General features: G+C 37.9%; 6 protein-coding genes across 9 annotated transcripts in view; 1 reads left to right on the top strand and 5 right to left on the bottom strand.

Moving 5' to 3' along the window:
• The window catches only part of atp1a1b (ATPase Na+/K+ transporting subunit alpha 1b), an 18,287-nt gene extending 13,630 nt beyond the window's left edge, over positions 1 to 4,657 (bottom strand). Inside the window, exon 1 of the mRNA XM_022680556.2 lies at positions 4,512 to 4,657. Within this exon, the coding sequence (XP_022536277.2) occupies positions 4,512 to 4,523 (12 nt within the window). The 5' untranslated portion in view covers positions 4,524 to 4,657. The remainder of the gene's footprint in view (positions 1 to 4,511) is intronic.
• A 20,378-nt stretch (positions 4,658 to 25,035) lies between these two features.
• mab21l3 (mab-21-like 3) lies at positions 25,036 to 35,140 on the bottom strand. Of its 2 annotated transcripts, none has more exons than XM_007227891.3 (7): positions 34,710 to 35,130; positions 33,562 to 33,702; positions 33,400 to 33,471; positions 31,835 to 32,126; positions 30,594 to 30,775; positions 29,212 to 29,406; positions 25,036 to 26,228 (listed from the first exon to the last, which is right to left on the bottom strand). In XM_007227891.3, exons 1-7 carry the CDS (start codon positions 34,755 to 34,757, stop codon positions 25,995 to 25,997), a joined length of 1,164 nt encoding a protein of 387 aa, XP_007227953.3. In that variant the 5' UTR covers positions 34,758 to 35,130; the 3' UTR covers positions 25,036 to 25,994. The 2 variants fall into 2 exon arrangements, with proteins under 2 accessions (XP_007227953.3, XP_022535733.2); XM_022680012.2 differs by having other exon boundaries at positions 26,102 to 26,256; positions 34,710 to 35,140.
• Positions 35,141 to 37,138: 1,998 nt separating this feature from the next.
• dnajc28 (DnaJ (Hsp40) homolog, subfamily C, member 28) lies at positions 37,139 to 40,428 on the top strand. Of its 2 annotated transcripts, none has more exons than XM_007227890.4 (2): positions 37,139 to 37,260; positions 38,665 to 40,428. In XM_007227890.4, the coding sequence occupies exon 2, from the start codon at positions 38,688 to 38,690 to the stop codon at positions 39,816 to 39,818; it is 1,131 nt and encodes a 376-aa protein (XP_007227952.3). In that variant the 5' UTR covers positions 37,139 to 37,260; positions 38,665 to 38,687; the 3' UTR covers positions 39,819 to 40,428. The 2 variants fall into 2 exon arrangements, with proteins under 2 accessions (XP_007227952.3, XP_022536278.2); XM_022680557.2 differs by lacking the exon at positions 37,139 to 37,260 and adding an exon at positions 37,351 to 37,565.
• Positions 40,429 to 40,942: 514 nt separating this feature from the next.
• On the bottom strand, positions 40,943 to 43,063 carry LOC107197676 (potassium voltage-gated channel subfamily E member 1). The gene is made up of 2 exons (XM_022680558.2): positions 42,321 to 43,063; positions 40,943 to 41,476 (listed from the first exon to the last, which is right to left on the bottom strand). The coding sequence occupies exon 2, from the start codon at positions 41,468 to 41,470 to the stop codon at positions 41,069 to 41,071; it is 402 nt and encodes a 133-aa protein (XP_022536279.1). The 5' UTR covers positions 41,471 to 41,476; positions 42,321 to 43,063; the 3' UTR covers positions 40,943 to 41,068.
• Positions 43,064 to 43,194: 131 nt separating this feature from the next.
• Positions 43,195 to 54,573, bottom strand: rcan1a (regulator of calcineurin 1a). Of its 2 annotated transcripts, none has more exons than XM_007227887.4 (4): positions 54,122 to 54,573; positions 45,260 to 45,433; positions 45,008 to 45,167; positions 43,195 to 44,542 (listed from the first exon to the last, which is right to left on the bottom strand). In XM_007227887.4, exons 1-4 carry the CDS (start codon positions 54,248 to 54,250, stop codon positions 44,367 to 44,369), a joined length of 639 nt encoding a protein of 212 aa, XP_007227949.3. In that variant the 5' UTR covers positions 54,251 to 54,573; the 3' UTR covers positions 43,195 to 44,366. The 2 variants fall into 2 exon arrangements, with proteins under 2 accessions (XP_007227949.3, XP_022536280.1); XM_022680559.2 differs by lacking the exon at positions 54,122 to 54,573 and adding an exon at positions 47,629 to 48,269.
• Positions 54,574 to 55,825: 1,252 nt separating this feature from the next.
• On the bottom strand, positions 55,826 to 66,181 carry sona (SON DNA and RNA binding protein a). Its single transcript, XM_007227885.4, has 8 exons — positions 65,902 to 66,181; positions 63,182 to 63,300; positions 61,472 to 61,664; positions 61,305 to 61,378; positions 58,673 to 61,195; positions 58,146 to 58,582; positions 57,713 to 57,796; positions 55,826 to 57,506 (listed from the first exon to the last, which is right to left on the bottom strand). The coding sequence occupies exons 2-8, from the start codon at positions 63,207 to 63,209 to the stop codon at positions 57,504 to 57,506; spliced, it is 3,342 nt and encodes a 1,113-aa protein (XP_007227947.3). The 5' UTR covers positions 63,210 to 63,300; positions 65,902 to 66,181; the 3' UTR covers positions 55,826 to 57,503.
• Positions 66,182 to 71,939: the final 5,758 nt, after the last annotated feature.

Below are 71,939 nucleotides of genomic sequence, written 5' to 3'. Positions count from 1 at the left end.
TACATTTACACCATGTTCTGTTGTGTCTTTACTAAGAGCATGTGCAAGCACCATGTCGACCTGGCTTCCTTCCAAAGAAAACAAATGAGCGCAAGCAGCAGCAGAACCCTCTGGACATAAATGTCAACTCTTTCTCGTCATTACTCTTTCTGTTACTTTTCCTGGGAGGGTAAAGAAGAACATCAGCATACATTAAAGCTGATCATCGCTGAGTCCTCTCTGTAAACACCATAGCGAGAGGGGCCTTGGAGTTCCGAATAGAGCGGATAAAGCACCTCTGAAGGGCCTTACACTCATGTTTTATTCAGCTGTCTGTTCAGCCAGAGTTCACAGCCTTTATCGCTTCAGGGATGAGGCTTATGTTGTTGGGTTTTTTCTACCAACTTGACATGAAGGTGTGCCGGAGGAGGTTACGGGTGTCCATCAAACCGTGAATTCCGTGCGTGCACAACAACAACAAAAACATCATAGTACCAGCTTCCACTAGGGTTGTCTTGTTTACTCAGTGTCTGTAGATAATGAGTGATACTGATGGAGATCCAGATCCCAGCACTGAATTAAGTACATGAGATATTGTTATATGAGTGTTTTAGCAAAACAAAATGCAAAGTACAACTAATTATTAAATGTATCTTCTCTTATTTTAGAATAGGTGTCATTTAAAAGATGCTCATAAATAGAACAATTTGCTGTGTAAAAGGGCCTGTGTCCCCCATTTCTGCTGTATTATTATTTTGTATTTTGCTCACAGTCTGGTCATTTAAAAATGGACAAAACTAATCTATGACTGCTAACATACATCTTTAAGCTTTTAAAATGGCCAAAAACTATTTGGGCATGTGCTCTTTTATTGCTTGCTCCAAAATCAAGAGTATTATAAAACAGTTTATCCTTATTTTCTTGGAATAACTGTCTCTATTGTCTCAAATGTGTATGTCTCTAATTTCAACTAGAATTTGGAGCATTGCTGTGAGGATTTTATTGCATCCATCAATAAGATCATTAGTAAGGTCACCCCCAACTGCCCAGCTTATCCCAAAAGTACAGAAAGAAGAACTGTCATTCTAGAGAACACAGTTCCACTGCACGACATCCCAATACTGGGGGATTTATCCCCCTGTAGCCTATGCATAGCATTAACTATTGTATTGACAAAACTTCTTCACCTGTAATTTTCTTAACATTACATTAGTTTGTGTTTAGTGCTACAATTCAGTCCTTCACTCTCAGAACTACAGTTTAATGAGTATTAACATCAGTTCCACTGGTCTTAGAATAAAACCCTGTGGAACGCCACAAGATTTGCTAACATATTAACCAACAGTCACCAACAGTTCACTACAGTTTCTGCATTACAGTTAATAGATAAATCAGGTAGTTAACACTGCAGTTCACCGATTGGCACTCTTGTTGTTTTTCTCAGCCTAAATGCTTCTGCAACAATCCTAACAATAACCCAACAATTTACCATACTAACTTACAAATCGCACAAGCTAACAAAAACAGGTGAAGAACAATTGGCAAAAGACATAACAACATGTATATGTGTCAAGCATTACACGTCTAGCTTACTGAGAACCACTGATATACACAACCATGCACACTATGTTTTAAAGACGGTAGAAGAGGAGGTACAACTACAGCAGCAACAACTTTTAACACTGCAGAAAGCCTTTGTGATAGGCATCACACACACACACACTCACACTCAGTCCACTATTACACAGTGGCCACAAAAATGCCTAAGGGAGTGAAATAAAAGGTACTTGGTGTGTGTTCCAAAACAGGACGGAACTTATTTGAGCACTCAAGCAGCAACATTCTCTCACGCTGAGAGGTAATTCTGTTGCCATGGGTGATAAAACCATTCCTACAGGCAGCCGAATGGACAGCTAAATTACACACCCCTCATTTTTCAGCGTGTTTATACAATCAAAGAACTCCATAAATCAAACAAACATTCATAAAGGCCAAAATAAAAGAGGATACTTGGTAATGCTAATTTCAACTGAGCTTATGACACGTAGAATGAGAACGCTGTATACAGGGTGTAAACAGGGAATGGCTTTGGAAATGTTTACTGAACTGAAGTCAATTTGCTGGCTTTTGATGTAAAGTAGGCTAAATATATACAGTCCTGGAAAAAAAGAAACCACCATAAAACCTTGAATATAATCAAGAGTAAGATGGATCAAACCAGGATGAACTGCTTTAATTTGTGAACCAGGAATGGCATAAAGTTATCAAAAAGCAGTGTGTGGGACTGGTGGAGGAGAACATGCCAAGATGCATTAAAACTGTGATTAAAAACACATATTGATTTCTGAACTCTTAAAACTTTATCAATATGAACTTGTTTTCTTTGCATAATTAAGGTCTGATAGCGCTCCATCTTTTTAGTTTTTTTCACCCAAATAAATGCTCTAAATGACAATATTTTTATTTGGACTTTGGAAGAAATGTTGTCCATAGTTTAAAGAGTAAAACAACAATGTTCATTTTATACAAACATAAACCTATAAATAGCTAAATCAGAGAAACTGATTCAGAAAATGAAGTGGTCTCCCACTTTTTTTCCAGGGCTGTACATATATCTTAAACTGAGACATAGAGTCATAAATAAAGACTGACTACAAAATACAAGAGCCACAAGAGAAGCTTTTTTCCAAAACTGGTTAATTTTAAGCCTCACACCACTCTTGTCTAATGTGTAAAATGACATAAGGACTTAACTGGAGGCTGCTTTAAATTGTCTTGGTGCTCATGCTGATTTGTAGACCAGCTTTACCATTATTCTGAAATGAATACATATTGTATGCTGGTCAAAGTCTAAGCTGATCCTGCCTAAAAGTTTGTCTCTAGAATGCAACAAATAGGCTAAGTAACTTGACAGTTTTCTGCCCAAACCTTTGTGTAAAATTATTGAGTCTTGAATTAGCATTTGTAACTACTAGTTTAACTACCTTTGTAAGTACTAGTTTATCTATGGATATGTAGGTTAAAGCAGGACTTTTTTTAAGCTAACATTACTAGTCAGAATTATAACTAGTGGAGTTTTAGCCAACTAAAGTTTCTACTAATACAGAAGAAACTGTAGAAATCTGTAACTAGCGTTTTTATTTGTAGCTAGAAATGTGAATATTTCTATATAAACCAAATCATTGGTCACATAATACCTAGTCTAAATAACATTCAAGGAGATGGTCCCCAGGAGCTATAACTAGTTAGAATGGCTGTATTAATCTGTCTGATATTATTACTAGTAAATAGTTAATATCTTAAATTAGAGTAAAAACGAGTAAAACTGAGTTAGGCCTTAAATAGCATCACTATTAAAAAGATTCAATTAAATAGATATAAAAATCTGCTTAATATAGGCTAAATGCACATTGCTACTCCTTAAAGACTAATTAAATTAGCGTTAGCTAGTGTTAGAGCTTATTGAATTAGCAATATATGAATATGCAAAGCTGGACCTTTTCAGCTACTAGTCAGAATTGTACTGGATATTTTTAATTCTATGTTAACCAATGGTAACATAATAACTAGTTTAAATTACACTGTATTAATTTGCTGATATCTTAAATGAGAGTTTAGAACCTAGTTACTAGAGAAACTGCATTAAAGAGACCTGTAGCTAAATGCTAAATGGTGTAATTTAAGGCTTGAAATTTATGCTAGCTAGTTTTTAATATCAATAATTGTTATTTCTAGTCTAAACTCAATATATATATATATATATATATATATATATATATATATATATATATATATATATATATATATATATATATATATTATACTATCATTATAAAACTGACAAATATATGCAAAATCCACATTAATGGAATTAGCATTTGTAGCTGTCTGTATCAATGGCTGTCTGTAGTTTATCTATGTGGGTTAAAGCTTGACTTTTTAGTAGTTAGAATTATAGCAAGTGGATATATCTGAAATTAGATATCTGCAACTGTATTTTTTTACTTGTAGCTAGAAATGTGAAATATTTCTATATAAATAAAATCAACGGCAACATAAAAACTAGTCTAAATCTCATTAAAGGATATGCCGCACTGGAGACGTATTAGAATGGTTTTATTCTATAAACTACGGAAAACCTTTTAGAGCATTTATTTGTACAAAATGAGAAATGACGGAAATAGCAAAAACGATGCAGAGCTTTTAGACCTCAAATAATAATGCAAATAAGTTTTAAGAGTTCAGAAATCAATATTTGGTTAAATAACCCTGGTTTTTAATACAGTTTTCATGCATCTTTTATGCCACTCCTGGCGCAAAAAAATCAAGCAGTTTAGCAAGTCAAGCATGTCTCTTATTTGTTTTCAGAGCTGTATATATATTTTAAATTACAAGGTACGACCTGTAACGTTACGTATCCAAACCGTGTGAATGTGTTTATCTAGATAAACTAATCCTCAATAACGGCGCCGTAAACCTCTACCTCAGACCCTGTATGGTAGTTTATATAGATTAGCTACAGTTTTACTCACTCCGCGTCCCATTTTGTGCTGTAAATCGGAGCAGTCCCGGCTAATTCAGAGTACAGGCTCTCCTGCTGTCTCTCCGCTCCGCACTGGTGGATGAAGCCCCGGCAGGACCCGCGTGTAAAATCCTACAATAACATACACACAACTTATATAGAGTAAAGCTGCGGGGACGCCCCTCCCCCTGCCCCCAGCCATAGCAACGCTGGAGGAGGGGCGTGGCCTCTCAGCTCTGAGGGGCTGCGTGCATCACTGGCAGCTGGGGGCTTAATGTGATTCCTGCTCTATGGGTGAAGGATGGACTTATGTAATTTACTGAGAGATATACTGAGATCATCTATATATATTTATATATGGTGGCACAGATGTGCAACAGATGGACACTCACACACACACACACACACACACACACATACACACACACACAGCTTGTTTAGTCCCATTAGAAAAGTATTTCACTATGGGATTGGACTCTTAGGAGTCATATTAACATGAACCTACTGACACCATCACCATGCCTAATACCAGGCATGGACTACAGGGCTATAAACCCTGTACACTGTAAACCCACAATCTGTTTGAACTTAAATAAATAAAATCTTTCAACTTATCTTATACCACAGTTAGTTCTGACCCTGCAATGTGATTGGCTGAGAGGCGTTCTATGAGTGCCCTTATTACAACACCTCATCACCAATTCCCAAAATCATCCCAAAGGTAGGCTATTGGATGGTACACTAACCTTTACGACCTCTACTCTTTTTGAAAGAAATTAAGAATATATACTTAATAGTAATATATTGAAACATTGCAGTGAGAATTTCATAGCATTCAATCATAAGAGCATAGGTAATGTCCTATGCTGGTGGTTTTTGATTAGTTCTGAATCCATTTACCAGAATCTTCTTCTTGGCATGATGAGTGGCCCATGTGTGACTGCAGTGTGTCCAAATCTATTGCCAATGCTTTTCTGTAGAGAGTGGCTTATATATAGTTGAATGTCTGTCTCAGGGAATAAATAGCTTAAATCACTACTTATTGTAAACTACAAACATTTTTAATTGGTGTATGAATTATTTTAAGATGTTTCATCACAAACATTCACTGCACTCTGCACTATTTCTTGTTGGTTCATTATTGATGTGTTGTGTGTTTAGATTTAGACCTAATACACCTTATGTTGCTAAAGACTTCGAATTTTTAGGTGAAAAACAACATGACCAAGGTCAACTGATAAGTTTATCACTTGCAAATAACTTACATTGGCAGACCAATGGAATAATCAAAGACATTTGTATGTTCAGTAGCCTATAAAATAGCTGGAGACAAGCTTATTTTTTGGCTTTCAGTGCTTAGTGTTGCCTTCTGATCTCTGAATCAATGCAATCTGTTAATAAAAATAATCCTATCACAATCTAAAACAAAACTCTTTTTGCTCTAAATACCCTATATTGTTTAAACCTGGTCACTTCATGCTTCTTGAGAGTTAGGATTATATCTGGTACACATTAAAGCAATGTAAACCCATCCATCACTCTAAAATGCATTTAACTACTGAAACTCTCCCAGCATCAGTAATAACTGTTCTTCCATGAGCAAATTTGCATATTTAATCCCACAGAGCAATCAAAGAAAGGAGACCTCATACATAAATACACTTTTCAATGTAATCATTTTCTTAAATCATTGTCAAATTTCCCACACTACAAGATCTGCTCTGACTAAAACACCACACACTTCAAGATTATAGAAGCCCAATTGATGGCTCCAACCCTCAAAACTTTGTGGAAATTACCAAACATAAATCCATGTAGATAATTCATATCAGGATATTTCAGCTAGTCACACAAATTGGCCAGGTGTAAATGGGGTTTTTGAATGTGTTTAATTAGTTAAAGCTGTATACAAGCAAATCGGCCATTTTCCAAGTCAGCCAAGTGAGATTTGTCATTTCTCCTATTCTCAGCTTCTATAAATATCCATGAAGCAGATTTCTCCTAGTGGGTTCACAGACTTGTCCAGCCAGCAGTGCAGTTTATTCTCACCTCCTGTCCAAACATGAGCTGAAATACATACTTATTGTCCACACTTATTATCTATGTGCTGATGCAGTTGAAAGCCCAGCTCACAGGCATGTCAGCTTGGACAACATTACATTGTCCAGAGCTTTTATCTTCTGAAGGCTTCTGTTGTGAAACCAAGAGTGTTGTGGCGTGCTGCAGACACAGCCTTCAGATAACAGGGAGGCCTTATTCAGACTGGGAGAACAGGCCTGTCAGACTAGATACCTGTAAGGAAACAGCTTTTCACACCATCTACACTCGAAAAAATAAAGGTGCCAGGATGTGTTTTTCAGCTCCCTGAAGTACTTTTCAGTGGGTAAACCTTTAACCCTCCTATTGTGTTCCAGTCAAATTTGACAGGTTTACAAGCTTTCTCTCTGAAAAGTGTCATAAAAGCTGATGTTCATAAGTTTAGGATTTAGGGCCCTCTCTGGTGAGAATGGGTAATTGCACCGAGCATGCAGAAGAATCATTTTAAACTGGGCAGGTGTGATGCGATCTCCTTTTAGAGTGGATTAATCCGATTTCAGTCAGAGAGAGAGATACAGAGAGAGAGCGCTCAGTCATAAACTTCATTCCTTCGTTTCTTTGTTTTTACTATGAGTGAATGAGCTACTGAGCTCTGAGTTTCCCCTTCTGAAGTCTCCATTGCTCCACCAGCTGCTCGCATTCAGTAAAATTGAGCTGGATTCTCTTTTAGAGGCCATACGTGCGACATAAGTACATAAAGACGTGTGACGTGGCCAGACGAACTCCCGCAAAAAGCGACCCGACACCCCAGTTTTTGGAATAAATATATTAGGCCTAGCAGGGATGGTTGTTCCAGCACACTGCTACCATTTAACACAATATTTTGGTTCCTTCTCCACTCAGAAATGCTTCTGCTTTCAGTTCAGATACAAAATAATGAAACAGACTGCAGCTTTAATTTAACCTATTTAATTTAAAGTTGTCCACACGAGGCATCTAAACACACAAAATTGATTTTGATTAATCATTTGCATTAAATTTGGATTGTTTTCTTCAAAACACAGAAACTGGAAACGAGGAACTACATTTTTCCAGCCTAGAAACAGCAGGAGTTCCTAAGGGTAGGAATCAATGGAGTGCAAACATCTTTGCACCACTCCACACTTATGTGCGGATGATACATATACACTAATAACACTTAACCAGCCACATGGGGTACCACAGCAGCTACTTAGCAACATCTTTTGGATGCAATCCTATGACACACCTTTGCACCCACTGCCCCCCTCTTAGGACATCCTAGCAATTGCCTAGCAACCAATAAGTAGCCCCGTAGGATTCACCCCTACCTGAAGGGGGAATCACTTCCTGCACAGACCTTCATTCTGCTGTTCAGAATTAAATTTATGTTTGTATTTCTTACTGTTGGTCTTTAATGTGTTTTATGAGTGCTATCAACATAAACATATTAATAATTCACTTGTATTCAATAGTTCCTTAATTAGCACTTTCCTTCATAGGTCTCTATACTATAGATAATATATAATAAAAATGCCACTAAAATATATATTTAATTTTGAGTATATGTTGTAGTCAAAGTAATCAAAACATGAACTATATGAGCTCATGTTTGCTAGGCCTACAGACCTTAAATACTGGATAGAAGATTTTATAAGAGCTTAAGTTGTTTTAGATCTATTACAACATTAAGATCTTAAGATCTTTTATAACATTAAGTGATAAAAATGTATTATTGTGGCTTCATAATCTGGGAATGCAAAACTTGGGTATAAGGGTATGAAAAGAATGTTTTAAAAAATGTTAAGATTCTCCATATAATATTAATATTGTAAAACAATAAAATGAATTAATCTTATCCCCAAGCAATAATAAATGTTTTTAAAAATTAATGACAATAAGGTTATTTTAAGCAATTAAGTATTTGAAACACTTTTTGTTCCTTAAACAGTCATTCAGTATTGTATATTCTTAGTAGCTTTTAGGGGTTATTTTATTGGAAAATGTGGAGAAAACCCTTAAGGGACTTTGACATTCAAGAAAAGGTTTAAAAAAAAAACGTTGCCTAACATTTCCTTAAAGAACCATTAGAGGAATCCCAAAAAGTTTCTCAAGGTTCCTCAAATACCTTTAACAGTGTGGATGGTGTGTGTAAAGCCTGATAGATCTTTTTAACTCTGCCTAGGTCAAGGATATCAGCTCTTTTATAAAACATGCTTGGGACTCTCTGTGGCTTACAGGTCCAGTAGGTCAGATAAGCCCATCCCAGGCAGGGGACAGAGCTTCAGAAGTCTTATCTACAACACAAACAAGGCAAACCGTTTACTTTCTCTTATTTAAATACATTCTTGTATAATTCATTTTTGAAGTATCTGTGAACTGATTGATTGCTTAAATAAGTTGCTTTAATCTTTGTAGTGTAATTAAATTAAAGAGAAAGAAAGAGAAAGTTTTTGTTACATTGTTACATTATGTATGTATGTGCATGTAAGACCTGGAACAGACAAAATAGACCAAGAATTGTTTGAAGATGAGCTTCAGGAGAAGAGATAAGCCTCAAAATGATCGTCTTGTACAAAGACTTAAGGATGGTAAATTTCACAAATATTTATTCACTAAAATTCACTAACATTTCTTTTTTTACCTATTAAAAAAACCTGAAATAAAAAGCTGTCTAAAGAAGACACAATTAAATGGTGTTAATGGTAAAGCTGGTCAGAATTACAGTGTTTGTGATGGTAAACTGTCAGATGACATATTTGATGAGCACTGTTGATTGTTCAGTCATTGTATAACCAAAAGGCATTTACACTGAACTCTACACTGAAATACTGTACAGTATATCACTTAAATACCTCTTTCTTTTGCTATGTAGTGCTACTGGAGGTAATGTTACATGAGGTGACCAGAAAAACTGCTTAATGCATGGTGGCACTGAACATCATAGGTAGTACAATACAGAGGTAAGCTTTAGTCACCATAACATAATCATCATAATATTTGCCCACCACTGAGAGATATGGCAGGAGCTGCGCATGATTTTTATTTTTATTTGTTTTTCATATACATTCTCTATAGCTAAAAGACTAGAAATTCAACCCACATCTCTTCCGAATGCCTCATACAGTTTTGCTTCACTTGAAGGGGTCAGAGGGTCCACAAGAGTTTCTGTACAGGGAACCAAAAACAAACACACTCATTTTTCTGTTCTGCCGGGCAGTCGTTTCATATTATTTTATCTTTCTCTGCTGACTCTTCCTCCTGTGTGTGTGTGTGTGTGTGTGTGCGTGTTTACTGTCTTTGTGAATACAGGGCTCAGCATTCTCTCCTGACTCACTATTCCTTTATTGTGCCTCGCTTTTTTTCATGGTACCTCCGCATATCGGTAGCTGTCAGTCTGGATTTGTCTCTGTCTGCCTCTCCATCGGCGACACTTCATCTTCCAGCCGCTCCTATTGTCTCCCCCTGTGCCCTGCTTTCTCCTGCACTTTCCCCTCACTCTACTTCCGTTTGTTTATCACTGTCAGTAGACGTGTCTCCATCTTGTTCACTCCCTCTCAGACTGAACTCTTCTGACATATCAGAACTGCTGGGGCCTTCACTCAGACTAATAGTTTGTCGCTAAAGGAGGATGATACGTGATTGTTTACAGAAAACAGTCAGTTTTAACATACCATTTTTTAAAAAACATACCTCAAAGAAAAGGAATTAAAATCCTTCCACCAATACCTTTTTTATTAAACAACTTAAATAAGTCTTTGCCATATATAAACCTGTAAAATCAGTGCCCATACACACATCCTCCCATTTGGCTTACAAAGGTTTAGCTAAAAAAATACTCTTGATAAAATAAATCAAATAAATTGAAGGTCTAATTACCCTGTCAACAACATCACTGATAAATAAAATCACTGATAAAATTTGGCCAAATACCTTATGAATAGTGTTATATATCATACTCCTGCCAGTAGGTGTCACTACTAAGTTAAAAAGAGCTTCATGTACTAGAGTGAGCAGAGTGTGTGAGAGCAAGTAAAGGAGAAGAACCTAAACTCTACTGCTGAGTCCTTTGTGTTATTTTCTACATTTATTTCACCACTACACAACATATTGGCGACGAGGATGGCTTTACTTGGACTTCCACCACCACCTGCTTTTCTGGAGAGCCCTGGTGAGCCTGCTATGCCATTTAACTCCTGGGTTCGAATGTTTGATAACTACATTGTGGCACTCTGCTCAGACGATGTTCCAGAAACAAGAAAGAGAGCTTTACTTATCCACTGCCTTGGTACAGAGGGCCAACGCATATTCTACACTTTGGAAGTGGAGAATGATACTTACGCAGCTGCATTAAGTGCCCTGAAGTCATTCTTTGTGCCCAAAATCAATGTAGTTGCTGAACGCAATAAATTCCGTCAACGTGCTCAGAGACCGGGTGAGTCTGTTGTCCAATTTGTGGCTGCTTTGCGTGGACTGCTTGTGAACTGTGATTTTGGTGCTCTAGCAGATGACATGGTAAGAGATCAGCTTGTGGAGAAAACATGCAACCCTCGAATTCGAGAGCGCTTGCTCTTAGAGACTGATCTTACTTTGCAAAAGGCTGTAACAATTGCAGGACAAATGGAGTCGGCAGTTACTGAAGCTAAAGCAATGACATGCCCAGGTGATGTTACAGTAAAGGCTGTAAATGCTCGTGCACATTCAACTGTAAAGCCTCAGAAATTTTCTCAGTTTGCGAAGGCACCAAAGCAGCTATCCAGTTCTCATCGACCAGCCCAGGGTAAGATGTGCTATCGCTGTGGTTCATCTTCACACCTAGCAAACTGTTCAAAATGTCCAGCAAAGCAAGTGAAATGCAAAAAGTGTGCGAAAATAGGTCACTTTGCAAGGGTCTGTCGTAGTTCTGAAAATGCATGCAATATACAAGAAGTGACCATACCAGACCTTACAGTTCTGAGTATTGCAGACCCACTTACTGAAGAGCAAAGGAACAAACTTACCTGTAAGGTGACTCTGAGTGATGATGATGGACAGTCCATTCATGTAGACTTGCTTGTCGATACTGGTTCTGCTGTTTCAATTCTGCCTGAACACATTTACCACCAGTTCTTCGCTACTCTGCCACTCTCTACCCCAAAAGTTCGTCTGATGACATACTTGAAGAAGCAAATTCCGGTGCTGGGGTGCATTGCTCTAAATGTTGCATGTCATGCTCACTGTACACGACTGGACTTTTACATTGTGGAGAACGGAACACCATTGCTTGGCATGGACTTGTTCACTGCACTGCAACTTGAAATACGAAATGGCCTTGTAATGCCTCAGAATGCTGAGTGTCCTGCTGCTGTCAACCTTACTGATACTTGTGGTGTAGCTGTAGGATTTGTACACAAAGTCAAACTGCGCTCAGATGTGCCACCTGTGCAACAAAAGCTGCGCAGACTTCCATTTGCTGTGCGTGACTCTGTCTCACAAGAGTTAAAAAGGCTGGAAAGAGAAGGCATTATTGAGAAAGTAGACTCCTCTGAATGGGTCTCACCCCTGGTGGTCATCCAAAAGAAGTCGGGAGGGATCAGGTTGTGTGTTGACCTGAGAGAGCCAAACAAAGCTGTTGTGATTGATAGCCATCCATTACCCCACATTGAAGAAGTTTTTACAGATCTCAGGGGGTCAGCTGTGTTTTCGACTATTGATTTGCAAAATGCATATCACCAAGTGACTTTGCATGAGGACAGCAGAGACCTTACAGCGTTTATTACGCATGATGGATTGTTTCGTTTCACTCGGGTCCCATATGGACTGGCCTCAGCACCTAGTGCATTCCAGAGGATGATGTCTCAGATCTTGGATGGACTGGTCGGCGTCCAATGCTACCTTGATGACATCATAATTCATGCTGACACACCTGAAACACATGAGCGGAGACTTCGTGCTGTGCTACATCGCCTACAAGACCGTGGCCTTAAGCTCAACATGGAGAAATGCTCCTTCAGAAAAACAGAGCTTCCTTTTTTAGGCCATGTCATTTCGGCGGCTGGCCTTCATCCAGATCCTGAGCATGTTCTGGCCGTGACGCAAGCCCCGCCTCCACAAGACGCACACGCCCTACGCTCATTTCTTGGACTGACAGGATGGTATTCCAAGTTCATACCAAACTATGCTACTTTGGTGGAGCCCCTCCGTGCTGTGCTGCGTAAATCTACTGGATTTTGTTGGACAAATGAAGCACAGGCAAGTTTCTCCCGTGTACAGCAGATCATTGCCACCAGCCCTGCTCTGGCACTGTTTGACCCCTCCTGCCAAACCACTGTCACCACAGATGCGTCAGATTATGGCATAGGTGCAGTGCTTACACAATGGCATGGTGACGCTGAAATGACAGTTGCCTTTGCCTCGAGAACGCTAACTGAATGTGAGCGAAAATACTCTGCAACTGAGAAAGAGGCCTTGGCATGTGTATGGGCTACTGAGAAATGGCGCACATACCTTTGGGGACGTCATTTTACACTGCAAACAGACCACAGTCCTCTAACAACCTTGCTCTCTACAAAAGGTCTTGGTAGAGCAGGTATGCGAATTGCCAGATGGTCTGCACGCTTGCTATGCTTTAATTACAGCATTGCCTACAAACCTGGAAAAGAAAATGTAACTGCTGACTGCTTATCTCGTTTGCCATTACCCAACGTGAAGGGCGAACAAGAACAGGAGCCTGAAATGGTTGCACTAATTTTACCTGATTTTGCTGCTGTAACAGCTGCTGAACTTCAGCATGCTGTTGACCACTGCCCTGTCTTGCAACAGGTTAAGGCTTACATGCTGAAAGGATGGCCTTGTACTGCTAAAGGCATGGATTCAAGATTTACACCCTTTTATCGCTTACGAGATGAACTTGCTGTGCATGAGGGATACATAATTCGTGGCACTCATCGCATAGTGGTACCTGCAGCTTTGCAGCCCCAGTTCATTCAACTCGCACATGACACACATCAAGGAATTGTCAGAACAAAACAGCGCTTGAGAGACCTCTATTGGTGGCCAGGCATGGACTTGCAAGTAGAAGATGCCATTAGAACATGCACCACATGCTTGCAGCATGATAAGACCGCCATAACTCGTGCTGCCCCGCTCCATCCAGTACCTACCCCTACAGCGGCTTGGGAAAAAGTTGCCATTGACATTGTTGGTCCCTACAACCATGCTTCTCATGATTGCCGCTATGCCATTACACTGATTGATTATCACAGCAGATGGCCTGAGGTGGCATTTGCATCTGAAGTTACCTCTGCTACGATCATTGCTTTTCTTTCTGCTGTATTCAGTCGTGAAGGAAATCCCTGTGAGATTGTTACGGACAATGGTTCGCAGTTCACCTCTTCTGAGTTTGAAAGCTTTCTAGCAAAGAGAGATATCAAGCACTGTCGCAGCTCAGTGTACTATCCTCAAGCTAATGGGGAAATTGAGCGATTCAACAGGGTTTTTAAAGACTGCCTTCAAACTGCCACCATCGAAGGTAAGCCATGGAAATCCTTTGTCACTGACTTCCTTCACATTTACAGGGCGACACCCCATGCAGTCACTACCTGTTCCCCTGCTGAATTGCTTCATGGTCGCACAATCCACACAAAACTTCATGTCCGAGATCTTCCTGCTGGGGTACCTCCACAGTCCACGAAGTCCTGGAAGCTGACAGTTCAACGTAAGCAGCAAAAGGCAAAAGTGTACACTGACAAACGTCGTGCTGCTACTCATCCTGGGATTCAGGTGGGTTCCTTTGTCCGCATTAGGAAACCAGGAATTGTGAGCAAAGGACATTCCAAATTCAGTCTGCCTTATAAAGTCGTCGCAAAGCGTGGCTCAGCCACTTATCTTCTGTCTGATGGGAAAGTGTGGAATGCTGCTCATCTTGCCCCAACATCGTTGTCCTCTGTTGCTCCATCCACATCAACGTTGCCTGAGGACACTTACATCCCACACCAGATGCATGTGCCTGATGCTTTGCTTCCGGACCCTCCTGCTACAAACCATCGACCTAGGGTTCGCCGTGCTCCCTTCTGGGCTAAGGACTATGTTACTTAATAGTGTAGAAAGAAGGAAGTAAGAAACCTAAAACTGTTCAGTATGTTTTGTATATGTGCTACAAGAAAATTGTTGTTCAAAAGAAATGTTCATTCTGTTTTGTATACTACTGTATATGCACAACATACATGTTTAAGTGGTTTTTGGTGCACAGTTCTTGTGAAGAAACATTATGCTTTTCTACATAAGGGGAAATATGTTATATATCATACTCCTGCCAGTAGGTGTCACTACTAAGTTAAAAAGAGCTTCATGTACTAGAGTGAGCAGAGTGTGTGAGAGCAAGTAAAGGAGAAGAACCTAAACTCTACTGCTGAGTCCTTTGTGTTATTTTCTACATTTATTTCACCACTACACAACAAATAGTTTGTAACATTTGGCCCAATAAGCCCAAAAACTTTGATTATTGGCTTGGTTTAGCTCCTGCACTTGCGCTGATCTCCTTATTAAGAGTGGCTAACTCATTAGCAGGCTAAACCTTCTCCACTCACGGCTTTAATAGCAAGCTGCCTGACTGTTTTGTTGAAGGACTTTATCTGTGACTTAATTCAGGACTTTATCATTAATATCAGTCTCTATTTGCACCCATTTCTGACACAGATATGTAGTGTTTGTGTTAGAGGGGTGGGGTGTGGAGGGTTAACTCTGATAGATTGGTAGATCTCCAGGACCAGGATTGGACACCCTTGTTCTCTGGCATCACCCAAAGAGCCATTTTTATCACCCTTATGTTATAGAATGAAAAGTGTATATGAAAGTGTTGCTTAACATTTAAAATGTCTACCTTAAAAGGCAAGTGGTCTTGTAGGGTCTGATCTTTCTTAAAGCTAATGGTAAAACACCTTCTGTGGTGCCTTTTCTTTCTATCTGTGAACACTTTGCTGCAAATGCTTCCAATACATGCCAAGATGTCAAAATATCATAGCATGAATTTTATTCTTTTATATCTACTGTGTTAAAATGCTGGTATCAGACCAAACTCCTCACTTTTGTTTTACGGGTTACATTAGACATTATAGTAATGGCTGCAGTAATGAATGTGCTGTGTCTGACTGAGTTATGGCCATGTGGCTACTCTGTGGGTCAGTCATGACTGTAGGAAATGTGGCCGCTCTGCATGCGTCACTATAATTTCTCAAGCCAGCCAGTTGACAGAATGCCCAGAGAAAGCTGCTCAACACTGGACCCATTATGTCCAGTCCCAGCAGGATGTGAGCCACAATTGTCCCTTTTCAGTACCAAAGAGAAAAAGAGAGGGACAAAGAGTGAAAGAGTGGGTCCCTGCTATTTGGCCATGCAAGAGAATGTTCCTTTAGCTGCTGACGTTACCAGGCATTCGGTTCTCTTCTAAAGTCCTACAGTCATACTGTATAACCATTAGAATACTAAAATGGTGCTTTGCCTGGTTAATCCCAGCTGGCCACCAGTGATTGGTTAAATGTAGGTTGTGATACTGGGCGACCTGACATAGAATACCAACATTTATTTTTTGAAGTAGGGTGAAAAGAACACAAGTCTGATAAACTTCATGGTAATGAATTCCCAATTTCCATAAATATATTCAACGAGTAATGTAATGTTAGAGATCAAAGTCTACCCAATGTTAGTTTATATTGAATAAAAGACTTCTGTACAATATCTATACATTATTGGGTTTCAATAATCAGCAATGTTGTCCTTTTCACCTGATATTCTGCATTCGATGAAGCATCCCAGCATCTCTCCAGTTTCAAAGTGACTGTTAGGATGGTTCATCAAATGCCTTCTATACGTACAGGTTTTATACAGCACCAGAGCACCATTACTGATAAAGAAACCTTATAGAACTCTCAGATGTCTACAATTACCACAGTCATTTCTATCTTCACAATGTGATTGTCTGAGAGACTTTCTAGGAGTGCCAGTATTGCATTTGTTACTGCATTATTGTTGTTTTGGGAGGAAAGTATCCTGTATATTTGGTCACATTTCTGTATTTTTGACATACTGAAACCGCATACATACCGCAACACATACTGCACCTGTTAACCAACCTGCCAACAGAGCGATGGAGAAAGACAGAGAGAAAAAAAAAGAAAATACAGCATTACTCACACTGAGCCTGGCACCCAAAACAAAGAGCTTCTTGTCTTTGTACACTGGTTAAAAGGGAACAGAACACTCAATACACACGCTCAAAAACACACAAATATAATTAGAAGCATCAATTTTTTCTTATTTTTTCTATTTCTATAAACCACAGCGCATAAAGACTCTACTCTACAGCAAAACTATACATTGACAGTGCTTTAATCTACAGCTTATATCAAATATAATGCAATGATTTACTGTTAATACACTGTAAATCTAAGTAAATCTTAAGCTTAGCATTGGTTTGCATTATGTAAATAGTGTATAATGTAAAATAAACTCATGTTGTAGCTTCTGGATCACAGCCTATATTTATAAATGATCTGAGTTTACTGAACTCCACTTCAGAGACCCCAAAGGGCAGCACTTTCCACAGAAAAAGAGTAATTCAGCAGGGAATTACACTAACAGGAAGTTCAGTTCCTTTGGGAAAGTGAGACAAGTTCATATTATTCATGTCTAAAAATGTGTTTCGTGAAAATACGAAAAAAATATATACTCAGCACTATAGAACCAGAGGCCTTCAGAAAAAAGGATGTGGTCACTTATATTAACCTCTCGCTACACGACCAACGGATTAGCATGCATTAAGTGAAAGTAGTCTATGGCTTCGCTCTCAGTGTTCAGCTGAGGCTGTGTTTTCTTTGGCATGTGCCACTGGTGCACAAGAAAGAAAGCGTGATAGAGAAGACGGTAGCCGTCCCCCCTGAACCTACTTTACTGTTGCCTGGCAACATGTATCTTAAGCCCCAGACCCAGCTGTGGAGAGTTATGCTACGTCCACGAGGCTTAAGATTTGTGTATTTTTAATCATTGCGCTGCACATCAGCGCTGAACAAATAACGTGTGTGTTTATCTATGGCATAATGGCATGTAATTTAACATACGTACCTATCCTTCTTCATATGATATGAACAGCCGGGTCTCTGAGGGCAAACTGCTGTGTATTTACCCAGCCTTCACCCAGGGAACAGACTGTACAACAACTAGCACTTGATTTCTCTCAATTTAAAAGCATTGACACAGCCTCTTTCCTTCATCTGCAACCACTTGCAGCTGGTTTGTGAGTTTTGTGCCTCCAGCTTGCTTTTGAACATAGTTTTAAGTCTTTTAATCTGATCAATCTGATTTTATTATTTTCTGCAAATATTCCAATATATACACATTTAAATTAGTGGAGTCAATCAATAAAACAATTTAATCAGATTAATCAGAATAATATTCTATGATTACCTGTGATTAATCACACTTGTTCTTCATTTAAAAAAATAATTAAAATAAGAGTAAAATGTAAGAATTGTAAAATGCAATTGTATAATATATTAGTGGTGTCAATTTAAAAACTAGTATATACTTGTATAATTGAAGGGAGATAAAGCCAAGGTGGGGCACTGGAATCAAGAATGCATGACAAATTGAATAGAGAAAACTTTTTTTTTTACTTCACTGTAAAAAGGACGTTTTTTACACCTGTAGTTGGTTTCTATGGTCCTGATGTAAGCAGTGATTGCTGCACATTACTGCATGTGTAAACAGCATGGAGCAGCAGAGACAGCATTTGTTCATAGCAGTATATTATGTGGCTAATATATCAGATTAAACTTAAATTAATGAACATTGTTGTTTTATTCTATAAACTACGGACAACATTTCTCCCCAATTCCAAATACAAATATTGTAATTTAGAGCATTTATTTGCAGAAAATGAGAAATGGCAAAAATAATAAAAAAGAGGCATTTCAGACCTCAAAAAATTCAAAGAAAAAAAGTTCATATTTTAAAAAGTTTTAGGAGTTCAGACATCAATATTTGGTGGAATAACCCACAGTTTTCATGCATCTTTGCATGTTCTCCTTCACCAGTCTTACACACTGCTTTTGGATAACTTTATGCCTTTACTCCTGGTGCAAAAATTCAAGCAGTTCAGTTTGGTTTATTGGCTTGTGATCATCCATCTTCCTCTTGCTAATATTCCAGAGGTTTTCAATTTGGTAAAATTAAAGAAACTCATAATTTTCAAGTGGTCTCATTTTTTTCCCAGATCAGTATTAGCTGTACACAAACACAAAACAGGAAAAGTTAAGAAAAAATCTGTACACTGTATACTATACTGTTCTAATTTTGTGATTGGCTCTCAGTACTGATCCTGCAGAGCCGCCATTATGATTTATTTCACCTCTGAGAAAGCAAAAAATATACAAAACCTCACTTACAGCCGCCTGATGTTATAAAGTATCTCATATAGGCACTGTGATGGGCTATTAGAATGATTTATTAGGCTGTTATTAGGCCTGTGTGACTCTAGATTGATAACTCATGTGTAAGTAGTCCCTGCGGTATGAGATGACACAGTATGTCACTCTTTAAATCAAAGAAAGTTCACCAGTGACAGACTTTATAGGACGTAAAATCAGCAGAAACTCAGGAAGGACTTTATGTGTATTTGCGCTATACAATGATATTCTCCCTTTTTATGGTAACATGCATAAATATTTGGGATGAAAACATTACATAAATAAATAACAATTTATCATGAACCAAAGACCTCAATTTAGGCTTTAGAGCCTAATTCTGTGTATATTAATAGGGACAGTGTAGAAAAGGGTCCCTAATTTTAGGTTTAGTCTAAAACCTCCTGGACCACCACCACCAAAATGCCCCAGTTCAGCTCAGTTTAAGAATTGATTACATTAGATATTAATTAACCTAGGAATATTTCAGTTCCAGTATCATAGTTTGCTTGGATATGAAAAAGATTATCAAATAAGTAATGTTTTAACTTGTTAAAGTTAAAGCAACTGCTCTCGTTAATTTTGTCGGTGCAGCATTGATTGACAGTTGCAATGCTAACACCGCAATAGCAATGTTATAACGCTGTGTTTGTGATGGGAAAACAATGGTAGTAATGTTAACTCTATGGTAGTGAAGCTAACAGTGTGGTAATGGTGTCAGAAGAGGCTGGGTCTCATGCTAATGCTGCAGTAGCAATGCTGGGAAGCTAAAAATTAGCGATTGGGTTTTTCAGCAGCGAATAAAGATTTACACATATACAGTGGAAAAATAGCCAAATTTAACAACTGATTTCAGGTTTCAATCAATATGTAGATCCATTTGAATTAAAAATATATATATATAAACTCACCCTTACTCTTTTTACCTCAGGAGCAACCAGCAGGAGAAGCTGCTGGTGTCCTCCTACCAGTACTTCATCGAAACACAGTGTGCTAACACACTGCCTCTCAGTGTGACGTGCTACCTGACAGGAGAGCTCTTCAAGGGGACATCTATTTTACTGAAAAAGATCAATGACTACTCACTGCCATCTTTGGAGAACCTTCAGAGCTCTCTACAACTCTTTCTCTCTCTCTACAGTATACATAGTATATTTCACATTCTTTAAAGTAGCCCCTTTTGCTTAGATTAACAGCTTTGCACGTCTTGGCTGTATTTTCTCAGTCAGCTTTATGAGGTAGAGTCACCTGGAATTCAGGCTTTCAGTTAACAGCTGTGCTGAACTCGTCAAGAGTTCATTACTTGGATTTTTTTGTCATCTTATTGTGTTTGAGAGCATCAGTTGTAAAGTTGTGAAGAGATAGAGTTGATATACAATGAAGAGCCCTGTTTGAATAATGTTCTAATCCATATTATGAAAAGAACTACTCAATTAAATAAAGAAAAAAATACGTCAGGTCAGTCAATCTGAAAAATTTTAAGAACTTTAAACGTATCCTCATGTGCAGTAAAAAAGACCAACAAAAACTTAATGATGAAACTAGCACTCATCAGGAGCACCCAGGAAAGGAAAAAAAGACCAACCAGTTACCATTTTACATCCTGTTAATTACATGCCTCAGAAACAGAAAGTTAACAGAAAGTTTACTACATGTTTCGTTGTTTTCCTTTATAGTCTGGATGACTTCATTATTCATTTACAATGTCAAAAAAATATATATTAAATGAAAAGGTGTGTCCAATTCCTATTTTCACTTATCTTCCACAATGTATATGTGTTGAAAAATGAATAATGAGCTCACAATTATCATTTTCAACTTAATTCTGTGAGCATTTAAATATCAATCAATGGTGCAGGAATTAAAACAGGCAGGAATCAGGCAAGTCTTCTTGTTTTTAAGGTTTTTCAGTTGGGTTATGCAGTCTTATTAATGAGGCTGGAAATCCAGTGCATACATTTTAAACTAGTGCTGGCACTCCGCCTTTTATCTTCATAGTCATTATGCCATTTTAAATCTACTGTGCTGGACTACAGCCGAAACAACAAAGACAACTCTGCCATCATCCAATTACTTACGAGCAGCACCATATGTTTCTGCAGCTTGAGGAAGTGTTAATTGTTATGATGCCACTTCTGCCACATCAGCCGGTCCTGTCAGGTTTACTTTTTCTCACCTAATTTTATCTTATCTTACTGCTCTCTGTGAGGCAGCCATTCTCCAAATAAAGATAGAAAAAAGCTTCTACCATTCAGCAGCTCATCTCGTTTTTACTTACAGAGTTAATCAGACACAGAAAAAGGTAAAAACTTCAGGGTGTCGTTTTTCCACAGTGGAATGAGTAGAAGAGTGAAGACCACAGGTGTTACAATAGATTAGGAATTCCATTCAGTCTCAAACTGAGACACTCAAGCATCATAGGTATCTTTAGACTGCAGTACTTACTATACTATCATCTATAAATGTCTGTGGTCAACATTTCTACTGAAATCAAGGATATGAAAGATGCTCTGGAGAGGAACTGTATTTTTCTTGGCATAGTTTGCTACATAGTTTGCAGTAAATGGAAGGGGAGAGCTGTAAAATCTGCTGATAATGAGTACAAACACACAAACACACACCCAGCATAAAAGTACAGCGCTTTTTACAGATGCTCCCAACAGGCTTACAATGCTTGTGATAGGGGCATAGAGTTACTTATGCAAAGAAATCGCTATTTTTTACTCCATTAACACACATTAATAGACGACTGACAAGCAAGAACAGGAAATGCAATTCCTTTATATTTAATTTTACAATCTGTTCACCTATCCTAGAAATATTCGTTCATGCTTGTCAGTCAAATGATTGTGGCTTATTTCAAGATGGCGGCGCTGCAGAACTACCTCAAGGTACTGTGTGCCTTGTTTTAAATGTTCTACCAATGAAGTGTGGAGCTAATTTGAGCTTGTTAATGGTGTAAAAATAGTGATTTCATTGTAAGCCTTTTTCGAGCATCGGCTATAAAAATGCCATCAAAAATGTTATGATGAAACTGGCTCTAATCAGGAATGCCCCAGGAAAGGAAGTCCAAGAGTTACCTCTGGTAATTACCAGCCTCAGACAGTGCAAGATAACAGCAAGTTCACTACAGGATTCTTATTTGTTTCTTCATAGTCTGGATGACTATTCATTTACAATGTAGAAAAAAAATCTAAATATTGAATAAGAAGATTTATCCAAACTTTTAACTGGTACTTTATTTGTATAGTATAGGTAGGTAGGTAGGTAGGTAGGTAGGTAGGTAGGTAGGTAGGTAGGTAGGTAGGTAGATAGATAGATAGATAGATAGATAGATAGATAGATAGATAGATAGATAGATAGATAGATAGATAGATAGATAGATAGATCTTCAATTTATGTCAAGGTTGTATAATATAATATGTTTGAATATGGACTGTTCAGAAACTTTGTTTTTAAGTGTTATGATAGTCTGTATTAAATCTGCTAAAAATATTCACAGAGAGTATCCCATAATCTCTACAGGTCAGAGTTTGCTACAGGATTGTATCACCAAGCGCAGATAATGCTGGTGTTATTGCGACTCAGCTTATTGTCTTATTGCCTGTAAGTGTTATATCTACGCAAGAGTCAGACAAATTCCACAGTAATGCCTGGATATAATGCAGTTATACCCTGCGTAAATCCTGCTGGACTGGAACTTCAATTGTCTGAATTGTCCATGTTGCACATTGTTTGAATTAGCTTTGATTGCTGAGGGTGCATGGGTTAGCATCATGCAACTATGCTGGATTACAATAGCTGTACTTATATATTCTTATATTATAACCTTTAGTTTAAGTCAAAGTAATTTAAGTCAAACTACTAATCAACTGAAACTGTGCTTTGTATCTTTGATGGAAATATACTTGTCTCTGGTTTAATTTATTTGAATGTATATTCAGTCATTAGGCTGACAGATCGGTCCCCCATACACACATATATACAGTGGCAGTCAAAAGTTTGGAGACACCTTGTCTCATTCAATTGTGTTTAATACTGAAGACTATATTAAATCTATACAATATGAAATGATTTAGTCAGCAAAGGTTCAAACAAATAAGAAAAAAAAAACAGTTTTATACTTTAGACTCTTCTAAGTATCACATTTATCTTTGAGGACAGATCTGCACACTTAATTTCAGTGTCTTCATGAGGGAGAGTCTGGAATAGTTTTCTCAGCGTCTTGAAGAAGGAGTTCCTGGAGGTGCTGAACAATAGTTGCTGCTGCTTTTTCTTCACGCTGTGAAGCTCCAGCTCATCACAATTGAATCACCTCAAATCACCATCTCAGTTCATCAGGTTTAGATCAGGGGATTTTGGAGGACAAACACATTTCTTACTGTTCACTATGTGATTTCAGCTGTCCCTTGGTTTTTGTTTTCATGTCTTTAATATTAATCTACAATGTAGAAAATAAATAAAATAAAGAAATACAGAAAAAAATGTTGAATGAAAAGGTGTGCTTAAACTATTGATTGGTACTGTATTATTAAGGCCTGGTTTATCATAAAATGCAACAAAACATGGTAAGGATGAAAGGGGTAGCATTCCCTGTTACTCTGGGCAGCAGGCGGAAAATGCAGTGATGCGTCTCTGATTGCTGTGACAGGCCCTCGGCATGTGTCAGCCCACCGCAGCGTGAGGTGAACTTGTTTTGTTGCACTGTCATCGCTTTGAACTTGTAATTAATCAATATTGTGAGTCAGTCATCAAAAGACCATTTGCATATTATTTCTGGATTAGAACAATGTGTTACAACGCGCTCATATTAAACCTACAGTGGAAAAATATAATCAGCTGGAGTCTTAAGAGTATAATGAGAACTATGGTTAAGGGACAGGGACCTCTAGTGGATTATGTAGGTACTGTTATGGTTGGAAAATATAAGTGAAATATAATGAAAGCCCATAACATGTTACAGTCCCTGCTGTAATAAAAATAGATATATATTTTTTCTGATTTAAATAGTTATAAGTTATTGAAAAGCGTGTGCTTGATAAAACGAACTCAAAAATTCTGGGATAATGAATTCTAACACTAATTTATTATTTAACCCTGACAAAAAGCATACCTGAGAAGTTATTTTTATCTATGCATTCACATACCATCATCTGTGCTACCATCTGCACTGAACAACATATAGACACTTTAATCAGCTGTACCTACCTCATCCCCTCATTTCACCTGTCATATGTTGACACTTCCGCTAATAAAAAATCCAGTTACAGTTATTTATAATTACTTATTTACTAGTAGTAATCATAAAGAATTTTTCTTGCTCTTTTCCTGATATAGACACTGCAGTTCTAACTAGTACAAATGCTTTTTTATAAAAAAAAAATATTTGTCTATAATACATAGGCTTAATAAATCATGCTACATCACTAGTGATATTTAAAAGTGCTGCAAAGCTTTTGGGAAAAAAATGTGGACATGCTGTTACCCCACAGTATTATCACCTAACAAAACAGTAAGCAAACCTAACCATCCTTCCACATCTTCAGCTAAAAAAAAGCACTAATGACTAGAGTACAGATGGGCTGTGGCACAGGGGACACGGATTCTGACAGCTGACGTCAGATTGTGTGACCCCACGGCATCTCAACTAAACAAATAGTAAAAAAACAAGCAAACTCTGTCACACTGTTCTCTTCTACAGCCTGAAAGCTCTAATGACTAAAGTACACAAATAGGCCTTGACACAATAAAAATGTCAATTGAAAAACTATGGCCATTTTCAGAATTAACATATTATCTCAGTTTTCCCAAGTGCTAGTAATTGGATAGCTGACTGATAAGTTGACTGATAATAAACCTACTGGACAAAACTTTACATGTGATCAAATAAACAATTTGGTACATTCACCACAATGCTCAAAGACAATGCTTAAAGTGATGAACTCAGAATTTGTTCTTTGGGGACCAAATATCTAGTTCTGGAACAAGAATAATATTATTATAATAATATTAAATGATAAAAAGTTACTGGGCAAAGACTGGTTAATGTTTCAGCGTTTATTTGCAGATATGCTGTGGGGTCACAACATAAACACAAAATGTTCATTATTTTACATATACCATGGACAAATGTAAACATACATATCAAATAATTCAGGGTGGCATATCTTCTGTATTATATGGCTAAACATTTTTATGTCGACCAAAATAGTTTTATTGTGTTCCGAGCTTCCTGATGTTTTCATATATATATAGAATGGAATGTAAATGTCACACATTCTTAAGCTTGTAAAGCTAAAAATGGACAGGTTGAATAGAGCACAAATTGTGATTTATGTATGATGTTTGCTAAGGTAAGGCATCCTACACACTCAGAGAGAGCAAGCCTCACCATGTAATTCATAAACTCTAAATTTTTTGAAAAAACAAAACAACAAAGTATTTTCAGACTCATTGCTGCATTTATGGAGGGTCAGTTTTATCAGAAAAAAAGAGGTTTCCATCATGAATCAACATGTGAACACCCTAAAGTCAGGCACACGGAAATTTGTCAGTGGGCGTGTAAACAGTGGTAAAATATAAATAATGTGCTTTTTATACATTGATTCTAATAGTAACACCATACAACATATATGTTATAAAACATAAAAAAATGAATAAAGCTACATTTACAGTTTTTATTTCCTACATAAACTGCTAAAGCATGTGAATGCAGCATCGGTTTTATCTCTCTATCTTTTATATATTCATTCAAGTTACAGTAACTACAACAAAATATACAGTATCAAAAACTGAATGCTATACATTTCTGAAATGTTTGCTTTTTTTACACAAAATACCAACAACTTCACACCCTTAATGAACTCTATCACAGCTCAGATGTGTTTATTCTAACAGAAAGGTGCATATTTACAGAGATGCACACTGCTGGTGTGCATCTCTGTACACATAAATAATCTCCCTTATTTAAATATTTTACTCATTTTATTAGGTGTGATATCCTAATGAATATAAGTGTGTGGGTTTTCCAGGAAGTTTGAGATCTTTTTGGCCATGTCATCCAGCTCGTTAGTGTTGGTGTACTTCAGCAGGTTGTAGGTACGAACAAAGTAGTGCCTGATGTAGCGCTGAGAAACACACTTATGCAGCTTCTGAACCAGACGCAGAACACACTCTCGCAAGTTACGCCAGTCCCTGGAGCTTGGGTACTTCTCACACGTCCAGAACAGCAGCATCTAAAGCAGAGCAAGAGAAAAGACACACCTGGAACAGTCCATTTTTATATGGTTACTTTTAACCAAAATAGTTTACTGCATACTGTATAAGTTGTAAGGTGTTATGACAAGGCATTGTAAATTATGCCTTCAAGCAAGACCTGACATGTCAGTGTATATACTGTATATTGGGATATACTGATGATGTAATGGAGGCTGACATATTGTTTGCTAATAAAAAAAACATGTATTTCATTTCTTGTACAAAACTGAAAACAAAGAAGTGTCCCAATGTCAAAACACTGTAAAACACTATGTTAAAGTTGAAACACTATTTCCAACTATTTATTTACATTTTTTTGGTACTATTCACAGTGAATGTTAGTGATTTTACGTCAGGATAACGTCTTACATGTTATGTGTTATGTGCCTGCAGGGTTACTGAGTAAAAAAGAAAAAAAGCCCTTAGATAAAAAGCTCTTAGATAATATTTCCCAAAGGTTTTCACAGATTTTCATTAGTTTGTTATAAATGGGTATTGTGCACAGTCAATGTTAGATTAGGCCAGCTAAAAAAATCTCCTTTGTTCCAGAAATCAGCAGCATTGGGCTCCTCTAAGCAGCTGCCTAGCAGTATACAAAAAAATATATATATACAGTTGTGGTCAAAAGTTTACATACACTTGTAAAAAAACATAATGTTATGGCTGTCTTGAGTTTTCAATAAGTTCTACAACTCTTATTTTTCTGTGATAGAGTGATCGGAACACATACATGTTTGTCACAAAAAACAGTCATAAAATTTGGTTCTTTCATAAATTTATTATGGGTCTGCTGAAAATGTCACCAAATCTGCTGGGTCAAAAATATACATACAGCAACATTAGTATTTGGTTACATGTCCCTTGGCCATTTTCACGGCAACTAGGCGCTTTTGGTAGCCATCCACAAGCTCCTGGCAAGCTTCAGGTCGAATGTTTGACCACTCTTCTTGACAGAATTGGTGCAGTTCAGCTAAATGTGATGGTTTTCTTGCATGAACCCGTTTCTTTAGCACTGTCCACATGTTCTCAATGGGGTTTAAGTCAGGACTTTGGGAAGGCCATTCTAAAACCTTAATTCTAGCCTGGTTTAGCCATTCCTTTACCACTTTTGATGTGTATTTTGGGTCATTGTCTTGTTGGAACACCCAACTGCGCCCAAGACCCAACCTTCGGGCTGATGGTTTTAAGTTTTCCTGCAGAATTTGGAGGTAATCCTCCTTCTTCATTATCCCATTTACTTTCTGCAAAGAACCAGTTCCACTGGCAGCAAAACATCCCCAGAGCATAATACTACCACCACCATGCTTGACAGTAGGCATGGTGTTCCTGGGATTAAAGGCCTCACCTTTTCTCCTCCAAACATATTGCTGGGTGTTGTGGCCAAACAGCTCAATTTTTGTTTCGTCTGACCAGAGAACTTTCCTCCAGAAGGTTTTATCTTTGTCCATGTGATCAGCAGCAAACTTCAGCCGAGTCTTAAGGTGCCTTTTCTGGAGCAAGGGCTTCTTTCTTGCACGGCAGCCTCTCAGTCCATGGCGATGTAAAACACGCTTGACTGTGGAGACTGACACCTGTGTTCCATCAGCTTCCAAATCCTTGCAGACCTGCTTCTTGGTGATTCTTGGTTGACTCTTGACCATCCTGACCAATCTCCTCTCGGCAGCATGTGATAGCTTGCGTTTTCTTCCTGATCGTGGCAGTGACACAACTGTTCCATGCACTTTATACTTGCGTATAATTGTCTGCACAGTTGCTCTTGGGACCTGTAGCTGCTTTGAAATGGCTCCAAGTGACTTCCCTGACTTGTTCAAGTCAATAATTCGCTTTTTCAGATCCACACTGAGTTCCTTTGACTTTCCCATTGTAGCTTTTGTAGCTGAGTCTAATCACTGGGTCAAATGAGCCCTATTTAAATGGGCTCATGAGAAGTCAACAGCTGTAGTCAATCAGAATCACTTACAAGAAGTGAAGAGGCCATGACATGAAGCTAATTTGATTGACACAACTCGCTACATCACCAAAATTGACAAATTTTGTTGCTGTATGTATATTTTTGACCCAGCAGATTTGGTGACATTTTCAGCAGACCCATAATAAATTTATGAAAGAACCAAATTTTTTGTGACAAACATGTATGTGTTCCGATCACTCTATCACAGAAAAATAAGAGTTGTAGAACTTATTGAAAACTCAAGACAGCCATAACATTATGTTTTTTTACAAGTGTATGTAAACTTTTGACCACAACTGTATACTTATGCCACCAAAGCTGAGAGCAAAGGATTAATTCATAATTTAAGAATGATAGTTACCGTTGGGAGCAAGTTGCTCTGGTGGTATTAAATAATAATAAGATTTCTAGAAAGGCAAAAAAAATGCAGCTGACATCAAAATACCTTCAGGATACTTGAAGATACTTGAATAGTGGTGCACTTTTCTACTGTGCAGCAACACCTTAGCCTAAATATCCTTAGCCTAAATCCTCTAGGCTGATGAATGCAGGTTCAATTCCCATGCATATACTGTAGGTACACTGTTATTATACCAATATACTAAATGACTGGACAAGAATCTTAGTGCTACATTTGATGATAGATAAAAAGCATCTGGCAATTAATTAAAATATTTATGTAATTTACATGTACAATCTATATTAATTGTTGCATCTGATTTAACTGCCATGGCTGTGTGAAAGTAATCAATGATCCATTTTCAAATCTGTACTGTGCCTACTGGGCTTTATATATGGATTGCTTTGTGAACAGTGTGAACAATCAGCCACTACTATCACCATTGGCCACAGTACAGGGTTAATTATAGTTCTCTTACTCAGAAATTGTCCTAGATTGGTGCTTTCCTACTATATTTTATACTATATTTTATGCTATATTACAGTTCAGTACTGCAGCACACTGGTAAGGCTCCCACCACACAGAGAGATAATTCAGATGTCCCTGATACCTGTAAATGGTGGGCGGTGATGACAGGTTTGCTCCCTGGACACCACACATCCTCCTTCAGCTGACGGACCACCATGTAACACTTCTTACGACAGCCGCCGTCCTCGTCCATACTTCCCAGCAGCACCTGCTCTGCCCGTGAAAACGACAGCAGCCAGTGGTAACTGGACATAGCCATTAGATTAAAACCAAAAGACTGCAAAAAAAAAAAAAAGTATTGGCAATGTGTTTAGAAGACATTCTCAATTAATATGTTTGTAGTTTAAATTTATCTTCCTATTTAAATTCAGGTGTATTTAGGGACAATGAATTTTACATATCTTTAACATAATAACATGTGCCAAATGGATTCTTAAACACCAATCAGATAGAAAACACATCTGTACATTGGAAATCTACAATTTATTTACAATTAAAGACCTTTTAAACAAATTGTAGTAGGTAAAAAAATAGTGTTCATCTCATCCAATGGGACGCTTTTTTTTCAACTTTTTTTAACCTTATTTTTATTATGCTTTTTTTAATTTAGTCTTTTCATCTTTCTGTTTTAATAATTGGTACTGAAATACATTTTTTAACACTTTTTATCACTTTCTAACACTTAAATTTCACTTTCACTATAAAGTCTGAAGTTTGATGGTTATTTAATGTTCAAATATATCTGTGTGTGTTTTATTTACATGGTTTAAATAATACCATATTATGAATATAATTTACAGACATGCTAATTCGAATAAAATATTTAATATAATCAACGTGAATCTGTATTCATTTATTTTATTATTTGGAAATTGAGTGTTAATTTATGGTAAAAAAAATCTATTTGTCCATGCAGACTGAACAAGGAAAACATTAAAATGAACCCTTGATGTGACAAGTCTTAATGTGATACTAATTTTCAATAGTGTTTAAATCCATCAAAGAAAATACTTATGTTATAAATAAAAACAGGTTAAAATCATTTGCTTGCATTTTGGTTGATACATCTGCTTTTCCTGAATGCTTTCTCCCTTTTGTCGCTGAGAAAAGGAAGCTAAATATTTCACTTGATTAAATATATATTGTTTAATTTATCCATTTTAGTATGAGAAGACACCATTATTTATTGAATTATTTTACATAGGACCTAGAATCCTGTGCATTAACATTAAATAACATCTTCTTTTATTGTTTCTTTAATTCTTATATACTTATTTATTATGATTATACTATAATGTATTAGACACTACTTTAAAGCTACTTTAAAACTACCTTTTACAGATTTTTTACAGTGTTTTTCCTGAAGGGTCCAGTATAACTTCAGAATTAGGTCTGTGAACGATTGACCTAAAGCAATAAGTTTAGTTTCTGTACTGGTAGCAGACCCCAACCTTACTTCCTAACCTTAACGCTGCGGCTGCGCTCAGCTGAAGGCCATCTCTGCAGCAGGTGAGGCCAGCGGGCTCTTTTCGGCCAGCAGTTCATCAGCTCCACTGTGGGCACCAGCTCCACCTCGACCTGCACATCCGAGGTTTCCACAGCAACACGGACCACCGAGCCCACCGACTCCAGAATGCTCACTTTGGCTAACAGAGAGAGGAGATAAACAACACAGAGCCAGAGGCACTCAGATCATCCCAGTGATGAAGAGCAGAGTTTAGTTTAATGTTATTGTATTGTTGAATGGAAAGGTCATGGAGAATTGCGCTGGACTGATGCCATATTTGTGTGACACACTAGTGTGCTGGATTGTTTGCATGCATGTTTACCATTCCTCACTCCCCAACAACACACCCACACACTCTCACACACACATATATTCTGTGCCTGGGGCGAGGATAGGCAGATAGATTAATCCTGAAAGCACAGGCCACAGTGACCTGTATTCTATAGCACTGTTGTGTTGCTCTGTTTTTTTCTGTATCATGATCCAAAATACCTGTGTAGTTATACATCCTTAAGTGTATCTACTAGTATCTAGTGATCTATTCACTGTTACAGATGGTTAACAGCAGTACAGCTTGTGTAAAACACATGCGCAACAACTATAGTTTTGTCTTTGTCCAATAATATAGTTTTAATGATGTCTGAACATTTTTTATATTTTCTGTAGTGTAATCTGTTAATATGTAGATAACCCGTAAAATTAAAAAAATAAAGAAAGTCATTGTTGAAACAGCCACCTGAGTCAACTCAGGTTATGTTTTAACTGGATTTTTTCCTCCTTGAACAATGCAATGTATTTGTGTTTATTTGTGTTGTCTTTGACTAATATTTATATAAATATATATATATATATATATTTAAATTTGTTTGATGACCTGAAACATTTGAGAGTGACAAATCATGAAGAAATCGTGAACTTTTTCACACCACTGTATCTATGTATTGCACATATATTGCCATTTAGAATCTAAATAGCAAATTCTGTTTCATTTTGTAAAAAAATATTTCTAGTTCAATTTCTATCCCAGAGCAATGATGCAACATCATAGAACCACAGTTACATGTGTAACTAGCATTTTTGCCAAGATCCATATACATAAGGTATATATAGCTAGTATTTTTGAGATGATATATTTATTTATGATATAGTTGTATTTATACAAAATCAATTTAGACCTTCATACAGAAAATCATCTCACCTGTGAGTTTGCAGGTTTTAATAGCAGCCTGTACCTGCTCCTTAAATACAGTGACGACTTTAGCGGGAACGATATCCCCCTCCATGATCACACGGGAGTCATGCCACTCCTGAGAGGCGTTGGCGAAGCTCTCCAGCTCCAGCCACTGGTGCAACTTCTCTGGATCTCGCACTGGGGAGAGAAGGCGTGACCCGCTCAGTGTGTAGTACCTCCACTGCCGCGCCTGCCTCTCTTTATAGGCCATCAGGCCACGCACGGGCACAGAGATCAGGAACAGAGTGGGAGTCAGCACCTGCAGGTACAGAAGCAGAGATGCATAGAATCATTCCAAACTCGCATTATCACTAAAGCCAGAGCAGCTGCTCCCGTTCTGCCTTTAATTCACTCTGAGAACTTTCCACTGCTTTCTGTAATAACTACACTAATAACACAGCACTGTACTTTTACTTTCAGTACTCCAGTTCTACATTTTACAATACACTACTTACGCAATACTTAAGTACAAAAATGTTAAATATTTTTAATACTTCCAAAAATACTGTGGGGCTTAACGAACACTTCAACTTATAAGTGACTTTTTCCACAGAGCACTTATAGAGTACTTTTACTCAAGTCTGACTCTCTAGTAATTTATATATGTCTGTACAAAAGTCATGAGCTTGTATATAAGATAAGTACACTCAAAATATTTAATACAGTGCAAAGCATGATTTGCAACAGGCTGTTGAAATCTTAAACATGCAGTATTTAAGCTGTGACAGATTTATAGTGACATAGACAGATAAATATACAGTTATAAGCAAACAAAAAAATGACAGTTTTATCTACAGTGCTGGAGATTTCCTTTCAGAATGTCAGATTGACCGATATGGACAAATTGCAACTAAGTATAAGCATTGAATATATCATTTTTGCAATTTGTATTTAATTATGATAACTTTAATATGTTTTCCTTGATTGGGTTCCTTACAGGTTGAGTTACATGCTCTAAAAAAATAAAATATCAAATAAGCATATAATATACCCACTGGACTTATCAAAACATCAGTATTAGCAGGGCCAGACCCAGTTTTACACAAAAGATACAGTTTTTACCTCACTTCCTGTGTGCTATATGCTAACTGTCCCCAGAAATAATTCAAAATTTCAGAAAATATATAAACGTCCTTTTTAGGAGGTTTCTTACAGTGACCACCGTTACTCAAAGGGTTAAGTAATAAAACATATAATTGTCAATCATTTTTAAAAAATCTGATTAATGATGTCAATATCCTGTAATTATTAGTGATTAAAATAATTTTACTAATAAATAAACCACAAAAACGTTACCATTAATTTGCATAAGTGTAAAGTTTCCAGATTAGTAGCATGCATGTAATTAACATGTAAATGTTGACAGCACTAGTTTTTATAATATTGTAAATGTGGCTCCGCTGGAGCAAGGGTATTATTTCTGTTCCTTTTATTAGTTATAGATCCTAAATTTTTTAAACATATATGATGTAAGAGATTTTATAAGAGATATTGTAAGAGTGATAAACGCTGTCACATCAGAAATACCTTACCTGAATGGCCGGATTTAAGGTACACCTTCCCCGAAGTAACGCAGCCCATTTTGATGCTAAAGCAGGCTGATCCTACAGAGAGAGCAAAAACAAGCTACAGTATATAAATGTACTAGAATTAATAAATCAATGCACAGATAAAGTGATGAGAAAAAGCTTTACCTTAAAACAGTCATTGTGAACTCCAGAGTTGGAGATGGATTGGAAGCGAGCATCTTTAGAGCTGACCTCAGTGGTCAAGTCTTTGATTATTTTCTGCACTTCTTCTACTGATTTGGAGACCTGTCTGTGCCTGAGGTCCACCTGAGAGGAAAACACTATAATAAATAAATCACCACTCTGCTGTATAACAATTACCATAAACATAAACATATCAAATGCTTAGTGAAAAAAAATGACCATTATACTACCGTAAGAACTGGTATATTTGTTACCCTTATTATAAAGTTTTACCAAGCAAAAATAAAGCCTAACTTCTAAGATATCTAGTCAGCTCACAGTATAATATAAAACTGAAATAGACAGTCCTTTTTAGAAAAATACTTTATTCTATCTTCCAAAATTAAAGGAGTGTGATGGAGAATTAGTTGTTTAACTCCATTCACCCCCATTTATTAAGTATTAAACTCGCGGGCGCCCTCTAGCGTGCTACAGTCATTTTCTTTTTAGTAAAAATAAAGATTTGAATCTTTTTGAAAACTGATTCAAACAACTTTAAAAATATATATATTTTAAAGTGCTTTAAACTACTTAAAATGAACCATTTTTACACCTGATTCAAACTATTTTAAAAAGTAATATCCAAAAAAATATTCAAACAACTTTAAAAATATTATAATCTTTTTCAAACCTACTTAAAATGAATAATTTTACAACTGATTTAAACAATTAAAAATAATAATATATTTTTTAAATATTTAAACTACTTTACACATAATATAATCTTTTTGAAAACTGATTCAAACTACTTACAATTAATATTTTTGAAAACTGATTAAAACTTATTTTAAAAGATATATTCAAACTACTTTAAAAAAATTGAATATTTTTAACTACTAAAAATGAATCTTTTTGACAACTGATTTAACAGACTTTTAAAATATAATACATATTTTTCATATTCAAACTACTTTTTTAAAAAAAAATATTTTAACTACTAAAATGTATCTTTTTGAAAAATAATTTAAACTGATTTTAATTCTAACGTTTCAAAAATTGATTCAAACTGTTTGAATAAAGAATTGAACCTTCTTTTTAAAAACTGTTTCAGATATCACTAAGTTATCAGTTAGTGCAGAACCTCAATGTACCTGATTTTGTAAGTAATGTTCCAGATCTTCCTCTGTAAAGTTCGTCATGTTCCAGCTCTGGTATGTCCTGCTCTGTTGTCGGACAAGACCCGAGTGTGACTCTGTGTATTTGTGTCCTGGTCTATGTAACACAGATGGAACTGGCGGAAAAGCACTTCACCAGATTGATCTCAGTAAATTGATTTTTCTAGACGTTAAAATGCTCCCATTGGTCACTAGTTCACGCACACATCCTGCATTGCCCTGGTGAGGCCCTTAAACACATCACCCACTTGTGAGGTCAAAAAAAGCACTTGTTTGGGATGTTTATATATAACTCACAGCTATATATAATATAGCATAAAGTGCTCTGATTATAACAGACTTCAACAGACACCAGTAACCTATTTCTGAATTTCTGAGTGTTGAAGCTACTCAGACTCTTTAGGACCCAGGGGAGCACAGATGTGAACATGACCTGAATATGCATGGATAGACCACACTGACTGTATGGGGCAGACCCTACTCCAGTTCTCTACTCTCACAAATGTTGTGTTGACATCAATCCAGGAGAAAATCCCTATTAACACACATTAGCCCTACGCAGCCAGTAATCTAGCCTGTAATTAAACCATCTGGATATCTATCATTACAGCCAACTCCCACACAATTATGATGAATGTTAGTTCATAAAATCTGGTACTAAATATGAATTTAGTTTCATTGATGTATTATATCTCTTAATATCACACTTACTATTTTTGTGCCATTTATTTAAACTGTAAAATTTAATAAAGATCATAATAAGTTCACTAATGTAACTAATGGACAATTATTGGGTTATCTACCAATTTATGTTATACATACGCAGACAACATTCGCATGTGAGGCATGTTTTCTGGGTAATAATATAGGCTATAGTAATTCTTTTAGTTTAAGGGAATAAATACAGCTCTGCAAAAAAAGAGAACACTTTAAAATTTTGAGTTTCAGTTTTACCAAATTGAAAACCTCTGGAATATTAATCAAGAGAAAGATAGATGATCACAAGCCATCAAACCAAGCTGAACTGCTTGAATTTTTGCACCAGACGTGACATAAAGTTACCCAAAATCAGTGTGTAAGACAGGTGGAGAAGAACATGATGCCAAAATGCATGAAAACTGTGATTAAAAACCAGGGTTATTCCACCAAAAATTGATTTCTGAACTATTAAAACTTTATGTATATGATCTGTTTTTTTGCATTATTTGAGGTCTGAAAGCTCTGCATCTTTTTTATTTCAGCTATTCCTCTTTTTTCGCAAATAAATGCTTTAAATGACAATATTTTTTGGAAATTTGGGAGAAATGTTGTCTGCAGTTTATAGAATAAAACAACAATGTTCATTTTACTCAACCATAAACCTATAAATAGCAAAATCAGAGAAACTGATTCAGAAACTGAAGTGGTCTCTTTATTTTTTCCCGAACTGTATTTTCTGCATGATATGTGGCGCCCTCTGGTGTTTAACTAATATAGCACAGCCAAAGAACCTCTACAAAAGAGAATACCCACTCGAGAATTTGTCACAGACACTAGGGGGCGATCTCGAGTGAGCTTAAAATTAATAGGGTCAGAGGAAACTTTTAAGCAAAGTTGTAGTTTATAAAGCTTTTTATATATTTTATGATAAAAATATATCCATGCTCTCATAACATGAGTTATTCTGCTTTTGGACCGAAGTTAGAAGCCTTTTAAACGAGCTCTGGCTGTTACTTCAGCCTAAGCTTATCAACCAGTCAGCCCACAGTAGCAGTAATGCTAGCGGCTTTGTTGTCCAAAACTCATTTGTTGTCCAAAAATGGAAATACACAGATAAAATTATTTGCTTTTTTAGCAAAATACTTTAATTTACCTTCCAAAATTATAGGAATACCATGGAGTACTAGTTAGAAAAATGTTTTATCAGAGTTTTAGTCGTTTAGCTCCATTCACACCCTTTCATTGAGTACTCACTCGCGGGCGCCCTCTAGCGTTCCAAACGACTTAAAAATAATATTTTTTGATTCACTGATTCAACTTACTTAAAATTAATATTTTTTTTTTTTTGAAAACTGATTCAAATAACTTAAAATGAATCTTTTTGACAAGTGATTTAAATTATTTAAACCTATATTAAAAATATGTTTTCAAACTACTTAAAAAAGATTTAAACCTTTTGTTGTAAATTACTTAAAAAGCTTTAAAACGCTCGAAGCCAATTCATGGTTATGTAGATCTTCTCATTATTTCTGTGTTTCTTTATTTACTTACAAAATAACTGATGTGGTTTTGATTTACACTAGCTAGTTCGTATAAGATTGTTTTACAGCGTCATTGCTGGATTTCGCTTTATCAATGGGGCATATGGAGTGGGCACTCTCTCTATAAACAGACTCTGTCACTGTTTAATATACGTAATAAAAACTACAGTTCCCAGCATGCATTTCACCCGCTCCAACCACAACAAACCACCGTGTCTGTACGGTATCTGAGGACATTTAGATAAGCGGCCGTTTTACAAATGGAAGCGCTTTTAGAATAAACTGAGGTATGTCACCTACTCTTGTCCTTGTGTTTTAAAGCTCAGTTAGCTGAGCTTATAGTGTAGTATAGAGTAGCGACACGCTGCCCGTGTTGTTTAAATGCAGTTCAGTAACGTTAACTAACACAGCTAGGTTAGGTTAGTTAGCTCTCTGTTAGCTAGGTTAAGAAAGCTACACCTGACTGACTGGTAAAATACTGCAAATCTCTGCTGGACTGGACAGTGTTTTAGGATTTATGAACAGCTCTGACTGTAATAAATAAAACTGAGTTACTGGAATCTGGGTCAGAGGACTACTGACTTGTTCTGATGTGAGAGTAACAGGTTTGACTGTGTCTAATAATAATCAAGTTGCTGCAGGTTAATCTACCACCTGCATGCCTGGCTCCGTTTATACGTATTCTGACAGAAGGTTTCAATTAAACGAATTCCCATTTCTACACAGATGTCTTACTTACACTTTAAAATAGTATAACGCTATATGGTAATCAAACCTCATCATCATCATATTTTTTTTTTCAAAAATAACGTACATTTTGTCAGATTATGTGGAATCTTTGCTAATTTTAAAGGTGATTTTGATTTAGTTTTAGTCTTAGTCTTTTAAATAAAACGCATTTTAGTTTTAGTGTAAAATTAGTTTTAGTCACAATTTTGTCATTTATATATTATTCGTTCTTTTTTTTTTAAGTTTTAGTCGTTTTTTTAGGTTTTAGTCGACAACTTCAACATTTTATTCTTGTTGGTTAACTAACAGAGCTATAAAGCTAACCTAATAGAGCAAGTTAGTTAGGTTAGCTAACAGAGCTAGCTAGCTAACCTAACAGAGGTAGCTAGCTAGTTAGCTAATCAAACAGAGCTAGCTAGCTAACCTAACAGCGCTAACTAGCTAGTTGGCTAACTAACAAAGATATCTAGCTAACCTAACAGAGCTAGCTAACTAGTTAGTTACAGCGATAGCTAGCTAACCTAACTGAGGTAGCTAGCTAGTTAGCTAACTTACAGAGCTAGGTTAGCTAACCCTGGCTCTCAAAGGGAATGGCAAGTGACATGATGATTGGTTTATTTCACATTATGCCTCAAACTCGTCCATGATTAATTAAGAGTATTAGTATATGCTTTTTAAACATTTAAATTGCACAAGTTGTACTTTTCCTGTCATTCTGATAGCAAAGACACATTGACACCCTAAATCAATTGCGCCGTACACGGTTGACGGCTGGCCCAAAGAACGTTACAATAGGGACCTTGGTAACTTCAGAGGAATCAGTTGTCCGTTTGCTTTGTGTATAAGATTGGATGCCCTGGTTTAGTACTTTTTTTCTAATCATGTGCTGTTATAAATTCTATACTGCACAAGTGCTTTTTTATTACACTTTTAATTATGTACTATTATTTCCTTTCTTATAGAATCTCCTTTGGTGTAAAGCACAATGAGCTGCTCTGTGTTGCTCCGCCTGCACCCTGGGGACCTCCATAAAGTCCTGCTGCCCATCTACAATGCTGCGACCGTACGCCTGCTTTGCTCTGCCTCTCGACTTAGCCGCAACCTGAGAGAGAGCTACCGCATCCTGCAGCTGCCTGAGGATGGAGACAGCAGCCCTGAAGAAGTAAAGGAGGCCTATATGCGTATGGCCAAGCTCTATCATCCAGACTCTGGAACCCCAACAGCAGATGCTGCATTGTTCTGCCACATAGAGGAAGCTTACAGGGCTGTAGTGGCCCACCTGGCCCGGCGGAGGTCTGCGTCATCAAATGCTCAGATGGATGAGGATGAGGAAGACAAGACTAAAAACCAGGCCCCTCAGCACAGGCAGTACCTCAGCTTTGAAGGCGTGGGCTCTGGAACACCCAGCCAGCGTGAGCGGCAGTATCGGCAGTTTAGGATGGACAGGGCCACAGACCAGGTCTTGGAATATCGGCGTAAACGCATGGAGCAGGCAGCAGCAGAGGAGGGTGCCATGGTGGTTAGGGATGCACGCATGCGTAGCAAGCAGATCAAGATCACGCAGGCTGTGGAGCGTCTGGTGGAGGACCTCATCCAGGAGTCCATGGCCCGGGGTGACTTCCGCAACCTGAGTGGCGCTGGTAAGCCACTCAGCAAGTTTGACCACAACCCATTCTCTGACCCCATGACACACAACCTGAACAGGATCCTTATTGACAACGGTTACCAACCTGAATGGATAGTGGCCCAGAAGGAGATCAGAGAGACCATTAAGAAGCTGCGGGACAGACTACAGGAGGTCCGGTCCCGGCTTGGCAGCCCCATGAGGCACTCTGAACAGCTGCAGTGGAAAGAGCACTGTGCAGATTTCACAGATGATCTGAAGAAGCTCAACAAAAAAGTGGACACGTTCAACCTGATTGTGCCTCTAATGAGTCTGCAGATGGTTCATTTTAATACAAACAGGGAGGTAGAAAATGTGATGAAAGCTGACCAGGAATATAGGAAGAAGATGGAGCAGGAGAGGAAGCACATGAAGGACAGTGAAGAAGCAGACACATCAAAGCAGAACTCTAGACAAGGACTCATTATGTGGATGCAGAGTCTACTCAAATAAAAATATCCCAGAGTTTTATATCTGTAGTACACAATACTGTCTTGAACTGAAGTCTAAAATAAGCGCACAACTCACAGCTCTTTAATAGTCTTTTTCATTTATTATTACAGTTAATGTGATATACAGAGGATCAGAAAAGGCGGTAACATGAATATCAGCTCATAAATATCACTGTTATGTAACACAATTATGTAAATAAAAATGATGCTTATTTAAAATCAGTAGAGAGTTAAAAAAGGATCAGATTATTTTTTTCCACCCAGAGGCAAAGACTATAAATATAATCCTTTTAAATTCCAGAATGAGATGTATGAATAGTTTCTGGATAAATTAAGGTACAGTTCAGTGAGGCTGACAAGAAACAATACTATAATGCAGTACATATAAGCTTGTATCTCCAAACAGCAACTTTTCGGAAAAAGTTAAAAAATCCAAATGGAGATACATTATTTTTAACACATGTAATATATTTAACATTTAATATATGCAATGTCCAATCACATTTGAACACTTTAGTTCCACTTGCATTCTTTAAACTGACATTTTCCTGCTTTCTTATTTGATTTTTTTTGTCCATACAGCAACAAAAAGCTTACATGCGCATGCAAGCCCTGGTTTGAGCAGCAGTAGCAGACATCTAAACACCACAGGGAGGTGCACTACTCCCTGTGTAGTGTGCTGTGCAGGTCACAAATTTTCTCTTTAAATAGAGCATTATATATTTGCAATACAATGATATTTGCATTTATTCATTTACATATTTTGAAACACTCATACACTGTGACATCAAGATTTTCATTCATTCAGTTCTGCAGTTAAACTTATCTTACTAATGGCTCAGTGTTTTAGTTTGACGAAGAATGCAGGTTTAATGTTTACTGAAGGCCAAAAACACAGAAAAAAACATTTTAAAATATGTGGACACTTGTGGATTTATTCCTAGACTGCAGTTTTCCTTATGGCAGATATCTTATTTAAATGCAGCTGATATGATTTATCATTTAAGTCAATCATTTAAAATGTCTTTGCTCAATTGGTTCTGAACCTTGATCCTATCTTTGAGCACAAGCTTAACAGAACCACTGTAGGTTCAAAGGAGCATTTGCTCCTTTGCAGCAAATGCAATTTATGAAGTAATCTGAAGGACTTCATTCATTTTTACCAATGGTTAAAAGTGCAATTACAGATAAAATGCTGTTCATATTTGATTAAAGTGTGCACTCTGTCATCTCCGGCAGTTTTCTGGACCCTCACCCGGATAGGTGCTCCAGAGCAGCTGGGTTTCCGATAACCACAGGCTCCTTCTTGGCTCTGAGAGCCTGTCTGATAGCTGCAGAGGGGGGTGACAACACACTGGCCCAGTCTCGAGCGATGTACTGGTGGTAAGGATCCTGTGAGTTCTCCAGCTTTTTGGAACGGATGTAGCTGAACATGATGCCAAAGGTGAAGAAACTGAAAAAGCCCACTATCAGAAGAATGTAGATCATTCCTTGGCTTTGGCCTTTGAGTTGCACTGCACTGAAGGGGACAGGGGGTTGGTGGGCTGTAGTAAGGGCAGGAGGATCTGGTGGTAAGCTCCAGGTTTGATTGAGGTAGTTCTGGAACCACGAGAGCAGGTAAGACTGGACATCTGTACTGTTCCTAACTCGCATAGTAGCCTGTGATTAAAAATGAAATATAGACAATTTCCTGTTTGTATTATTAATAATTGATTAAATTAAAGTCTAAACTGGAATAAAAACATGTCAATATGAGTATGAATGCATTTTTAATTAATTTAAGTAATGTGCATACATACAGTATATGTTTAGTAAGGTATTGTCCCTTATAACAATCAAATGTGATCAAATATAACATTACAATAAAACCAACATATTTTATAATGCATTAAATATTTGAATAAATGAGAAGTTTTAAAAACATCAAGCAAATATTCTATTTATTATCCAGTAATATTGTGTACCATAGTTGGATCTGGTGGATTTTCAGTTTTCAAGATCCATGTTCGGTATTCCGCATTTGGTTCATTTGATTTGTTTTTGGTTTATGCCAAAAAAAATAATTTATTTCGGAGCATCCCTAAATATATTATATACATATAATATAAAATATACAGTCCTCCCACACTGAAAATATACACATACCATAAATGTATAATCAACAAATAATCAAACATATATTTATTTTTCTTAGGGGCTGTAAAAGATTCGATTTAATCATGGAATGACCATTTTTAGCAGTAAGTGTTTATTTGCTCGGTAAGCAGTATAATTTGAATAAATTCAAATAACATTACAACAGTGTCCAACAGCTGATTTGGTAAATGATTGCTTAATGATGATAAATCAGGAGAGCTGCAATAAACTGAAACAATCCATTTGGGTATCCAAGAGGTAAAATTCTTACTGATAAAACCGCTCAGTGCTAAGATAATTGATTTTAAATAATGCTATATATACAAACACACATACATATTCCGACAGACAGAAAATCATATCCTACCTTATGGATATTCAGAGGTATATTGGTGTCGTAGGAGACAGAGAACAGATGTCTGTCTGCTTCATGTGGTTTATCTAAAAAAAATGGTCTTCAAAATGACGGTTCCACCCCTAAACACGCTTTTACCCATGCATGTAAGACACGCACACACATTAAGCCTCAGGACATCAACACATTTAATGAGCCTCAAAAGAGTCAAGGTCATCCGTTTCCTCAAGGGGAAAAACTGATCTGATCACTGCATAGTCTCCATGACTGGTCAGACAACGAGCCATAGTTCCATCCTTTATTTTCCAGTGTCACAAAAGTCAGAGATGACAGATATGGAGCTGCTCTGGAACACTAGGTAAAGTCTTCGTAAAGCTTAATTCCACATGTCAGAGTGCATGAGTCAGCCAGATTCACAATACCAACTCCACAAAGGCTCTACCAACTATGTAACCTTCAACTTTTAGAATTTAGTAATGAATAAGTCACTTTAGAAAGCAGACAGGTGATTGAGGACCTTCAGACAGAGGAATGACTGTAGACACATCGCTCCCTCCCCCTTTTCTCCATGACCTTGCTGATGAATAGGCTCCACAGCAGACAGAACAATGACGAGCATTGAAAAATGAATCGGTGCCGACATGCCACGGCTTTTGAGCCTCATAGATTCTATTTCAAGACAAATCCACGCTTCACCTTGAAAAGTCCTCCACATGCGTCATCATACCTCAGCACAGAGTGCTGCTGACTCATGCTTCGCAAACGGCGGAATCTATAGAAATTCTAAATTGGTGTGTAGGCTCCAAATCACGATTCTCACCATTTTGTATGATGGGTACCAGATGAACAAATGCACAACTGTAAGAACAACAGAACAAGTGTCAACAACTGTGTAAGTTCCTGTTTTATTATTTTGGTTGTGGCTGTTCATGTACAAGTTTGAACACATACATCCAAGCCATTAGTAAGTCAACATCATTGTTGAAACCAAGGAAGTTGTTACAAAGTTGGGAGTGATCAGACAATTAAGACATTACAATGAGGTAACTGTACATATACAGACAAACAAGAAACACAAAAAGGCATTGGACTGACATTGCTAAGCTCATTTTTACCATTTTTAACTTGTGCAAATTCTGGTAAAAGAGCATAACAGTATAACAGTCCTCCCTCATCATCAAAGCAGATTGCTTTTACAGTGTTATGGTCCTGAAGTAACTAAATGTAAATCACAATTTGTGTAGACATGAGAAAGACTGTCTGTACAAAATTACAATCAGGATAACATTGGGCCAAGATGTCCAATAGGGGTTTCTTTTTAGCTGACCAAAATACTTACATTAGTAAACCAGATTTAACAAGGCATGGCAAACAAAACCAGTTTATTCAACAAACTGCATTGTTTTTAATTAAGTAAGATTACTAATAAGGATCTCCATCTTTAGATCCTCAGTCACACACAGATTAATAGTTTAGAAAGTAAGCAATCCTTACAAATTAACATAAAAATATATTGCCCATAACCGCAAACTTTCCAAGCCTAAGATTAATCAATATTCCTACACAGGCATAGGAATTCTATTGCCTCCTACAATCGGAAGATGAAAACATAAATAAAAAAAATAAAATAAAATAAAAACATGTAAAACTGAGACTGCTGACAGGGAGGAGAGGAAAAAAAAAAAAAAAACTCCATTACAGATTTCATTATACAAATACGTCACACCTTCTCAAAGGGACAAAGCATGCTTCTCGAGATAAAGGAAATAAATAAACTCACAACTGGAGACTTTTGTACTCTGTAGCCATAGACACCAATGGAATTTACAATCCTGAAAATCCCTTGAATTTTAATTGTGGAGAAAACAAATGCATGCAATGAACCCCCCTTCCCCTGCAAGATAGTGGACATGTACATTATTTCTTTCTCCACAGGACTCGGCTCGGATTCAAGGCCTCCTCTAAAGGGGAAGACTGACCGCATGCCACAGCTGGCCGCCCATCAGCCCCTGAGATGGTAAAGCGAAGACAACAGCACAAGGAAGACGCTCCTCGGGCTCACTGTGTGATGGCAGGGATGTAGTCGGGGCGCCGGGTCTGGATAATTTTGGGGCGAGGGCGTCTAAATCCGTCCACGTCGTCCTCGCCACCAGAGCTGTCCTGGTCGCTTTCACACACGTGCACCACCACACTGGGGGTAGTGGGAGTTCCAGAGTGGAGCTCGTATTTCTCACCTACAAAGAGAAAATGTATAAGTGAGAAATTCACATCAGTGTTCCTTAATCTCTTTATTGTGAATGTTTAATATAAAGCAAATAGTTTTTCTATCTGATACATGTTTGTAAGTGAGAATGATTTGATTTGAGTGGCAGAGGAATGGCAGAGCAGATGTTTTCTGGTCCCTCCCTTGATGACTGAAAGATAGGGGTGATTTGTGTAAGAAGCATTTCTACTTTAAAAATGAGGATCTCTCAGCCAGAAAAAAAGTATTTAGGTGCCAAACAGACATCAAAGTGAAAACCTGACTGCTGGAATTAAATGAACTGTTTTTCATCTTTCAAAATACCATTTGAACCTGTTACAGTGATTGCGTTGCATCCACTTTCTGACCTGTGTTAGAGTAGAAGGTGCTTGGCTAGACATAATAAAAATGTTCAACAATCAAGTTCAACAATGTGATTCAAGTATGCATCAGGCACCTGGACCAAGTCTTGCGATGGCACACAGGAGATCATAGTTGATGACTGGTGTGGCATCTTGAGCCTGTTCCCAGCCAACAGGAGGGGAAGGAGGTGGAGAGAGAAGGAACTGCTTATCCGGTTTGGGAGGCTCCAGACGTGGACTTCCTATATGTACAGACTAAAGATGAACAGAAAAACATGGAAGGAGGGATTAAAACACACTATGAAGCTCACCATGAATTCTCTTTTCATAAAATAACAATGACATACCTGGGCAAAGTAAAGTCGCACTTCTCTGCCGTTGAAGTCACTCTTGTGAAGTTTTGCTCTGGCCTCTGCTGCAGCGAGGGCATTGCTGAAGTTAATTCGGACCCGCCTGAAGCTCTTGAAGAACTGGAAGGTAACCTCACTGTCAAAGGCACGGAACAGCTCCTCAAACCGAGCCTGAGGGAGGAACAGAAGGGGGAGGAAAAAGAGAATTGGTACAGCAGGTACAAAAATATTATTCTTGCTTTCAGTGGCTATGACAGATTGACATTGTACGAGTGTTACTATATTAATCCCCAGTGACGCACAAAATGCTAATGCAATACAAGACCTACAAATGACTGTGTCTAAGAGCGCTCCACAAGATAGAGGTTACCATGGTAACCAGAGAGAATCATTGCAGGGTGTGGGAACACAGAAGAGAAAGTGTACTGGATCAGGCTACAGAACAGCATGAACGATGGATATGAGCCAAGTCTCTGAATCCCAGTCTATTCACTGCTGTGCATTTGTGTTCTAGCACTCTGTGAATGCTTTCATTACATCTAAAAACGGACGCTCCACAAATCACAACTCTGTCATCCCCCGACTGCTCAATCAGTCTTTGACCTGTATCTATTCGTCATTCTCTCCCCATCTATTACTATTGATAATAGTGACAATTTTTGTACTTTTATGCATCAAACATTGTATGAAGATTTTACAAATCAATCAATTGATCGATCAATCAACCCAATGGTTAGGTGGGCAAATAAACCATTAACCCCACTAGCCTGTACAGTTGACACTAGACAGGTTTTATCAATGGATTTATGCTGTTGGTGCCAAATTCTGGATATTTTTTTATTGAACTATAGAGAAAATCACAGATCAGCAGTTCTAGAAATACTCAAACCAACTTATCCGGCACCAACAAATCATGCCATGCTTACTTTTTTCTCAATTCTGATGGCTGACGTGAACATTACCTGAAGCTGCTGATTCATGTACATGTTCTCTTCCCCTCCCACATTGCACTCCAGCCACATGATTGGCTGGTTAGAAAACTGCATGAGGGAGTGATGTACAGGTGTTTTTAATAACCCCTTAGTGAGCCTAAAGCAAAGTTATAAATTACAAGCTGGAACATTAACTATGACCTCCAACATGATGGTTTATTGTGGCCTGCTGATAACATGATGATTAATGGAAAGAAAGCCCATGGGTTCAGCACAAAGTAGGCCAACCAAGAATAAATAGCTGTAGCTTTGCTGGGGAGCTAATGTATGTCATTTAAACAGATGCGGTCTGACAGAAAAACATTTTTAAGCTACATAGCCTTTTATCTATGTACACATACACACAAAGAAGCAAAGTCCTGGTGGATAGAATTTATATACATATTACTACATATTAATATAATATTATATAATAATTATATTATTATATGAAGCCTAGTCCTGGACTAAACAGCATACAGCATTCTAAAATTCAGCGTTACCATTCAGAACCAACATCTCTTAAATCAATCAACGTTTGCTGGTCAGACTAAATCAATTTACTGTCTTCCAAACATGTATGTCCCATGCACCTATGCAACACAGGAATTAATAGACATAAGGCTATTATCATGCAGTACAAGTGTGCCAAATCATATTGTACACAATTATATTGTCAAAATATTTGAAATCTCCCTTTTTTTTTAGACATATGATCCATCAGAGTACAACTGTTTTGCAATTTGATGCAAAAGTAAAATTCACACTATTCTCATCTTCCATTACATATTTACTAGAGACAGATATTTTGGTCCAGTTTCATTTTACCAAAAAATACCAGTATCATGACATGCTGGATAATTGACTTCTGTTACAAACTGGTGAAAATCTCAATTAGGGATGTGCCACATCACATAGTATGCATACATAATATCACCAAATAAGTAATATTCATTTTGTTGCAGTAGTGTAATCTTAAGAATTATATATACACATTTACATTCAATGTCTCATGTCAGATCAAGGATATAGTCATAACAAAAATACCTTGAATACTGTGATATTATGCAGTCCACATTTTTAGTAGTAAGCAAGCTAACTAGCGATGCATCAACCCTGATAAAAACAAATCATCCAGGAAAAAAAAGGCAATGCCTATGCTGGCCTATGTTAGATATAAAGCTAGCCTACCAGCATATGCCTTTTTCTGTATATAAATGGCAATAATAACTAAATAATGAATGCATCATTCTGCAGCTGTGCTTGAATCATAACTGCACCAGTCATTCATAATAATCATCACCACATCATGTACCTGCACACATTAGCTAACCCTACAGCAGCTCATCATACTGTCAGTCACACTATTAAACTAAAGTAGAAGGAAGAGCATACCCTGGCCTCATGTCTGTTGAACATATCCTGGTCTTCCAGGGAGGCGATGAGGCAAAAACGGTTGCACTTCATGGTTTTAAGATGCATGACGGATGCTCGCTGGATCCTCCGGAGGACCTGAGGTGTGAGAGACCGAAGAGGGCAGGAGGGGCGGAGGAGAGGGGTCCGTTTTGCCTTCCCCAGCGTGAGGGCAATAGAAATGAAATGTGGGTCAGAAATAGGCTACTTGCCTTACTATAGCGTTAGATTTGTTCTTCCTTCTTCCTCTTTAATTATTTTTTCCCTCTCCTTTATTTGTTTAACGCCGCCTCTGTTATGCCAAGTTAACGCTGCAGCCGGGTAATGCTAACTAGGTTAGCTACCTTGTTAGTTAATTTAGCTAAGCTAGTTAGCGCGATTGGCTAACTTGGAAAACGGTGACAGCCAAAACGACAAATGCCTCTAAAACAGCTCACTTAAAAAGTGTGAGCACGAAAATAGAATAAAAAATAAGTAAAAATCTATAAAAGCACAGTTAATGTCGGTAAAGAGCCTTCTAGAAGGTTCCTAGCTAGTTACTTAGTAAACGACACACTTAGCTATCAGCTAACCGCACTCGACTCTCTGTCAATGCAGACTAGCCTGCCACCTCGCTCCTGCCTTTTATATACGAGCCCAACTCCCCGCCCCCTAGTGTTACAACAGCAGGACCCGCCCAATAAAGAAGAGACTGAGGCGGCAGGCTCCGCCCACCCAAACAGCTCTGCTCTGCACTCAGACTGCTCGCTGTTGTCTGTGCTGACTAATCTGTAATCAGTCCAAGAGTAAGTATGAGGCCTGGCAATGGAAAATATGTGCCACAGCCTTCCATAGAACTTTAAACCCAATTCTTCCAATCTCCGTGATGTTCTCACACATTCCTATTGGACGTGTAAGGCCAGGGACGTGGAAAACCGTGATCTGTCACACACTTCTGCAGTCTTCTTTCACTCACACATTCATTCTCTTACTCTCTCTCTCTCTGTCCAACTCCACTACACCCCTCCCCTGCTACCCTGCATGTGTGGAGCTGGATGGAAAATCTAAATCAGCTGAGCTGTGCAAAGAGGCAGCTGTGTTATCAAGAGCTCCCTGCAGCATACTTTCCATGGGTGTTAATTCCCTTCATGTCTGTCTCTCTCTCTCTTTTGCTCCCCCCCCCCCCCCTCTCTATCTCCTCTTCACTCCTCTCCTCTCTCTCCCTCAGACTGCAGAGCCGGTGGATCCGTCCCTTTATTGCAGAGCAGCCATTCCATCATTTTAAGTGGGGTTCAGCTCCAAGACGTCAGACTTATTTTTACACTGCATGACGTCTTTCTCTCCACGTCTGGCAGGTCTAAAAAACACAACACAACTTTTCTCCTGTGCTCAGCTCTCCTCTCTCTCTCTCTCTCTCTCTCTCTCTCTCTCCTTGATCAACCCTTATTATTATCATCAGGTCAAACACCCAAAGCATTATGTCATAGCCACACACGGATGACAGCTATTTCTAAATGCTCATTAGCGCATGATTCACGGTAGACATCATCTGTTGTGTGTGTGTGTGTGTGTGTGTGTATTTGTGTACGTAATTGTGTGTGTGTTTGCTGAAGATGACCATTGTTACAGAGAAGCTAGGCCTCTCATGAGGCAGTGGAAAAGCAGAAACACGAAACCAAAATAAAACAAAAGGAAAGTATGCAGAATGGAAAATGCACAGCAGAAGTGTGTAGTGCGAAGCTGCAACAGTGCAGAGGAGGATTGGGAAGCTTCTCGGACAGGTGGCGTTTTACATATAACCTCAGGCTCTCCAGTCAGCTCTGTTCATTGCTTTGCAGCAGCTGGTGGCACATTTTAGCACACCACACTGACCAAAGGGGTAGTGCACGCCACCAGAACACTCAATTAGCTTAACCACAGCATGGAGAGCTGATGCCTATGAACTACAATCTATAGCATAACAGACCATTAGTATTATAATATAATGAATAGTTGTAAGTAGTAGAAGTAGTCTGCCACAACAATAATGCAATTAGTATATCCAACAATATATGGACATGACCTCAATAATTTTATTGACTTCGATATTGCCCATTATGTATTTACATAGCAAGCAGGTCCCATTAATGTCAATGGGTCGGTATGCTGACTTTGTTTAAAAACAATATTTTATTATCTTTATTGTTTTATTGATTTATTTTTCTTTTATTCAAATTCCAATATCTAAAAAGTAAAAAAAAAATGTTTTTTAAAAGATTGTAATTGCATCATTAGGCTATTATATTATATTATATTATATTATCATTATATGAGTGGACTGAAATAGTCCAAAAATACAATAATGCAATTTTAATTTATAATGCTATATTATATTTTACACCATAATGACAAGGTGAGAAAACATTCTTTTAATCTTAAATCAAGACAATCATGTATAGTAGATAAAATATCGATCCATTTAGATACTGCTATCTCATTACTTTTGGCATGTCCTTGTAAGTGGCACCTGTGAGAAGTTTCAGTGTTATAAACCAGTATTTTATATACTATTTTTATATACTTATATATATAAGTCTCTCACACAAACCCACCATAACCAAGTATCCAACAAGATTGCATACTTAAAATGTATACATTAAAATACCTTAAAATACTAAACTGATGCATTCTTATATTGTAATATATATTATATATATTCTGTAAGATGCTCTTTCAAAGCAAGTAATATTTAGGTTACTTTTTAAATTATTCCACAATCCACACAATTAAAAATGTGGACTAATGTTAATTAATTATTTAAATGTTTAATATACTGACAAATTAAATGAAGGTTCAGTTTAACTTTAATTGATATGTCATTATAGACTGTCAAGACATTTGCTTGAATTTTATTTTTTGGTATGGAGTTAAATAATCTGAAAAATGTTAATAGTGATCTGCCCACCCCTAGAAATCATTCAGATAACTTTCAGATCACTTGGATAATCACAATTCAGATCACTTGGATAATCTGGTAAATGTTTGTTTTTGTGGGATCCAAACTAAAGTAAAATCAAAATGTACAGAATTACAGAGAAGTAGAACATTTAATTGTAGAGGTGCTGCTGTTCAGCTGTTTTATCATAAGCTCCATTATATTAAAAAGATTTTTCCAGTGGACATTCGTTTTTTAACCAAATACAGGTCAGTCATTTATTTACAACTAGTTTTTGTTCCATTCTGCAATTTTCCAGTTTAAGACAAATATGACAGTTTCCAAATGATACGGAAAAACATGACCCAGCCACAACTTCAGTAATTATAGAGTGTGATTGTGCATAACACAGGGTTTAAGCATGACTTGCTCAGTGTGTAAGTAAACCAGCTCACATGAAGATCACCAGTCAGCATCTAAACCACAGAGCGTGGCTTACAATAGGTCAATGCACAAATGCTCAGCTCATACAGGAAAGTTGGTCACGCTAAAGTCAAGTTCCTCTATGAGTCATTGTCTTTAGCTTAAATGGCTCTCTCTTATCATGTCCTTACTGTTTCACACAGTACTTTCCTCAATTATAAAATACATGAGCTAAAGATTTCCATTCATACATTCCAGACTTTCCAAGAAAGACACAAGTGGAACCTTTCATCACAAGACTAGCAGCTGACTAAATCCAGCCTAAGAACCAAACTTTACAACAATACAGGGACACATTTCACACCCACTGAATATGTAATATAAAAGTGAGTTCATAACAAATAGTAACTGACTAATATTAGATTTATTAAATTTTCTCATAAAGTGTTTACAGTTACAGCCACTATAATGTTTGAATATTTTATGAAATCCTAAAAGGGTTATGAAGATGGAGGGATTTCTTTAACAGATCCCATCCATCTTATGCGCACATTTGGTAAGATGCTGTAAAAATAACTTAAATATTGTACAATTGTTTTTCTTTAAAGGCCTAATCCAGTGTTTTTCCACTGGATTGTCAAAGAAAACAAAAATACCTAGTGTGCTAAAGAAAAAGAGAAAACACAAACACCTTCACAGCTCATAGAGCACAGACATTCTGTTTTCACAGTAGAAAACACAATGGAAAACATTTGCCTGATTCTCCATTCAGATGTAAATATCTCACTTTGCCAGTAGATGATTTTCCTGTTCCTCATAAACACAGTTTCCACCCAGCTAGATTTTCTGTCCCATTTGGAAAATGCACACACGACTGCTCCACCCGAATGTACCACAGCAGGCTTGGTTATGGTCAGGAATGAGCTACATTAACTGGGCACAGGACTCCTGCCCTTGAAGTCATCTATATTTTACCTGACAAACATTCACCAATTTCGTCACACAGCTGCCTAAGGTCAACTACTACAGAACAAAAACAAAACAACAAAAAAAAAATCAGCCAGTGATAACAGCTGTTACTCTGACTATGATCATAAAACTGTAAAGCTAATCTGTGGCTAGCCATATTTTCATCACAACTTATCTTTGCAATTTTGACTAATCATAAAGCATGTTTCCATTGAGTCAAATGGAAAACCTAACTTCTATCTATAATATATCTGTAATTATATTTTTAGTAGTACAATAATTTACTATTAAAACGGCAGATATCTCAATTTTAAAGCAATGTAATTTGACATATCTATCTACTATTAAACAGTATAAATACAACTGAAACAATAATAGTAGATTGGTTAGATTGGCCTACATATTTGTAAATGAATTCAGATTAGTGTAAATTCTTCCAAGATATCTCTAATGTGATTTTGACTAGTTGTAATAAGCATTAAATGCAGTCAGATCACTTAGACTGTGTCACATTTATCATACATGAGCCCAGTTCAAGAATGAAAGAGCTATGACCCGATATAATTGTGCATCACTGTCAAATGACAATGAAATTACTATTACATTCTTTAAGTCAGTCGTACATGAGCAAAGTCTTCTGGTTGGCATAAGTGAACATAAAAGCAAACTGACCAAAAACAAAATATCTTATGTTAAGCTTATAGACATTATTACAGAATTTAAACCAACATATTCTAAAAAGTAAACTGCCAATTTACAGATCAGTAATTAAAGAAAACTATTTCTGGATGTGTGATTAAACACATGACCCTAAACAATCATTTAAAAAATAAAGTAAATAAATACATGCGCGTGCAATGAAAAAAGTAACTAAAATACATAATAACAGCATCACTGTTTTTTTTTTCAGTTTTTTAGCTTTCTATACATGGATGAATTAAATTTCCCCAATGACTTTGGACACAAGTGTTGGCACCTGGCAAACAGTGAGACTTCTGTTCCACTTTGGCATTTCAGGAGCCAAATGAAAGCCAAGGTCTTTAGCTCACCTGGTGGGTAACTGTTGTGTCTAGCTAATGAATTACTGTATAGATGTGCATGGCAATTGGTTCTTGACAGGAGTTAACAACCTGTCAATCCAACCTTTGGCAAATAATTGCGTAATGGAAAAAGCTAGTCTCATAAGATTGTCTAATATTTTTTTCCTTTAAGTAGTATTCCTGATCTGGGAGGGAACCAAAGTGTGTAAATAATCCTATCCATGTCCTGGCATGACCAGTCTTGCAACATATATTAATTCTAAAAACAGAGTGGTCTGGTAGATTTGTTGAATGTAATTACTCTCTACATTTTGACAATATTTCATAAATGAATCAAGTGATCAAAACAATTTATTTACATGTACCTACATTAAAAACGTTTAACTAGAAAAGTTTTTAGTTTAGTTTAGTTTAGAAGATTTATTCATTTCATTATAAACAAAATACAATTTTACAGAAAAAGAGAAATATATTTGGTGTTCCTCCACCAAAGTTTGTTTTAAAACACAATACACCCAATTTGAGGGGATACCACACAATCTGGCAGTATTATTATTACCATTATATCTAGGACACGAGTGGGTGGGGCTAAACAGATGGATGGATTTACAAATTCAATGTAAACACTAAGGGAGGGGGAAATGGCCCCACTAAAATAACATCACACTATTTTAGGGTATTTGTGCGCCAATAATACACTACTGCAACAAAATACATATTAAAGTATATTTGGTGATATTATATATGCATACAATATAATACAGCACACCCCTAATTGAATTTTTAAACAGAACGTAACAAAAGTCAATGATCTAACATGCCATGATACTGATAATGCCCTCCATGCTGTACATCCGGGACTTAAGTAAAATAAAGTCTCTAGTCTCTAGTGTGAATTTCACTTTTACGACAAACAGCAATAAAAATAAATAAAATAAAATTAAAAAATAATAATTTATATACAAATAATATATATACTTTGTGGAGTGTATCTGTGTCTGGCTAAATCACATTTATTCACGTTTAATAAATAACCCAATTACATCACAGGGAGTTGTTTTTATAAACAATTTCGTTTTCTTTATTAATGTAGTAAATACGTAAAGTTAAAACTGTTAAAACTGTGACAGGGTGCAGAACTAGTACTCACTCTCAGTAGATGGTCTCTGAACAGGTCTTCAGCTACTTTACACACCACCAGAGAGTCAGGCCGGTCTGTGAACTGAACCTCCACAGTGTCCTCCTCTTCTACAGCCTCTACTCGCTGCATGCCGGACATAATACTGGGATAATAATGAGCACCACGTTGTCTTGGAGAAGTTTTATATACCAGTTATGTGTACACAGAACCCCAGCTGAACCCAGCCCTGCTCAGCTCAGCTCAGTCAGCGGGTAACGCTAAGTTTCACCGCACACTTGTGGAAACTCTGAAAACCATCCAGTTAAAACCGCACCGCCCCTCATAATCACCCCCTGATCAGTCATTAATGTAAAACTGGTCTCCGGATAACCCAAAAGCGGTAAAAGAGCATATAAATCAATAAAGAACTACCATTTTAAAAAATCATATGTAATAGCTAATGTTAGTAGTATGAAAACAGCGACCCCGTGCAGCTGTCGAGTGTTACAGGAAACAACCTTTCAAAATAAAAGTCTCACAGGCATGCTAAGGGACTGATCTCAACTTAACACAACCTCTTCAGGCTTCACTCCACTTGCTAGATTGGGGTTATATTTCTTTTTAAACAATGTTTAGAGGTATGTAAATACAAAACTAGATATAATATTATTGCTGTACATGTATGGCTTTTATTTTGTTTTATTGTATATTTAACCATTATATGTTTATTATATATAAAATATTAATTATGTCCTCACGAACTATAAATATATAAATAAAAACTTTTTTTATATGGCCACATACATTTTTTGACATTTAACCAATGAATATTTAGTGGTACAAACGAAATGTTTTAAAATTATTTTTTTCAACCACACAAACCTAATTAAAGCAATTTGTGTATTATGGCTGCAACTAATGATTATTTTGGTAGTGGAATACTCTGACGATTATTTTTGCCATCTCTAAAAACGATAGAAACAACAGTATGAGAATTAAATGGCATTTGAATATCTGAATGTTGTTTAAACATGGAAAGTACTGATATTTAGTGATTTAAAATGTAATCTGTTTGGGCACTATTGGAAACTCAAACCAAGTTGAGCGTAAAGTGTGCAAGAGCTGTTTTCCCATCTTCCATTGCGCCTCTGTCACCAGCACTTTGTGTAATGTGGTACTGTTACAAATTAACGATTATTCGACAATGACATTTTTAGTCCATAAATTTAAATAATCAACATTGTTGATTATAGTGACTAATCGTTGCAGCCCTAGTGTATGTATGCAACTATATAACAAAATATTAAAAAGGTCGAGGGACAGGGTAGCTCAGTACTGATTATTTAGAAATTGTGTAAATACATAATATACCTACAAATAATATTTCATCACAATCAGCTACTGTGGTGTGAGAGTTTTCTCTAATACAAATACTAATTCCACTATTAGTGAGGCAAATGTGCTACAATAGAAGAACACACCTTTAAGATCCACTTCAGTCAGTCAAAAAACAGATAGAAGAGGCATCAGAAATCTATTCATGAATTAAACTTATCTTTTGTCAGCAGTCCAAGCTAGTGAAGGTAGTGTTTTATAATTAAATCATTCTAACCATTTGATATTTGTCTATGGTCAGCCAAAGTAATCATCGGGTTTTTATGTAAAATATTTAAAACTATTTCTGAACTTAAATGTTCAAACAGTCAGCAAAAACAAACAAACAAACATCCAAGATTTCATTGTCAATTATTTTAATAATCAAGGTTGCATTATGTACAAAGCAAGCAACTTTATTTAAGGTGGAGGACAAACTGCAATGTTTAATCAAAATTGTGGGTATTACACTTGTTCAGCAACATGTTATGGTACTTTAGGGCCTATACAAAGGATACAAAAGCACACTGCCTTGTTATCAGCACTCATTTTGACCAGTGTTGTAAATACTCACTGTTTCCACAGTTATAGTGATGTTTTTCCCATATTCATACAGTAGTAAAGTATAACAATGGAAATCAATTCCAAAAATTAAAATATTTTGGTCACAACTTTGGGTAGACTGTAAATGGCAGACAATTACTCTTTAACTCGCATCATAAACCTCTGTGTACACTTTTCTCTAAGCAAAACCTTAAACATTTTATGTTGTGTCCAATCATATAAAGGTACATTTTGTACAGGTATTTATGAAATATGATTTACTCCATTTTAACAAGTTTAGCATCTGTAGACAATCCAGTGTGTCCAAAAAGTATAGCATTAAACCATTGCAGGGAGAGGGAGTGTCAACAGTCACAAAGAGCACACACCACCAGTGTTTGAAGGTAGATACACTTTCATTGCCATTGCCCACCTAGGGTTGGCAGACAAGTGAAAATAGCACATATGGGTGTGTATTAGTTTTGTGTGCGTAACACTTGTCTACAAGACTGTAGTCACTAGGATCAATCTGATGCTTGACGAGACAGCATGTGCAATTTAAATTAACAGTTAAAATTTTGCCTGAGGCCAAAGTGAAAATAATAAGTGTGTCTAACTTGTAGTTATCAGCCTTAAATTGACTGGACACAAGCATCTCTACAAACACTACTGAAGCAGTACCAAAACAAAAAAGCAGAAAACCACAAAATAAGGAGAATAAAACATAACAATAAAGAAAATGAACACCTAGGCTACACGTTGAACCGTATAGCATAAAAAGTACACGTGTCTCAACAATAAACAGCTTTAGTTTTCAATACTAATATTATGCAATTCTTGTCTTTTAAATCAATCTCTGCCTTGAATTTGATTAAAAATTCCACATATATCATAAACAAAGCACCCCAACACAAGCTTCTACTGGGCAAAAGCACAATTAATTCAAATTACAAGATAAAACCGTACTGTACATTTCCTAATCTGCTAAAATCAATAGTGTGCCCCTTCTGAATTCTTTCTGAGATCCTCCAATCAGCACTGGAAACAAGGAGTCTAAATGGGTTTGACAAATGTAGGTCCACTTAAACGGATGTTTTTTTTTTTTTTTTTTTTAAACCAGGTTACAACTTTTAACCTCCAGCAGACATCAGGCAAAAAAAAAAAAAAATCATGTTTTCACATCAACTGTTAGCCAGATCACATAACTGCACAGTAAGGAAAATACTGTTCATGAAGTACAGCAGTCAATGTTTCCTATATATATAAAGAAAAAAAAATCCTCCTGTAGACGACACCATGATCTGGTCTAGTAGATCTATCCTGAGAGAAGAACAAATCTTCTGCCTATGAGATGACATCTGCTGAGGAAAAACACCAAACACTGGAACTGGTCTAGTCTGTGCGATTTACTGACCATTACCATCCAGTGACGTCCAAACTTCTCATTCAGCTGTTAGCCTTGGACAGGAATACAGTAATGAAGCAGCATAGTTGGTTACTAAGAGAAAGAAGGAAAAAGAAGTATATTAATGTAGGCCTGTGCATGTAATTGTTTACAAAGTTTAATTAATTATTTTCAATCAATTTGGTTAAATAAATGCACCTTATGACTGTTTCTTTCCATCTAAAATCCATGCTTATTAAAATCTGTTTTTTTGTTATCATTGTCATCAATGGTAGTCATATATGGATAAGTGTTCTTACCCGGTTTCCATCGTCTTCATCATCAGAAATGTGTGGCCTTGCAATGCTCATCTCCTCCTTACTTTCAGCGATTTGCTTACATTTCTACAATCAAATCCAGAATAAAAGTAAGTGACTGATAACGAACCACACAATTTCACAAAGTGTAATGATTTGCTATGTACAGGGCGCATCCTGTATAAAAGCTTTGGTTACTAAAAAGGCCCAAAGAAACATTGCTTTAACAGGAACAGGAACACAAAAAAAAAACGGTGCACTGGAGTGAACACACACTGACATACTATTAGCTCAAACACTGACAAAATTCCAATAGTTCATAATAGCTTAGAATACAAATATCAGATGCAATTAATTAAGGCTGGGTGACATGGCCACAAACATAAGCATACAATGCATACACCCAGTACAGCATGTCAATGTCAATTCATCTCACCTCTGTAAACTCTTTAATACTGATGCTGTTCGCCTGCTGCGCCACTTTTCTCTTCACTTCTTCGATGTTGGCCAGATTAGGTGTGGGTGCCGGAGGAGGTTTGTTGGTAATGGTGGGCAGTGGAGGCATGGGGGGCATGGCTGCCAATGCTCCCATATTTGACAGGGCTGCAGTCATGGTTGCTGCTGTCATGCTTGCCATTGCAGCATTCATAGGCATATTTGGCATTGCAGGCATACCAGGTATGCCCATCGGCAGGTTCATGGGCAAGTTGGGAACTGGCAGGGGCAGAGGCAAAGACAGAGGGGTTGGAGTAGGAGTTGGCAAAGGCAATTGGAGGATAGCCTTAGGCCTAAGGCTCTCTGGGATGGGCATCCCTGCTTTAGCGCACATTGCTGCAGCATTAGCCTTGGCAATCTCCAACAGCTGATCTTTGTCTGTAAGAAGACGGGTAAAAATCAACATTAGCATCAAATTCATAATAATTCAGATTTATTATACGTGCTCCGAAAAAAGTATGCACTTACCTAGTTCAGTAAGGCGTGGTGGTGTCTTGCTAGTGCTGCGACGAGTTCTCGAGGTGGACCTTCTTTTACGGAGAATGAGAACAGGAGAATGGCTTGGCTCTCGTTTCCATCTATCTCTCCTGTCGAAAGAACGGCCTCGAAACACTGGCCTTCTTCGTCGGGAGGCAGATCGAGATCTTTTGGATCGTGAATGTCTGGCCCGTGACTTTGATCGAGAACGTGACCGCCTCTTCCTGGTGGGGGAACGGGATTTTGATCTCTTGCTTTTTTCCGGAGTCTTGGACCTTTTCCTGCGAGCAGGAGTGTGTGATTTAGATCGCCTTTTTCGCACTGGTGATCTAGATCGTTTCCGTTTGGGAGATTTGGACTTGGAGCGCTTGGTCTTGGTGCGAGATTTAGACCTTGACTTTCCCCTGCGAGTGTTAGATCTTGAGCGAGATCGTCTTCTTCGAACAGGCGATCTGGATTTTGACCTCTTTCTTCGGCTGTGTGAGGGAGATCTAGACTTTCGTTTCCTTGCAGGAGATTTAGACCTTTCTCTACCACTAACAGACTTTGATTTAGATCGTGTCTTATGGGTGGATGAAACGGACCTAGAGCGCTTCCTATGGACAGGTGACTTGGATTTTTTGGTGGGTTTTAACTCTTTTTTGGCTGGACTTGGAGATGGGGATCTTGAATGATCAGACTGCTCATTATCATCTGAGACAGAACTTTCACGTTGAGGTAATGGTTCTGACGAAGTGGACCTTGATCTAGAGGTGTTTTGCCTCTCCCTGGATTCCAAAGTGGTTTTGGACACTTCCTCTGTGTTTATATTCTGTTCTGACTGAGCTGAATCCTCACTTGATATTTTTTGTGGAGATGGACATTCAGGCAACAGTGGTTTCCATCCTTTTTTGGACGTTGACTGATCTTCCTCACAGTCAGCTTTATGTATTTTGGGTACTGATATTCCTTTATTACCATCAGAATTGTTATGGTGCTCCACTGAAGATTCTCTCTCTTCTGCAGGAGATTTAGACCTGCTCTTAGCTGGTGACTGACTCCTATCTGCAGAAAGTCTTCCTCTTGAATTAGACCTAGATCTAGATGTGTCTCTCTGAGAAACAGATCTTGACCGTTTATTTTTTGTTTTCTTTGCTCCTTTTCTAAACCTAGGTGAGCTAGTCTTTGAATGCCGGGAGATGGATCGTGATTTTGAATGCTTACTGCGCTTTGGAGACTTTGACCTTGTCCTACGTGGAGATTTTGACCTCCTTTGTCGAACAGCAGGTGATTTAGAGTGTCGCGAGCGCAAGGGAGAGTGAGATCTACTTCGTCGTCTAGGGGTTCTAGACCTTGATCTGTTTTTACGAATGGACCTTGATCTAGAACGCCTGTTTCTTCTTCTTGATCTCGATCTCCTTGAAACCACAGGAGACCGTGAACGTGTTCGCCTCATTTTCCTTGCAGACCTGGAACGAGATCTTCTCGTCCGGGATACCGGTGTCCTTTTGCGGGAGCGTGACCTTGAGCGCCTCCCTCTCCGAACAGATCTAGAACGTGATTTGGAGGCTCGGGCCTTTCGACGAGAAACTGATCTTTTCGACCTTGACCGACGTGGCTTTCCAACAGATCTAGATCTTGTTCGCCGGTTGCGTCGCGGGGACTTGGTCCTGGATCTTTTAGTTCTTGTACGGGATCTTGACTCTGAGCGACGCTTTCTCTTTACAGAGATGGACCTTGATTTGCGTCTTGTTCCCTTAACTGATCTTGACCGAGACCTTTTTTGTGATGGAGACCTTGAGCGCCTATTTTGCAAACCTCGCTTCTTTCTTGAGCTGGAAACAGACCTTTCTCTCGACAATGATCGATCTTTTCGCCGTGCCATTAAACCGGATGATCGCTTCGGCGTTTTGGATCGACTGTGGCTCAATTTAGCCCCTTTATTGTCTGAACGTGACCGAGACCTTGACCTAGAAGGTGACTTGTCTGCATCAATCTTCCCTCTCTGATTGCCATTAGATTCCTTTTGACCTACTTGCTCCTTATGCACATTCTCCTGTTTAGGTATAATATCAGGGAGTTCGTGAGCCTTGCTAAAACCTCCATTTTTCTCAGGTTTTGTGTCCTTTTCGCTGTACTTTTCTCTATTTGCAGCCTGGCCATGTGCATCCTCAAAAGACTCATCCTCCTCCCTCCATGCAGGTTGTTCTAATTTTTCTTCACAATATTCAGCTTTGCTAGTCACGTCTCCTTTTATTTCATCTGCCTGTGATATTTTTTCTTTATACCTGTCATTTTGGAGCTTTGCTGCAGCGACAGGAGACTTCCTGCCCAAGCTAGGCGAGTCCATTTTCAATGCTTGCGCCAATTTTGATTCAGACTCTGACTCTGACCCTGACTCTGATGTACTGGCTGATCGTGAACGAGAAGGAGAGTTTTTCTCCTGCTTTTCTTCTTTCCGTTTCTTTTTCTTCTTCTTCTTCCCCGAATGACGCTTCGCTTTTTTTACTTTGGCATCTTCATCACCATGATGTTCTGTAAGAAAGACAGTTCAAGTTTAAAGGCATTACTTTTACAGCAAAAACATGTAGGTTTACAGGGAAATATGATACATATAAAATATAAATAGAAATCAATAAATTACCTGCAACAGAATTTTTTGTGGACTCCTTATCTTCATCGCGACCCTCAACATTGGATGGGCCTTCCTTTTTTATACTGAGTATAAACAAAAAGATGAAACACTTTCAGATTGCTTTTTTAAATGATTTGTCGTATGAAAAAAAAAATTACATTTGGCATGTGCCATACCTTAATTTTGTTTGAGAATCTCCATCTGACTCTGCTCCAGATTCAGAGCTGCTGTCTTTTTCACCCTTTCTCTTCTTGCGCTTCTTCTTACTTTTGTGTTTTTTATGCTTCTTCGTTTTCTTCCTTGGCGTCTCACTACCATCTCTGATAGTAATATCTTCACACAAAGTCGCTTCAGATGGATCACTTCCCTCTGTGAAGGAAACCATTACAGGCATTTGTAAAATTCTGTCAGGACATTGAATTTTTTGGCACAGTAAAACAAAAGCTGCTTTTTAAGTCTAGTCAATAAATTCAGTGAGAATAATATTTAAATAAACCCTTTCTTAAACCAAACGCTGCTTTCAATAAACAAAATGTACATTAACTTGGTTATTTACTAGACACTGGAATGCACACAAATCTGCCCTATAGATTCCCACACCTCTGCAATCATTAAAGTAGAAATGTAAATAATATTTAATGGCTTCCAGTTGCATTGTAAACAACAACTGAGGCTACTGTCAGTTCAAAATTCAAGCAAACACATTTGAGTTTCCACTCCATCAAGCTTAAAAATGTTACACATTAGCTGAAAAGCTCTGCTCATCAGGTATCATTTGTAATGAGACAACCAATAAATTAGTTGACCTAAACTGGAATGAATGCAGGGATAAACAACAGTTCAGATTTACACAGATTTGTGATGAGAAACGCTAAATTCACCTATCAGCAATAATTCACTGGCACCACGGTAGAAATTATCAGTAGCAAGGTTGGTTTTAAACTTTGAGAAACAAACCACTCAGCACCATAGAATGGTGAGTGGTTTCATGTAGAAAAATATGATGCTGTGTGTCTCTGATAGTTATGGTGTTTAAAGCTCACCTTCCGTCGTTTTTTCTTTCATTTTAAAATGTCTAGTTGTGGTCTCTAGTATGAATGAATGACATGTGAGCCGTTTTTGTAAAAAAAAAGTGCTCAGGTGTCTCTGTATAGCTCTTTTTTAATGGACTGTTTTAGGGGTGTGTCCAAAATGACCGGATTCCAGCTTTGCTCATGAATATTCATACATGCAAACAGCATGCAAATATCTCTCCTCTGATTGGCTAGGAGCACTGCGACGCCCCTCCACCGCTCTGCCGCTCACTGCCTCCCACCTCCTAACTGATGAGCGGTGATGTTGCGTCGCTTCAGCTCCGCCTCTGGGAGTTTCTCGAGCCAAGGTGGGCTGGTCTGTGAGTTTCTGCCTACGTAGGCAGAAAGATAATTCAAAATTCACCCGTTTTTCGGAGGGGGGGAGGGGGGATTTCTTTGCTTAGCTCCTGCAGACAATGGGGGCTGCAAAACAGTTTAATGTGCAGGTGTACACATTCAACTCGGAGACACCTACTGTATTCCACAAAAAACAAGAAAAATCGGATTTTCGCGGAAGGTGACCTTTAAAGATGCTTGCAAATATTGCTAATGTTTACAATTTCTTTAGCCTGCCATAATGCTGAACAGAAAAAAAAAATCTCAGATTCACTGCTTTATAAACCTTACACGTGTGTATAGTTAAAGGATCAGACTCTAATTCTTATTAAACATGTTTATATGCTTTATAACTGCATTTTTTCCAACAAGATGCAAGATGAATGGCACATATGGACACAATGAGAGGGAGAATAGACTAGTAGTATCAGCAGGTTTTTTTTTAGACATTTCATATGTTTATAAAACAACACATACCAACATTAGCGTTTGTGGCACATTCCATTCTTGCAGCTCCTGACCTCTTGACCCTGGAGGAAAGCTTCTCTTTAGTCTATGTGAAATGGGGGGTGGTGTTGTGACTTTCACTGTTCACACTGTATAGGAAAGAAAAATATAGAATATAGTTATGACTATGAATAACAAAAGCACAACCCAAACATTTTAGTACATGCAGTTACATCATCACAAATATAACATTAGATCTATGCACTGAGCTTATGAAACTGCTGCATATTAACAAGCTAATGGATGGAACATAAGCTAGCCAGCTAGCTAATTTATATGTGTGTTGTTACTGGGGCCAAGTTGGGCTTCCTAAATGTGGTCTCATCATTACAGCCCACCTTAAGATATGTACAATCCAGATGGGACATATGTTTAACCCATCCCAGGTCCCATCTAGTGGTGTGCCAAATCAAATTGTACACAAGGATATCGCCAACATTTACCGTTATTGCAAAAATACCCTGAAATGTGATAATTTATTTTAAGGGCCATATATAAAAAATAAAATTGCTGTTTGTAGCAAAAGAACAAACAAAAAAAAAATCACACTGTTCTTACTTCCCATTAAATATCTTACATTTGTCCAGTATAATTTATCATACTTTAATCCAGGGTATATAAAATGCATTATCAGTATAATGGCATGTTGGATCATTGACTTCTGTTACAATCTGTTGAAAATCTGAATTAGTGATGTGCCATATAATATGCCATAACATCACCAAATAAAATTTTTTATTCAATTTGTTGCAGTATTGTTTTCTTGTAGCTTTATTTTATTCAATGTTTTTTCCATATTTTCAAAATGTATTCTATTAAAAAATATCAAGAACTAACAGTGTGACAGAAAAATAAATTGCTGATGTGGAAAAAAAGTTGAGAATCTGATTAATCACAGTATTGTAATACATATTTGTAACTGGATACGTATTGTATATAAACTTCACCAGAAGCATGATGGAAAATAATCTCAGAAAGAATCTAGTTGCAGTCTTGCAAATAGTGATCCCCTAGTCTTTGCAAAATTTTATCCTGTGACTAGTCTGTGACTAAAAATCTATGACTTGTCTTTAGATGTGAAGGTGAGGGTGTCAGACTTTAGTCTGTTAAGTCTTTTTAGAGCCTTTTCAAAGTCGTTTAGTGGGGGAAAGTATGAATGAACTTTAGCTGCAACACATTGTTCCCTGCTCACAACACACCTGAAACAATCAACACGAGCTGATCAGCTTAATGCCTGACAACTATTAAGTAAATGTGTGATAAAAACGATGGAAAAGCACTTAACTAGAAAAACTGCTCTAGATACCCAGGTTACACCACCATGGACCATCAGATTCTTCTAGAAACCATCAAAGCTAACGCTAGAACAGCCTATGTAACTGACAGCTGGTCAGTTAGCTACAGTAATGTTAAACACTCACTATAAGCCACAGCCAGTCTAAGCAGCCTGGTATTGATTTCACTTAACATAACGTTACTTTTTGACAAGCAACTTCTCAGCAAACTGGACCAGTATGAAATTAATAGCTAAAACACCCACAGAAACGGAATTTTACAGTAGCGTTAGGTCAGACAGCTGGGTTAATGTAGATTAGTTAGCTTAGGTTAGCTAGCTAGCATTTACCGCTAGCATGGCTAGATAGTTAGCTTGCTAGCTAACTTACTTACACAAGCGGAGCTATAAATACATGTTCGTAAGCGTAAAAATTAACTAGCTATCTGACTGACTAAATTACTTAACATTAAAATAGTTTGCAAACGTATTTTACGAAATAACGACACTAAAGATAACTTAACGGTTAAACTAGTTAGCTTGTTAGTAAATTAGAAAGCTAAGTTAGTTAGGTAACGCTGTTAACCCAGCTAAACAACCTAAATAGCAGACAGTTCCCACGAGCTGAGCTAAGCAAACTAGCTTACTAAACACGCAGAGCGGTAACTACGTTTGTAAGCCTAATAATTAATTAACTCGCTTATTTGCGAAAATATCTGACGAAATACCTACACTAAAGATAACTAAACGCTTAGGTTAGCTTGTTAGCTAAATAGATACGCTTGTTAGGTAACGCTAGCTAACCTAGATACCTAGCAGGCAGTTCCCACGAGCTAAGCTAACTAGCGTTAGCTAATAGAACAAGCGGGAGCTATAACTACATGTTCGTAAACCTAATAATTAATTAACTAGGTTATTTTGCGAACATAGCATAAGAAATACCGATACTAACGATAACTTAACGCTTAAGTTAGCTTGTTAGGGACTAAGCTAACGCTATTTCGCCAGTGTTCACACAACACGGCAACCCTCCGCTTGGTAACCACCGTTATTAAACATAAACAGCAGCTAGGCCCGAGACCACGTCCAGCTAAGGCTAACCACAGCACAACAAACGTGGAGGAGCTCACATCCCCAAAAACTGTTTCAGCTCAAACTTTAGCCCTAACTACAGACAAATAAAGCGCGCTTTCACTGGTTAGATTATATAAACCAGCAGTGTTTTTATACGAAACATGAATTCACCAAAACTGATCTGATTAAGACCAGTTTAGCTTAGCTAAGCTAGCGTTAACAAAGGCGCCACCGGCCGCCCCGCTAACCGCGCAAGCGCCTCACAGCAGCTAACGCTGGGCGCTGCTCGCGGGCTGTCTGTACAGTTAAACAGTGAATAAAACATATATCACAGAGTACTAACCTCTATATCTGAGGTCCAGAGTGATCGGCTGTTACTAAACCGCGAAAAAACACGCTCTACGATGGTCGCCATGACATTGTAGAGCCAGCAAATCCTCCAGTATCCCAGAAGCACGAGGAGAGTCCGCAGTGCCAAAGCCGGACCCGCGCACTGATCCAAAGAGCCGCACTGCCCCCTGCTGTAGCGCAGTCAGCACTGATTCACAGCACTGACTCTCAACAATGACTCTCAAAACTGGCTCTCAGCAGCACTGAACCTAAACACTTACTTTCAACACTGACTCTCAATAATGACTCTCAGCGCTTACTCTCAACAATGACTCTCTGCACTGACTCTAAACAATGGCTCTCAGCACTGATTCTCAAGAATGACTCTCAACATTGACTCTGGAGACGTAAACTTTGCATTAGTTTACTATTCGTTCATTCAATGTAATAAATAATTCCTTCAGTTAAGAAAAACATTCCCTGATTTTGATCAATTATTGTTCAGTTTACTAAACTTTTTCTTAATGTAATATTAAATTCCACAAATGTAATATATAATGTTCTCAATTTAATAAATCATTGTAATAAAAAGTAATACAAGTAATATCAATAAACATAATATTATATATATATATATATATAATTATATTGCAATTCTGGTCACCTGCAAAATATACGACTCTATATGACGATGTTAGTTTATGAAAAAATATATAATCCAGAAAATGTGACATACTACGTCCACATGCAGTACCACTTAAAAGTTTGGACACACATTTTCTGATTCAATTGATTTCTTTTTATGTATTTTTTTTTTACAATTTAAATTTGATTGGAAGTGTTAAACAGACTAGAATTTATTTAATTGTTTAAATTCTTCTAAGTAGCACATTTATCTTGGAGAGTCACCTGAAATAGTTTTTCTCAGCGTCTTGAAGGAGTTTCTAGAGGTGCTGAACAATAGTTGATGCTTTTCCTTCACCATGTGAAGCTCCAGCTCATCCCAAATCACCATCTCAGTTGATCAGGTTTAGGTCAGGGGATTGTGGAGGACAAAAACTTTATTGTTTATGTGTTACTCAAAAGAATGACTGTTCTGTCTACTTATTTATATGTGCTAGGACGACCTAAGTATGTGTAAACATTTTAAAGTGAATGGCAAAAGCTACATCCAGCAGGGGTCAGTCTAAGATCAGGAACAGACTGAGGTATGGAGACTTAGCAAAGCTCTATACTAAATAAGACCTGAAGTGGTCGCCATATATAAAGCACAGGTTAAGAGAGGCAGAAAGAAGAAACATAGGTTTAAAAATCATAAGATCACGCTAACAAAAGCCTCAAATTAAATTATTCATTTTAATTGCTAAGATGTTTAATATGCCTACATTAGGTAAACTCAATCTGAACATATGAACATGTTAACACATGAACAGCAATAACAAAGACACTGAAGAGAAAATAGTATACTACTACTTTGGACAGAATAGGATACTGAATTACCTCTATATAGTAAGTAATGTCTTACTATAAATGGTGTAAGCAAGCTGCAAGGGGCTGTGAGCCATTTCCTTTCCTGTACCATTGTGAGAGAATGAGCGGTGCAACTGGTACAAATAAAGCCTCTACAGGGAGCACACTCACAGTAACCAGTTTTGTAGAGTTGTTCAAACCTGCTTTGAATAACCAATGCTTCCAAAGGTTCATCTAAATGGACATCAGAGAAAGACCTGCCAAGGTTTTCAGAAGCCTTTGGCAGTACAGAGTTTACCAGGACACTTTTTTATTTATTTAATGTATGGTTGTGTAAATGTATGAAACATAATAACGTTGACCTGAATAAAAGCCAAGAAGATATAAACCAATCAATTGTACATGGAAGTGCCCTGGTTTATCTGTACTATTTGAACCACACAATGTTAGCGTCAATATTAGTAAGCTGTAAATCATGGTAAATAACATTATATTTGGTAGCAGGAGACCTTGAATAGACAATAAAGAACTGCTTATCATTCTAGAGAGTTTAGGACCAACACCTTGCTTTGATATTTGAAAGCCCAACAAGGTTTTCATTATACCTGGATTACATGTGTTGCATTAAAATTACTGCTAAACATGGTAGGGGTTGTAGGTCTCCAGAATCAGGTTTGGACACTTCTGCTATAGAAGCAGGGGCACCACTTGTGATTAGGTGAGACCAGGGGGGCCTTACTCAACCCTGTTGCAAGCCGTGCACATAAAAAACAGAAACTTACTGAGTTATCTTTCTGGGATTGAAAAAAGGAATATGTGAAGAGAAAGAAAAAAGCAAAGCAGTGGTGAATGAAGTAGGTAACAGCCATTAAATGCAGTCCTATCTATAACTAAGAGCGGTTTCACACTTGTAGCTAGTTTCTCTGATCCGAATCAGTTAATGAGGTTGTTTATTTGGAGAGTTTTCCCTTTGGTTTGGTTTGTTTTCACACAGGCACAAACCTAAAAACCTAAATTTGCCTCCACAAACCACATGAACATATTGTCTCCTCTGATTGGTCAGATCTTTCTGGCGTGGAAGCAAGAAAGTAAGTATTGCAAGAAAGACCAGCATGTACACTGCTCAAAAAAATAAAGGGAACACTCAAATAACACATCCTAGATCTGAATGAATGAAATATTCTCATTGAATACTTTGTTCTGTACAAAGTTGAATGTGCAGACAACAAAATCACACAAAAATCATCAATGGAAATATAATTTATTAACCAACGGAGGCCTGGATTTGGAGCCACACACAAAATTAAAGTGAAAAAACACACTACAGGTGCTGGTCAACGAATTAGAATAATTTGAAATAGTGCAATCATGAAATTCTTTGAATGCATTTTTTGTGCAGAAAGCAAATCAGGTGTTCACCGCACCTGTCCTACCCGTTAGACTAATCACAGAACTCGTTACCTGGAAAAAAATGCTTAGCTGAGCTTTCCAAAAGGCCCATTTAGGCCATTTAACTGTTACACTGTTGTGTTATTGAATTAGAATAATGGAGAAACCGTTTCATTGAATTAGAATAAATGCTCGAATTTTTGTTTTCTGTGAAGAGTGTTCACTGTGCAGTATAAAGTCAGGGTTGAGTAGAATTTCTAAGTTGTAAAATCAATCATGGGTAAGCAGCACGACCTCTCAACCGGAATAGTGGCTCAAATTCAAGCCCTTCGCCAACAAGGCTTGACCCAAACTAAAATTGCTGAGCAGCTCGGCATCAGCCAGTCTTCCGTCTGCAAAGCTCTCAAGAAAAACTGCAGCAAGCGCACCAACTGTTCCGGCGTCCGAAAAACTTCTGCTCGCGACAACAAGCAGCTGAGAAAGATCGCAGTCAGCAACCGGTTCAAGTCCACTACCGAGCTCACCGACTTGTGGAACAAGCAGACCGGCCGCTGACGTCTCCAGATCAACCACTTACCGTCGTCTGCGCAAACTCGGCTTCAAATCTCGCGTTCCAGCAGTAAAACCGATGCTGAACAAGAAACAAATGGAGAAACGGCTGAAGTGGGCCAAAGAACACGGCGAGTGGACTGCTGAAGACTGGCAGAAAGTGGTCTTCAGTGACGAATCACGCTTCTGCATCTCCTTCGGTGACCAAGGTCCTCGTGTCTGGCGTCGTGGTGGCGAAACCTACAACCACGAGTGCGTGAAAAGATCCGTCAAGTTTCCCCAGAGCGTTATGGTCTGGGGATGCATGTCCGCTCGAGGTGTAGGGAAACTCTGCTTCCTCAAGAAGACTGTCAATGCTGCCGTATATCAAGATGTTCTGGAAACGTTCCTGATTCCGACTGTTGAGGAACAGTTCGGCGAAGAAGACTTCATATTTCAACAGGATCTTGCACCGGCTCATGCGGCAAAGTCGACCAAAGATTGGTTCACTAAAAAACAGCTTGAAGTTTTGGCATGGCCGGCCAACTCGCCTGACCTCAATGTCATTGAAAACCTTTGGGCCATCGTCAAGCAGAAAATTCGCGACAGAAAGCCTACTACGCTGGACCAACTGAAGCAGAACATCGCCACTGCCTGGGAAGCTGTGAGTGCGGAAACTTGCGACAAGCTGGTCAAATCGATGCCGCAGAGACTTCAGGCAGTCATACAAGCCAAGGGGGCAGCCACAAAATACTGAGAAAGTGATGATTGTAATTATAATAAAAATTATTCTAATTCAATGAAACGGTTTCTCCATTATTCTAATTCAATAAAACAACAGTGTCACAGTTAAATGGCCTAAATGGGCCTTTTGGAAAGCTCAGCTGAGCAGGTAACGAGTTCTGTGATTAGTCTAACGAGTAGGACAGGTGCGGTGAACACCTGATTTGCTTTCTGCACAAAAAATGCATTCAAAGAATTTCATGATTGCACTATTTCAAATTATTCTAATTCGTTGACCAGCACCTGTACAGGCTGATCCAACTTTAATGTAATGTCCTTAAAACAAGTCAAAATGAGGCTCAGTATTGTGTGTGGCCTCCACGTGCCTGTATGACCTCCCTACAACGCCTGGGCATGCTCCTGATGAGGTGGCGGATGGTCTCCTGAGGGATCTCCTCCCAGACCTGGACTAAAGCATCCGCCAACTCCTGGACAGTCTGTGGTGCAACGTGACGTTGGTGGATGGAGCGAGACATGATGTCCCAGATGTGCTCAATCGGATTCAGGTCTGGGGAACGGGCGGGCCAGTCCATAGCTTCAATGCCTTCATCTTGCAGGAACTGCTGACACACTCCAGCCACATGAGGTCTAGCATTGTCCTGCATTAGGAGGAACCCAGGGCCAACCGCACCAGCATATGGTCTCACAAGGGGTCTGAGGATCTCTTCTCGGTACCTAATGGCAGTCAGGCTACCTCTGGTGAGCACATGGAGGGCTGTGCGGCCCTCCAAAGAAATGCCACCCCACACCATTACTGACCCACTGCCAAACCGGTCATGCTGAAGGATGTTGCAGGCAGCAGACCGCTCTCCACGGCGTCTCCAGACTCTGTCACGTCTGTCATGTGCTCAGTATGAACCTGCTTTCATCTGTGAAGAGCACAAGGCGCCAGGGGCGAATTTGCCAATCCTGGTGTTCTCTGGCAAATGCCAAGCGTCCTGCACGGTGTTGGGCTGTGAGCACAACCCCCATCTGTGGACGTCGGGCCCTCATACCATCCTCATGGAGTCGGTTTCTAACCGTTTGTGCAGACACATGCACATTTGTGGCCTGCTGGAGGTCATTTTGCAGGGCTCTGGCAGTGCTCCTCCTGTTCCTTCTTGCACAAAGGTGGAGGTAGCGGTCCTGCTGCTCGGTTGTTGCCCTCCTACGGCCTCCTCCACGTCTCCTGGTGTACTGGCCTGTCTCCTGGTAGCGCCTCCAGCCTCTAGACACTACGCTGACAGACACAGCAAACCTTCTTGCCACAGCTCGCATTGATGTGCCATCCTGGATGAGCTGCACTACCTGAGCCACTTGTGTGGGTTGTAGAGTCCGTCTCATGCTACCACGAGTGTGAAAGAACCACCAACATTCAAAACTGACCAAAACATCAGCCAGACAGCATAGGTTCTGAGACGTGGTCTGTGGTCCCCACCTGCAGAACCACTCCTTTATTGAGTGTGTCTTGCTAATTGCCAATAATTTCCACCTGTTGTCTATTCCATTTGCACAACAGCAGGTGAAATTGATTGTCAATCAGTGTTGCTTCCTAAGTGGACAGTTTAATTTCACAGAAGTTTGATTTACTTGGAGTTATATTGTGTTATTTGAGTGTTCCCTTTATTTTTTTGAGCAGTGTATATTCGTGTGTTGTGAATCTGCTTTCACACTTAACGAAAATTTGCTGCTGCACCACTTTATCACCACAAATCAACCACTCCATAAATCTGAATCTGTACACAATCACGGTGGATTCAAAATTAAGCAGTCTAGAGTAGTAAAATACAGACTTTCAGCTGTTATACTAAATATTAAACTTTTTTATTGTTATTATTTTGAAATTACAGTCCATTTTCTCACGTTTAATTGCAACTGGACAATCAACTAAAGAACAGTTTC

The sequence above is a fragment of the Astyanax mexicanus genome, chromosome 11, assembly GCF_023375975.1.
Source record: "Astyanax mexicanus isolate ESR-SI-001 chromosome 11, AstMex3_surface, whole genome shotgun sequence".
Taxonomy (NCBI): Eukaryota; Metazoa; Chordata; class Actinopteri; order Characiformes; family Acestrorhamphidae; genus Astyanax; species Astyanax mexicanus.
The sequence above is the reverse complement of the archived record's forward strand: the minus strand, read 5'-3'. Positions and strand labels throughout refer to the sequence as shown.

Bases quoted from the DNA above. Each gene is read 5' to 3' on its own strand.
- mab21l3 (XM_007227891.3), bottom strand. From the start codon at position 34,757: ATGACGAACTTTACAGAGGAAGATCTGGAACATTACTTACAAAATCAG. The intron at 33,472-33,561 runs GTAAAGCTTTTT...CTCTCTCTGTAG, and splicing joins TTCACAATGACTGTTTTAAG to GATCAGCCTGCTTTAGCATC. The intron at 30,776-31,834 runs GTGAGATGATTT...TCTCTCTGTTAG, and splicing joins TAAAACCTGCAAACTCACAG to CCAAAGTGAGCATTCTGGAG.
- dnajc28 (XM_007227890.4), top strand. From the start codon at position 38,688: ATGAGCTGCTCTGTGTTGCTCCGCCTGCACCCTGGGGACCTCCATAAA.
- LOC107197676 (XM_022680558.2), bottom strand. From the start codon at position 41,470: ATGCGAGTTAGGAACAGTACAGATGTCCAGTCTTACCTGCTCTCGTGG.
- rcan1a (XM_007227887.4), bottom strand. From the start codon at position 54,250: ATGTCCGGCATGCAGCGAGTAGAGGCTGTAGAAGAGGAGGACACTGTG. The intron at 45,168-45,259 runs GTATGTCATTGT...GTTCATCTTTAG, and splicing joins TGCGACTTTACTTTGCCCAG to TCTGTACATATAGGAAGTCC. The intron at 44,543-45,007 runs GTGCCTGATGCA...TTCTCTTTGTAG, and splicing joins CATCGCAAGACTTGGTCCAG to GTGAGAAATACGAGCTCCAC.
- sona (XM_007227885.4), bottom strand. From the start codon at position 63,209: ATGGAATGTGCCACAAACGCTAATGTTG. The intron at 58,583-58,672 runs GTAAGTGCATAC...GTCTTCTTACAG, and splicing joins ACCACGCCTTACTGAACTAG to ACAAAGATCAGCTGTTGGAG. The intron at 57,797-58,145 runs GTGAGATGAATT...ATTTGATTGTAG, and splicing joins GTATTAAAGAGTTTACAGAG to AAATGTAAGCAAATCGCTGA.